The 72,089-nt window shown below is 41.4% G+C and overlaps 1 protein-coding gene across 1 annotated transcript; it reads right to left on the bottom strand.

Annotated features, from left to right (window-relative positions):
* Window positions 1-37,578: 37,578 nt before the first annotated feature.
* Window positions 37,579-70,004, bottom strand: RAD23B (RAD23 homolog B, nucleotide excision repair protein). Its single transcript, XM_070742400.1, has 10 exons — window positions 69,291-70,004; window positions 63,698-63,779; window positions 62,240-62,319; window positions 46,778-47,055; window positions 45,196-45,248; window positions 43,077-43,204; window positions 42,225-42,375; window positions 40,925-41,052; window positions 40,054-40,224; window positions 37,579-38,919 (listed from the first exon to the last, which is right to left on the bottom strand). Exons 1-10 carry the CDS (start codon window positions 69,354-69,356, stop codon window positions 38,806-38,808), a joined length of 1,251 nt encoding a protein of 416 aa, XP_070598501.1. The 5' UTR covers window positions 69,357-70,004; the 3' UTR covers window positions 37,579-38,805.
* Between the last annotated feature and the right edge of the window lie 2,085 nt (window positions 70,005-72,089).

The following is a 72,089-nucleotide window of genomic DNA, read 5'->3' as shown; positions in this document are numbered from 1 at the left end:
ATAAACAAAGGCACTTTATAGTTTGAAAAATAAACACAGAGAAAAACCTGTTCTTCCCAACAGGCAGACTATGAGACTTCCCAGCAGAATCCTGACGGCCAGACAATACAGCAAACTTCTTGCTGGCACACCCACCACTGTAGAGAATAAGACCCACACCTTTCCCCCCCAAGGTTTCAGTATTCAAAGTCACAAACCAGAATTCCAAGACGCCAAAGATCACAGCCAGGTCCCAGGACTCCCAAAGATAATACTCCACAAGCCAGGAAGGGTGGGTCTGCCTTTTCAGCCTTTCCAGAGAGCACCACACCAAAACCCAGCTGTTGCCTCCTTAGTGCTGAAAGTACCTGGCTAATTGTCCCCTTCGTTGTGTTGCTCTTCTCTGCCGGAGATCGATGATTGCTTGTGCATTTTCATCTAAGGAATCCAGGCTGCTTGCTGGGGAGAGCTCCCTCTCGGGGGACTCTGGCTGTCCTCCCTCTCCCTCAGCCTGAGATTCCTCCTCCCCGTCTGCCTGAACCTCCTGTTCCTCATCCTCCCCCTCTGAGCAGGAAGCCGGCAGAGGATCAGCCGTTCCCTGAGGGGCCTCAGACGGAATCACAACAAGATCTGGCATGAAATCTTGTTTCTCCTTAATTTCTGTGACATAGGTTATATTGTAGGTGGTACGTTTTTATGCTATCAATTCAAATGATAAAATATGGCTTTCTGACTCATTTAAAATACTATGCTGGTGTGTGCCGCACAGTATTAATAGCATGCAAGTATCTTATCAATTTGGTAAAGCATTGCTATTTTTAACATGTGCCTCACCAAACAGTAACCACAACTGGGAAATTATTGATACAGAGATAAGTTTAGTTTAGTTTAGTTTAGTTTAATCAGATTTGTATGCCGCCCCTCTCCGCAGACTCGGGGCAGCTCACAGCAACAGCAATACAAGACAAATCCAATATTAAATTAATTTTAAGAACACCACAAGTTAAAAACCAATCATACACACTAGCATACCATACACAAATTTTATAAGCCTAGGGGGAAGGAACATGTCAATTCCCCCATGCCTGACGACAGAGGTGGGTTTTAAGGAGCTTACGAAAGGCTAGGAGGGTGGGGGCAACTCTGATATCTGGGGGGAGTTGATTCCAAAGGGTCGGGGCCGCCACAGAGAAGGCTCTTCCCCTGGGTCCCGCCAAACGACATTGTTTAGTTGACGGGACCCGGAGAAGGCCAACTCTGTGGGACCTAACTGGTCGCTGGGATTCGTGCGGCAGAAGGCGGTCCCGGAGATATTCTGGTCCGGTGCCATGAAGGGCTTTATAGGTCATAACCAACACTTTGAATTGTGACCGGAAACTGATCGGCAACCAATGCAGACTGCGGAGTGTTGGTGTGACATGGGCAAATTTAGGAAAGCCAATGATAGCTCTCGCAGCTGCATTCTGCACGATCTGAAGTTTCCGAACACTTTTCAAAGGTAGCCCCATGTAGAGAGCGTTACAGTAGTCGAGCCTCGAGGTGATGAGGGCATGAGTGACTGTGAGCAGTGACTCCCGGTCCAAATAGGGCCGCAACTGGTGCACCAGACGAACCTGGGCAAACGCCCCCCTCGCCACAGCTGAAAGATGTTTCTCTAATGTGAGCTGTGGATCGAGGAGGACGCCCAAGTTGCGGACCCTCTCTGAGGGGGTTAGTGACTCCCCCCCAGGGTGATGGATGGACAGATGGAATTGTCCTTGGGAGGCAAAACCCACAGCCACTCCGTCTTATCCGGGTTGAGTTTGAGTCTGTTGACACCCATTTTAAAACAGGGTGCATATTGTAATGTCATTTTGGATTATTGTGCCATGAAGCAAGCTAAAAGTCACACTCCAAAATGTAATCTGAGCAAAAGTTATTAAATTTAAAACAAAATTATAGTGAAAACTAAATTGGCATGATTATTCCTGAATATCCTTAATAATAATCTTGTACCACATTATAAGAAAAATACTTATTTACTTACTTACTTACTTACTTACTTACTTACTTACTTACTTACTTACTTACTTACTTGCTTGCTTGCTTATTTATTTATTTATTTGATTTGTATGCCGCCCCTCTCCGTGGACTCGGGGCAGCTAACAACAGTAATAAAAACAGAATGTAAAAATCCAATACTAAAACAGCTACATACTTGCAATCAATCTAATGCCAGGTCTGTTGGAAAAGCCATGTCTCAATGGCTTTCTGAAAGACTGATAGAGTGGAGATAGTGCAGATCTCTGGGTGCAGTTGGTTCCAAAGCGTTGCAGCCATATCTCCCATATATGAAGCTGATCCCCAATCCGAACAAATGAGAAACTGGCCAAGTAAACCATTATTCCTTTGCTCAATATAAAGCTTAATCTAACTTTGTGTTTCTTCAACAAATGATGGTCAAAAAGGGGGCTTAATGTGATAGGTGTATGCGACTACATAATATTGATGAGAGAATAGAAAAAAATGAATAAAAACAGATTTCCCAATCCACCATCACTGGATACATATAAAAATGTTTTGGAAGGGTCTTCCTAGATCCTGAATCAGAGGGGGTTCCTCCTGGTTTGGACCAGTTCTATAGAACCAGTAGTAACTTGGCAGCCTGGGTCGCTGGAACCGGCATTGGCCCAGGCCTGCCACACCCCTGAACTGGCTGTCTCAGCGGTGCCATAGGCGGCACCATCTTGTTTTTTGCTTCTGCTTGTGCACAAATCTGGGTTTTTAGCATTGCGCATGAGTGGCATCTGCAGATTCATGTGGCTTGTCAGTGACCAACCAGCAGCAGAGAAAACCAGAATTCACCCCTGTCCTGAATGTGAATAATGACATAACAATAACAACAATAATGAAAATCTGTGCAATGAGAGATTAATATGGATAGCATATAAGAGATGTGGTGGCACAGTGGTTAGAATGCAGTATTGCAGGCTAACTCTGTTCACTGCAGAGTTCGACCATGACCGGCTCAACATTGACTCAGTCTTCCTTCCTTCCTTCCATGATTGGTAAATGTCTAAGTTCTATTGCTATATAAGGATACCAAAAAAATATTGCTGAGCTAATGGAATTTTGCAAGGGCAAATGTGAAAAGATTCCCAAAGTGAGAATGGAAAGACTTTTAGCCAAGGACAGGAACTGTGTAGACTCTGTTTTTTCTGCCAAAATAGCTGTTATAAAATATCCACTAAAATATTGTCCAGACTTTCCATGTTCGGTGTTTTCTTATTCTGAATCTGTAAATCACTGCACGTAAACAGAGGCATGGATTTCAATTTGCAGAAATGTCTCATATTAAACTTTGCACCCTGCAAAAGATTTCTACACTTCTATTTGCTTATGGATTCATTGACATATGCAGTATATGGTTTTGTATGCAGCTATAACTCTTCTGTGTCTCCAGTGAAGTCCTCAGAGTAGAGGACATCATATAATATGAAAGGTTTTAATTAGAATCCAAAGAAAGCAGTTTTTCTACACAATACAGAATTAAACTTGTAAACTATCAGAATTGTTTGCTTTCAGGGCTCTTTGTAGCCAGCTGACATTGGCTTCCAGACATGTGTTCATGATTTAAAGGGGGAGGGGATAATTTAAGTTAAACCCTTGAAGAGATTGCAATCATACTATTATCATTTAGGATTGCAGTGCAACTTAAAAACCTCCAGTGACTTTGCAATTATGCAACAGCATCAGACTTTTTGCACCTAGCAGAGGAAAACAAGAAAGAAAATGGTCATCTCAATTTTTGTCCTGCAGGCTAAGCATCACCAGCTAAGAAGGAATTGGGGTACTTGATAAAGCCAACAACTCTTATTAAAATAACTCAGTGCTGCCCTCTGGAGAACTGCAAACAAAGATGTTGGAAATAGATTTTCTGCAAATTTCTGCACATGTTTATTCCTAAAAAAGTTCTATGATGGTTCATAGGTTCGGGAAAAGGTAAAGTTATTAATATAACATAAAAAACCACAACACAGCTAATGTAACAATGGTCAAGGCAGTGTATTGAATTTAAAGAAGCCATAAGATCATGCATTAATTGCAGCAAAAATATATTCTGTTTGTCCGTGTAAAGCCATGTGCTTTCTTATGTACTTGCAACAGTGGTATTTAGATTTGAATTGCACCCTTTCTTCACGCATACTTTTGGTTATAAACCTAATGAGCTGTTACAGATCTGGGAGTTGCTTCTGGAAAAATGCAGACACTATATTCCTATTTATTATTATTATTTATTTGTATTTGTAATCCACCTTATTTTTTCACAAACAACTGAAGGTGCAGGCAAACATATCCAAACACACCTTCTTCCTCTTATTTTTTCCCCACAACAACAACCCTGTGAGGTGGTTTGGGTTGAGAGAGAATGACTGGTCTAAAGTTCAGTGGTGGGATTAAATTTGTTTACTACTGGTTCTGTGGGCGTGGGTTGATGAGCGTGGCATGGCATGGCTTGCTGGGAGTGGCATGGTGGGCATGGCAGGGGAAGGATAATGCAAGATCTCCATTCCAGGGGTAAGTTCCTCCCAGTTCAGACCAGATCGCCTGAATCAATAGCGACCCACTGGTGATGTGGAGATTATGTCATGGATCCAGTTCTGTCTGTACTGGTCCGTGTACACCGCCATCTTTTTTTTTTTCCAGAATTTTCAGTGAATTTTTAAGTGTTTGGATGGCTTCTCCTCATCCCCTATTTTGAAAAAAGCCATCCCGCCTGCCCTCGGGTTAATACCGACCTTTATTTCTTCACCTAGTGCACAGCTCAGCAGCTTCTCAGTTGTGTTTCGGGCTGAAACCACCTTCTGAGCATGCTCAGAAATTAATTCGCACGAGGGGGTGCACTATGCAAACTGGTGGTGAAGGCAAGTGGAACCCACCCCTGCTCCACTCCCTCCCCAATCCAGGGGAAGGTTACTGCAAAATCCCCATTTCCTCCGGAACAGCTGGGAGGCAGAGTTTGGATGGGGGCGGGACATGTCAGAGGTGGTATTTACCAGTTCTCTGAACTACTCAAAATTTCTGCTACTTGTTCTCCAGAACTGGTCAGAACTTGCTGAAACCCACCTCTGCTAAAATTAGACAGCTGACTTTCATGGCTAAGGTGGGACATGAACTCATAAATCCCATGCTTTCTAGCCTTTTCTAACCATTACTAGACTACTGCTCATCTGTCTGGAACCCATACCACATCTCAGATATCAACACCCTTGAAAATGTCCAAAGATATTTCACCAGAAGAGCCCTTCACTCCTCCACGCAAAACAGAATATCCTATGAAAATAGACTAACAATCCTGGGCCTAGAAAGCCTAGAACTACGGCGCCTAAAACACAATTTGAGTATTGCCCACAAGATCATATGCTGCAACGTCCTACCGGTCAATGACTACTTCAGCTTCAACCGCAACAACACAAGAGCATGCAACAGATTCAAACTTAATACGAACTGCTCCAAACTTGACTGTAAAAAATATGATTTCAACAATCGAGTTATCGAAGCGTGGAACTCATTACCGGACTCAATTGTGTCAACCCCTAACCCCCAACATTTCTCCCTTAGACTCTCCACGATTGACCTCTCCAGGTTCCTAAGAGGCCAGTAAGGGGCATACATAAGTGCACTGGTGTGCCTTTCGTCCCCTGTCCAATTGTCTTTCCTTTCTTTCACCTATCATATATATTCTCTTCCTTTCATATATCCTCTCCTCTAAGTTCACTTTTACCCTTATAACTATTACCACATGTCTATTTTTCTTCCTATGTATTTGTGTATTGGATAAATGAATTTTAAAAAAAATTAAATGAAACTGGCTCCAAGATGCTAACAATTGCTAAGAGTATTCCCTCTTTATTTCACTGGTCAAATTTTTCCCCAGTATTATTTTATTCAGCCCTGTTGTTGCTCTCTTTAATTTATTAAATTTATAGGCTACCCAACTCCTGTCAGATCATGGGTGGCACACAGCAGTAAAAAACAATATAAAACAATTTAATAACAAAAAACAATCACTTCTAGGGGAGAGCTAGATGCTATTGCTCAATGACCCTAGGCATGCCAGCAGAACCAGGTTTTAAGGGCTTTACGGAAGGCCAGGAGGGTGGGGGCAGTACAGATCTCCAGGGGAAGCTGGTTCCAGACAGCCGGAGCTGCCACAGAGAAGACCCTCCCATACGGTCCCACCAGTCAACATTGTTTGGCCAACGGGACCTGGAGAAGGCCAGCCCTGTGGGCTCTAATTGGCCGCTGTGAAGTGTGAGGCAGAAGACAGTACTGTAAATAACCTGCCTCTAAGCCATGTAAGGCTTTATAAGAATGAAATAGTGTACACTTGTTTTTGTAGTTGCTTTAGAGCCTGAAAAGAGATGCTGTAATATGAACTTGACCTATATGCTACTGAACTCTCATGTCTGCCATTTTTAGCAGTGCATCATAAACAGTGAAGGGCTACAAAAGTTTTTACTACCACAGTGTGGGTGTGGCTTATTTTGTGGGTGTGGCTTGCTAGCCATGTAACCAGATGGGAGGGGCTTAAAGGTCATGTGACTAGCTTAAAGGTGGCCAACTTGACGTCACTCATGTCAAGGGTTTGGGTTAGGGTGCCTGGCCTCTCCTCGCCTCAATGAGATACAATTTCCCTATCCATTTACTATTACTGAACATCCAAAATATACTATTTAATTCTATGTATATATGCCATATGTGTACATACATATTACACACAGGCATACAAAAATATACATTATCTACTATATAAACTCTATGTGTATGTACACACACACACGCACACACAGCTCTTCTAAAATTATACACATTCAACCTCATTTACTGTTATAGGAAAAATATACCCAGAGCCCAGAATGAAAAAAAAAGAAAAAAATGCAAACTTTTGCTACCGGTACTGTGTACCTCACCAAAATTTTGCTACTTGTACTGAGTACCAGACCCATAGGAGCCCAGCACTGATCATAAGGCAACAATTTTGGAACCCAGGTACAAATGGGCTAACTTACAGGAATACATCTGAAATCTGGAGAGCCATGAGTCCCACGGGATTTGAAATTTGACCGTACCGCCACCCAGTTCCAGTAGACTGGCCCTCCTTCAGCTACTAGAGATGAGGTAGACTAACGCAGTGTTTCCCAACCTTGGCAACTTGAAGATATTTGGACTTCAACTCCCAGAATTCCCCAGCCAGCGTTTGCTGGCTGGGGAATTCTGGGAGTTGAAGTTCAAATATCTTCAAGTTGCCAAGGTTGGGAAACACTGGACTAACGGATCCCACCGTTGGCTGTTGGAGAGTGATCACCTGCAGTCAAGCCGGCAGGAAGTCATTTCCATTCCCATTGCTTTTTTTTTTTTGCCTTGGTCATTCAGTCTCTCGGTTCAGATAAGGAAATACTTCTAAAACAATGACTCAACAGGGCACAGAGTGTTTAGCTGAAAGATAAAACCAGTAGGTTAAGCTAAAATCTCCCTGCTCACTACAGAAGTGTTGATGGAGTTCAGCGTAACTAATTTATTCATTAGATAGATGTGTACACTTGTTCCAAGCCCAGTTGTGGTTATAATGTTAATAGTTGTATGTCTAGTTTAATGAAAAGGAGGACCAGGGAAGACAGGATAGCGGTGTTCCAATATCTCAGGAGCTGCCACAAAGAAGAGGGAGTCAACCTATTATCCAAAGCACCTGAGGGTAGAACAAGAAGAAGTGGGTGAAAACTAAACAAGGAGAGAAGCAACTTACAATTAAAGGAGAAAGTTCCTGACAGTTGGGACAATTAATCAGTGGAATAACTTGCCTCCAGAAGTTGTGAATGCTCCAACACTGGAAGTTTTTAAGAAGAGATTGGACAACCATTTGTCTGAAATGGTATTGGGTCTCCTGTTTGTATAGGGGGTTGGACTAGAAGATCTCCTAGATTTTTTTTATTCTGTCTCCAAAGACAGTGACATAAGCCAGAGACCTCAACCTTTTGGGCCCCAGGGACGAGAGAGAGGTGTTTCCATGGACCAGAGTGGGCATGGTTTCATGCATTGTGTTTATCTCTTGTATGAGGCTTTGCTTGTTTGTGCATCCTGGATCACAGGATCCTGGGACAGTACATAATAAATAGTTGTCAGTTGCCAAGTGTTTGAATTTTGATCAAGCAACCATGGGGGATGCTTCAATGGTTGCAAGGGTGGTCATCAGTCACTTTTTTCAGTGTCATTGTAACTTGGATGGTCAGTAAAATAATTGTTGTAAGTTGAGGACTACCTGCAAATTCTTGAGCTCCTCTTGAACAATGCCAGAAACATAGAAACATAGAAGACTGACGGCAGAAAAAGACCTCATGGTCCATCTAGTGTGCCCTTATACTATTTCCTGTGTTTTATCTTAGGATGGATATATGTTTATCCCAGGCATGTTTAAATTCAGTTACTGTGGATTTACCAACCACGTCTGCTGGAAGTTTGTTCCAAGGATCTACTACTCTTTCAGTGAAATAATATTTTCTCACGTTGCTTTTGATCTTTCCCCCAACTAACTTCAGATTGTGTCCCCTTGTTCTTGTGTTCACTTTCCTATTAAAAGCACTTCCCTCCTGAACCTTATTTAACCCTTTAACATATTTAAATGTTTCGATCATGTCCCCCCTTTTCCTTCTGTCCTCCAGACTATACAGATTGAGTTCATTAAGTCTTTCCTGATACGTTTTATGCTTAAGACCTTCCACCATTCTTGTAGCCCGTCTTTGGACCCGTTCAATTTTATCAATATCTTTTTGTAGGTGAGGTCTCCAGAACTGAACACAGTGTTCCAAATGTGGTCTCACCAGCGCTCTATATAAGGGGATCACAATCTCCCTCTTCCTGCTTGTTATACCTCTAGCTATGCAGCCAAGCATCCTACTTGCTTTTCCTACTGCCCGACCACATTGCTCACCCATTTTGAGGCTGTCAGAAATCACTACCCCTAAATCCTTCTCTTCTGAAGTTTTTGCTAACACAGAACTACCAATGCAATACTCAGATTGAGGATTCCTTTTCCCCAAGTGCATTATTTTACATTTGGAAACATTAAACTGCAGTTTCCATTGCTTTGACCATTTATCTAGTAAAGCTAAATCATTTACCATATTACAGACCCCTCCAGGAATATCAACCCTATTGCACACTTTAGAGTCATCGGCAAATAGGCAAACCTTCCCTACCAAACCTTCCCCTATGTCACTCACAAACATATTAAAAAGAATAGGACCCAGAACAGACCCTTGTGGCACACCGCTTGTAACCTGTCTCTGCTCAGAATACTCGCCATTAACAATAACTCTCTGATGTCTATGCTTCAGCCAGCTTGAAATCCACTGAACTATCCAGGGATTAAGTCCAATCTTCACTAATTTATCTATCAGCTCTTTATGTGGAACCGTATCAAAGGCTTTGCTGAAGTCCAGATAGGCAATATCCACGGCACCACATTGATCCGACACCTTTGTACATAGTCAAAGAAATCAATGAGATTAGTCTGACATGATTTGCCTTCAGTAAAGCCATGCTGATTTGGGTCCAATAAGTTATTGTTTTTTAGGTACTGATTTATCCTCTTTTTGAGTAGAGTCTCCATCATTTTAACTATAACTGATGTCAAGCTAACTGGCCTGTAGTTACCAGCTTCTTCTCTACTGCCCTTCTTGTGGATAGGCACAACACTGGCCATTCTCCAATCCTCAGGAACATCTCATGTTAACAGGGATTGGTTAAACAAATCAGTCAGGGGGGTAGCAATGACAGATCTGAGTTCTTTAAGAACTCTGGGGTGGATGCCATCTGGACCCATTGCCTTATTTATCTTTAATTGTTCAAGTTCTTCTAAGACATCAGCTTCTAAGATCACTGGAGCTGAATCCATACAGCTGGAAGCAATGCTATATCCCTCTATAGTATTATTTTGTAAGGTGTCTTTTGAGAAAACTGAACAGAAGTAGCTATTGAAATGGTCAGCGATCTCCTTATTCCCATCAATGCATGTATTATTCCCGGTACTAAGCTTCGTGATGCTGTAGTTTTTCTTCTTCCTATCACTAATATATCTGAAGAAGGTTTTATCCCCCTTCTTGGTTGGGTTAAATACTGCAATACTGATAAATGAAAGGGATAATTGAATGCTATCTCACACATGAGCTGGGGATGACATAAAGGAACATCATGGAGACACAATAGTCGGTAGAGAATATTTGTGCATAGGGGAAAAGCCCATGAACAATAGAATGAAAAGTTGTTCAGTAGAATCGACATGGCGACATGTCTTATTGTTCCAGCAAAGATGATCCATCAGTGTTGACCAAAACACTCCAGTAAGATTGATTGAACAAAGGTTTCATTAAGAATGATCTCACTGATATGTATTCCAAAACAACGTTGGTTGGTTGGTTGGTTGGCTGGTTTGTTGGTTGTTTGGTTGTTTGGTTAATTAGTTAGTTAGTTAGTTAGTTAGTTAGTTAGTTAGTTAGTTAGTTAGTTAGTTAGTTAGTTGTTTGTTTGTTTATTTATTTATTTGCCCATCTCAATAAATAAGTGACTCTGGCTGGTGAACAATCCTAACATTTTTTTTAAAATCCATCAAAATACAAAAATCAAAATACAAGAGCTGATGAAAATTTTTATTTCCACATAATTCAAAACAAAACCTTCTTTATACTACATTATTGGATATGTCCCATTCATTTCTTTCTTGAATACAGTAGCAGATAGTATATATATTTCATTGAATGATCAGGGTCAAATCTTAAATTTTGAGAATTACCAAAGGTTAAGCAACTCTATCATATTTCTGAGATATTTTGTTCCCAAAATTACTAGGAAGTTCTAAGAGATCATGAGCAGATGAAATACATGATTATTTCTACTTGTTCTGGTCCAAGCTTAGAAACGCTTTTCTTAGTCAGATAAAACTCAACACAAATGTTTAAACGATGCAGATTACATGTATTATCTGGTATCTCCATATCATAGGCTTACTAAGACATGAAATTCCTCAGATACTATCCATAATCTGTCCCATTACAGTAGATGAAAAAATATTCATTTCTCCTATCTGCAGGGAGTTGCGTGCTCCTTTGTTAAGACTTTAAAAAATGGCTGTTGGGGAGCATGGCAGAATTACCCAGCAACCTAGGTATAGCTTGATGGCCAATAAGAACATACAGATGAGGTCACATGTCATGGACTATATTACCAGAGTGCAATCTGTTACTACATTCCCCTAATGCAATCACTTAAAGAAACAGCTCTTAAACTGAGCTAAATATCCATTTAGTCTATCAGCACACTACTCTTTCTACCTGTTAGGAAATAGAATGTTTGTCAGTATTTTTCTGTACTAAAGCTTTAGGTATATTTGAAACATAGAAGACTGACGGCAGAAAAAGACCTCATGATCCGTCTAGTCTGCCCTTATACTATTTTTTGTATTTTATCTTAGGATGGATATATGTTTATCCCAGGAATGTTTAAATTCAGTTACTGTGGATTTATCTACCACGTCTGCTGGAAGTTTGTTCCAAGGATCTACTACTCTTTCAGTAAAATAATATTTTCTCATGTTGCTTTTGATCTTTTCCCCAACTAACTTCAGATTGTGTCCCCTTGTTCTTGTGTTCACTTTCCTATTAAAAACACTTCCCTCCTGGACCTTATTTAACCCTTTAGCATATTTAAATGTTTTGATCATGTCCCCCCTTTTCCTTCTGTCCTCCAGACTATACAGATTGAGTTCATTAAGTCTTTCCTGATACATTTTATGCTTAAGACCTTCCACCATTCTTGTAGCTCGTCTTTGGACCCGTTCAATTTTGTCAATATCTTTTTGTAGGTGAGGTCTCCAGAACTGGACACAGTATTCCAAATGTGGTCTCACCAGCACTCTATATAGCAGGATCATAATCTCCCTCTTCTTGCTTGTTATACCTCTAGCTATGCAGTCAAGCATCCTGCTTGCTTTCCCTATCGCCTGACTGCACTGTTCACCCATTTTGAGACTGTCAGAAATCACTACCACTAAATCCTTCTCTTCTGAATTTTTATTATCTTAAATGTGCCAGGAAAATGAACATATCTTGATTGTTGTGTTAACAGGTCATAATTTGAAATGAAAATTGCTAAATTATCCCTGTAAGGATAAAACTGAGAGATTAAGGGGGGTGCATAAGTGCACCAGCGTGCCTTCCACCCCCTATCCTAATGTTTCTTTTTATTTTTTACTAGTACCATGCATATGAATATTATTATATCTAATGTTTCTTATTTTTTCTTATTACTAGTATCACGAATATGAATATTATTATATCTTTACATACTTCAAATAAGTACTTGACAAAACAAATAAATAAAATAAATATAACTAAGCAGTCAGTCCTGAGCAATACTAGTTAGATTCTTCCCCACACCTTCAATAAAGGATCTTTATAACTGTTGTCAAAAGTTTTGTGAGCCTCTGCATCTCATTTAGAAATAGGGGACTGCATATTTGACAAGTTCCTGCACGTCAGTGACATCTTGATTTACTATCAGAATGCCACTTCTGGGGACTGAATAGACCAAAATGTCACTGCAACAACAATGCACGCAGTGACAACCCAAGCTCTGAAAACAAGTGAAAACAAGTGGTTCTAGAACTCTCCAATCCTGTTTGTGCCACACCTGAGCCAAATTGTGCTTTCAATGTAATATGATTTGGAATTTGTCTTCAGTTATATTTTCTTCTCCTTGCGCCGTATCCATCATCTGAGGTTGCCAATCATGTTGGCGATCCTATTTTTATCAACAGCCGCACAAAAACTGCTGTTGAGTTTTGTCTAAACCAATCCCTTAGATTTTGAAGCCATGACCTTCGTCTCCTGCCTGGACCTTCAATATTTCCTTGGAGGATTAAGTGACCTATGACGGATTTTTCTGGGTGTTGCCTCACATTTATTTATTTGTTTGTTTGTTTGTTTTGTCCAATACACAATGAGGGATTTAGTTGGTGTATACACACACACACACACACACAGTAAAATACATGATGAAGGTTATAGAGGAGATACTCATAGTAAAATATATCTGTGAAAGAATAGAAAAGAAGATACAGTAATAGAACATATCAATGAAAGAATAGAAGAAGAGATATAGGAATAGAAGAAAGGTATAGGAGATATAGGTGAGCAATAGGACGGGATGGAAGGCACTCTAGTGCACTTGTACTCGCCCCTTACTGACCTCTTAGGAATCTGGATAGGTCAACCATAGATAATCTAAGGGTAAAGTGTTGGGGGTTTGGGGATGACACTATGGAGTCCGGTAATGAGTTCCACACTTCGACAACTCGGTTACTGAAGTCATATTTTTTACAGTCAAGTTTGGAGCGGTCAATATTAAGTTTAAATCTGTTGTGTGCTCTTGTGTTGTTGTGGTTGAAGCTGAAGTAGTCGCCGACAGGCAGGACGTTGCAGCATATGATCTTGTGGGCAATACTTAGATCTTGTTTAAGGCGTCTTAGTTCTAGGCTTTCTAGGCCCAGGATTGAAAGTCTAGTCTCGTAGGGTATTCTATTTCGAGTGGAGGAGTGAAGGGCTCTTCTGGTGAAGTATCTTTGGACATTTTCAAGGGTGTTGATGTCTGAGATGCGATATGGGTTCCAAACGGATGAGCTGTATTCGAGGATGGGTCTGGCAAAAGTTTTGTAAGCTCCGGTAAGTAGTGTGAGATTGCCAGAGCAGAAGCTACGTAGGATTAGGTTTACAACTCTTGAAGCCTTCTTTGCTATGTTGTTGCAGTGGGCTTTGGCACTTAAATCTTTTGTTGTTAGTATACAGAAGTGTTTAATCAACTGGGTGTTATCGGTGGTGTTGAAGAGTTTTACATCGTCGGCAAAGAGGACACAGTTGCTTGTGATGTAATCGCAAAGGTCATTGATGTAGAGAATGAAGAGCGTTGGTCTCAGTACACTACCTTGGGGAACACCGCTTTTAACTGGGACCAAAATATTCTATCTTTCCCTTTTTTATGGTTTTGACTTTCCCAGGAGGCTTATCACCTCCTCGTTTCTGATTTTGTCAATCCAACTTACATGTAACAGGCACCTATAAATCCACATTTCAAATGCTTCTAGTCTCTTCAAGTGGCTTTCTGTGAAAGACCAACTCTCCACTCCATAGAGCAGGATAGAAAATGTCATGACTGCAGAAGGCCTTTTTCAATTATGATTGCAGGGTGGAAAACCTTACTTTCTTGCAAGATTGAGGCTTGTGTTCATGTTTCAGAGACTACAATGCTCTATTTTTTCCCCAAGAACTTGCCCTCTATCTACAGTTACCCAAGTGCATACAATATTTTGCAAGGATGCCATACAAACATCTCTTTTAAAAAAGAAAAAAGCTGAATTAAAAATCCATTGAAATAAGTGTAGTTACCATATTTTTCCAGAATACAAGATGCACCAGAGTATAAGACGCACCTTAGTTTTGGGGGAAGAAAATGGGGGAGAAATGGGGGAGAAAGGTATTCATCTGGCTAGCATTCTTAGTCAGCCCATTGGTTTATCCCCTAGTCAGGGCTGAAAAAAACTTTTTTCGGAGAGAGTAGCAATGAAAATAAGCCCACAAAGACAGTGCTAGAAAAAAACATATTCAGAGCGAGTAGGAATGAAAAAATCCTGCAAGCTGGAAGATCATTAGCTTCCAAAAAAGCTACATTCAGAGTATAAGATGTACCCAAATTTTCAGCCTCTTTTAGGGGGCGAAGATGCATCTTATACTCCAAAATATACTTGTACTTAGTACTTAGGATAGATAACCTTTAGGATTACACTTCCAACATGCCCACTCAGAGGTTCCACCAAATCAAATGATACTTTAAGTAAAGGAATATTTTTAGAGTACAAAATCACTTACTTACTTACTTACTTACTTACTTACTTACTTACTTACTTACTTACTTACTTACTTACCTACATACCTACATACCTACCTACATACCTACCTACATACCTACCTACATACCTACTTACTTACTTATTTATTAGATTTGTATGCCGCCCCTCTCCGTAGACTCGGGACGGCTCACAAAACAATAAAAACAGTTCCTGACAAATCTAATAATTTACAATTTAAAATTTAAAATAGTTTAAAAAATCCATTTTTAAGCAGACATACCTACAAACATACCATATATAAATTATATAGGCCCGGGGGAAATATCTCAGTTCCCCCATGCCTGACGACAAAGGTGGGTTTTAAGGAGTTTGCAAAAGGCAAGGAGGATAGGGGCAGTTCTAATCTCTGGGGGGAGCTGGTTCCAGAGAGTCGGGGCCGCCACAGAGAAGGCTCTTCCCCTGGGGCCCGCCAACCGACATTGTTTAGTTGACGGGACCCGGAGAAGGCCCACTCTGTGGGACCTAATCGGTCGTTGGCATTCGTGCAGCAGAAGGCGGTCTCAGAGATATTCTGGTCAAATTCTGGTCAAATATTGGTGAACTAATCTCTCTCAGTATCTCTCACCAATAAATACCATATGCTCACTGGCCTTTAGGAAATGTCATCACACAATATCTGGCTGGCTACAGATTTTCCATCTTGATGTAGAGAATCAGAGATGCTAGTGAGAACCTGACTTCTTTTCCTGCTTCCTCATCATTTCTTCACTCCAAAAACAGTCGTAGGTTAATCCATATTCAAAGCCTTTTAAGCCCAGAATATTCATATTCCAAGCTAGCAAAGAATGACATTGTTTGGTTAATAGCATGTCTGAACTAAGCTCTAAACAAGCAGACCAACCAGATACCAGATTGATAAGGCTGACTGATTTACTGTACTTTTGAGCAAAAGGATAATCTAACTGGAGTGCTGTTGGCTGGGTCAATATATTTTGACCCAGCGAACAGCACTCCAGTGTGGTCAATATTTATTGACCTCTCCCGATTCCTAAGAGGTCAGTGAGGGGCGTGCATAAGTACACCAGTGTGCCTTCCGTCCCCTGTCCTAATGTTTCTCTCTTACAAGTATCATGTATATAAACATTGTTATATTTTTGTATACTATCAATACATACTTAGAAACATAGAAACATAGAAGATTGGCAGCAGAAAAAGACATCATAGTCCATCTAGTCTACCATTATACTATTTCCTGTATTTTATGTTTACCCCAGGCATGTTTAAATTCAGTTACTGTGGATTTACCAACCACGTCTGCTGGAAGTTTGTTTCAAGCATCTACTACCCTTTCAGTAAAATAATATTTTCTCACGTTGCTTCTGATCTTTCCCCCAACTAACCTCAGATTGTGCCCCCTTGTTCTTGTGTTCACTTTCCTATTAAAAACACTTCCCTCCTGAACCTTATTTAACCCTTTAACACATTTAAATGTTTCAATCCTGTCCCCCTTACTTGACAAAAACAAATAAAATAAAATTTTGCTTAGAGCCACATGTAACACAACAGGGAAGGAGGGGAAAGAGAAAGGGGAAAGGGAAGGAAAAGGAAGGATGATAAAATCTGATTTAATTTGAGTCTCTTCCAAGGTGACCCACAAACATATTAGAAATAAACATGGCATCCATAGAAGTAGCTATAGATTGCTGTTGTCATTTCGCATTGTCCAGCTGATTTACAGTCTTACTGACAGAATTGTGGGGTGTGTTGGAGTGAAAGGGGGATAAAAAGAATTGGAAAAGCAGTTCCCTATTCTGATGTGGCAACACACAAATATTTTCATGCATCATGTCATCTGGGTAAAAGAAAGCGATCTGAAACAGGATTTTCCTGTTGGCAAGGAGACACTATATTTGCTTAAAACAACAGTTGTATGTTTCTGCAATATTCAACAGGTACAAACAAGGAAACATACTGCTAGATGAAAAAGAGTGTGTGGGGGGATTGATATCTACAAGGATTACAGCTTGACATTTTTAGAGATGGTTGAAAACATTTCAGTGAGTGACATAAGGTACTCGGGTATTTTAAATGCTTTGCTCATTCCTATATGCTTCCTAAAAATACGAACAGCCTTTAATTCCCCCTGGATTTGGTTTAGTGGCATAATACATGAATATTATTCAGCTGTTAGAAGCACTAACATTCATCTCTCCATCAGCTATTAAAAAAAAAAACCTTAAAAATGTCCTTCCAGTTTTTCATAGTCATTGTTCAGACTTGAGTCTCCGTTTACACTAAAGACACTTCATTCCGTTTTTTGACAGATTTGTAGAATTGCCAGTTCTTGCATTTGCAGCAAGCTCAACAAAATGACTTATGGGATTTATTTATTTCTTTATAACTCAACACAAGGTCAAGAATGGAATACTAGTGTAAGGTTTGACACAGAACAGGCTTCTCCTGTGAAACTATAAAAACTGAAAGTCACCCAGCCCTCGGAGGAAAGGAAAGTTCCCACCACTATCAAATATTGAGAGGGAAAGAAGCAGCAGTGCTTAATTTTCTGGTCAAAAAATTTATGCAAAGATGTCATTTTTAAAGGCATTTGAAGGGTCTTATTTAAAACATAGAGGTCTGTTTACCATAAAGCGTACCATGGTCATAGAAGATGGAGGGAGCAGTGCAGGAATTACAAAATTGGTTTGTTTGTTTTTTCCTATTGTGACTTCTTAATAACTTGTTCATTATCTCAACTACCAATTTGTAACTAAAATCCATGGTTTTAAAAACATGAACTCCTTAATTTGAAGCCACGGTTTGCTGGATGCTAATTCACAGAAGTGAGCCTGTTTGGTGTAACGGTTAAAGCAACAGGTTAGAAACCGGGAGACCATGAGTTCGTTTTCCGCCTTGGGTTCAAAGCCAGCTGGGTGACCTTGGCCCAGTCAGTCTCTCTCAGCCAGTGGTAAACCACTTCCAAAGATCCTGGCCAAGAAAACTGTAGAGACTAGTCCAGCAGTTAAAAACTGACTCAAAGGCACACACGCACACCGTCTACAGAAACCACAGTTCAATATGTAATCTGAACCCAGATCAGGTGCCTCTGTGTGTGTGAGTGTGTGTTTGTGTATGCATGTTAAGCTATGTTTCACTTTTGTGGTCTCTGAAGCGAATGACAGGAGGTTGGAAAGCTTGCAAAATAGAGCAACGGCAGCACCTCTATCATTCCTCGTCCTCCCATTTTCCACGGCCATGAGATATTTTTTGTGTGAAATAAGGATACAAGGCAGGGAAAGAAGCTCAGCCTGTCCATGATTTTCCATTCATAAACATTCCACTGCAGGTTCATTGAAAAAATAAAATAAAATTGACACACGGGAAGCAGAAGGAATGGAAACAAATGCTTCCATGCAATTACAAAGGTGATTGGGATACTGGTCAGAAGGAAAGCTAGCCCAAAATAGTGATTATTTATTTATTTACTTATTGGACTTGTATGCCGCCCCTCTCCGTAGACTCGGGCCGGCTCACAACACATTAAAAAAAAACCCAGTATACAATAAGACATCTGAAATCCGATTAATATAAATAACTAATCTAAAACCACTCTAAAAAGGCTAAAACATTAAAGATCATTCATTCAGATTCAAATCACAAACATTGGCAGTTCCGTGCTAGCAAAAACCTCAGAAGAGAAGGATTTAGGGGTAGTGATTTCTGACAGTCTCAAAATGGGTGAACAGTGCAATCAGGCAGTAGGGAAAGCAAGTAGAGTGCTTGGCTGTATAGCTAGAGGTATAACAAGCATGAAGAGAGAGATTGTGATCCCGCTGTATAGAGCGCTGGTGAGACCACATTTGGAATACTGTGTTCAGTTCTAGAGACCTCATTTACAAAAAGATATTGATAAAATTGAACAGGTCCAAAGACGGGCTACAAAAATGGTGGAAGGTCTTAAGCATAAAACGTATCAGGAAAGACTTAATGAACTCAATCTGTATAGTCTGGAGCAGTGTTTCCCAACCTTGGCAACTTGAAGATATTTGGACTTCAACTCCAAATATCTGGGAGTTGAAGTCCAGATATCTTCAAGTTGCCAAGGTTGGGAAACACTGGTCTGGAGGACAGAAGGGAAACAGGGGACATGATCGAAACATTTAAATATGTTAAGGGTTAAATAAGGTTCAGGAGAGAAGTGTTTTTACTAGGAAAGTGAACACAAGAACAAAGGAGCACAATCTGAGGTTAGTTGGGGGAAAGATTATAAGTAACGTGAGAAAATATTATTTTACTGAAAGAGTAGTAGATGCTTTGAACAAACTTCCAGCAGACGCAGTTGGTAAATCCACAGTAACTGAATGTAAACATGCCTGGGATAAACATGTATCCATCCTAAGATAAAATACAAGAAATAGTATAAGGGCAGACTAGATGGACCATGAGGTCTTTTTTTGCCATCAATCTTCTATGTTTCTAGGTTTCTAACATACCACACACTCGTTGGCCAGAGGCCAGGGTCTAGTGACCCCAAGCCTGGTGGCATAAATAGGTTTTCAGACTTTTGCGGAAGGCAAGGAAGATTGGAGCAGTACGAATCTCCGGGGGGAGCTGATTCCAGAGGGCCGGGGGCCCCACAGAGAAGGCTCTTCCCCTAGGCCGCACTAAGCAACATTGTCTAGTTGACGGGACCTGGAGAAGGCCGACTGTGTGGGACCTAACCAGACACTGGGATTCATGCAGCAGGAGGCGGTCCCCTAAGTAATCTAGTCAGATGCCATGTAGGGTCCTGCTGTATACTTTTTCTGTTAACAAATAATTGGCTACCAGATTTCTGATTTGCTGATGAGATGAAACCTGACATTAGCATTGTCTAAGGCCGTGATGGCAAACCTATGGCATGCGTGCCACAGGTGGTACACAGCGCTCTCTCTGTGGATGTGCAAGCCATCAACCTAGTTCAGCTCCATGTATGTGTGCACGCCTCCTACTGGCCAGCTGGTTGTCAGCTTTCTGCTGCACATGCGCAGGGGGCGGGGCCACACATACATGTGGGGGGCATCTGCAGGGGGTTTGGATGTGCAGAAGATGGGTGTGCAAGTGCATGCAGGGGGTGGGGCACATGCATGGGGGCAGTATGTGCATTGCATTTTGGGAGTTCGGGTGCGCTTTGGCCACTCGCTGCGGAAAAGATTAGCCATCACTGGTCTAAGAGTTTCTTTTCTCCAAGGATATATTTGCATGAGACAATAACTGATTGCATAGAAAAAGACGTACAGGGGCACCTCTACTTAAGAACTTAATTCGTTTTGTGACCAGGTTCTTAAGTGGAAAAGTTTGTAAGTAGAAGCAATTTTTCCCATAGGAATCAATGTAAAAGCAAATATTATTATTATTATTATTATTATTATTATTATTATTATTATTATTATTATTATTATTTAGATTTGTATGCCGCCCCTCTCCGGAGACTCAAAGCGGCAAACCCATTAGGAAAGAAATAAAAGCTCAGAATTTGGGTGGGAGAAGGAGGAGGAAGAAGAGGAGGAGGACAGTCGCTGCCGAAGGAAGAAGGTGATGTGAGGGGAATCAAAAAAATCCAAAATTTTAAGGCTTAAAAAAAAAAGAGGGACTCTGAGACAGCAAGGAGCATGCACCTCCCATACACCCAGCTGCCTCCCATACACTGTGCCAGAGAGAGAAACCCAGGCTGGTGAGAGTGGGGAACCTCCCGCTCCTTTGACCAAAAAGCAGCTGCTGCCTGCTTCCTCTTCCTTCCCATGCTGAAGTGCTCCCCTTTCCTCTTACTCTCTCGCTTTGTAGCCGAAGCCTTTCCTTCACTGTGGTGACTCCTCAGTTTGGCTGAAGCCAAGAAGATCCAGCCGGGACGAAGCGCCCCTTTTGCCTTTCCGTGCCCAGATGCTCCTGGAGGCAATCTCACTCCGGGTGTATTGGAGGCAGCGTGAGGGAGTCACCAGAGCAAATATGCTTTGTTCACTCTGGATTGCTTAAGCACCACCGAAAGGCTTCTCTGGCAGCCCAGAAATGTCCAAGATGGCCAGGACTAAAGGGGAAATGGCAGGAAACTGGCCGGGCCTTCATGCTGATCTCAAATTTCCTGGGAAATATTTCTGGGCTCGGGTTCTTAAGTAGAAAATGGTTCTTAAGTGGAGGCAAAAAACTCGAACACCCAGCTCTTATCTAGAAAAGTTCTTAAGTAGAGGGATTCTTAGGTAGACGTGCCACTGTATCTACATTTGGAAGCTTCCCACTGAAACCTTTTATTGAAATGTATAAGGGGACATATACCTTCTTCATACTCTAGAATGAGACCTCCAAAACAAGCTAATATCCAACCTTACTCTTCTAATCTCTCACTCGCCTACCTAGAAGCTGGAGAGGTTGAGATATATTGAAATGCCATCTTCTTATCAAACAATTTCTTCTCTTAATCTTTCTCTGAGTGTTTCATCTGGAAATTGTCTTTTGAAAATTCACCTAACCCTGAAGCCTACAAATCACCTTAGGGCCTCTTGAGCTCAAGGAGTCTCGGGTTTTGGATTATTCCAGAAACTATTCTTATTTTAGCATCTTTGAAACCCTGAATCACAGCCAATATCTGAAGAAATTTTGTTGTGATAAATTTGGCCTGATTACCAATGACATACTATATAAACAATGGGTTTGGGGGGGGGGGGGTTTGCATTTCTATCAGAATTCTAGGAAGACTATTTATTTATTTATTTATTTATTTATTTATTCATTCATTCATTCATTCCATTTCATTTCATTTATTTATTCATTTTTTATTTATTTTGTCAAACAATTATAGAATGGTAGTTTGTATAAACATAACATTAGAAAAAGTAATGATAAAAGGAAATAGGACAGTAGGACAGGGACAACAGGCACAATGGTGCGCTTATGCACGCCCCTTACAGACCTATTAGAAAGGGAGAGAGGTCAATTGTAGATAATCTAAGATTAAAGATTTTGGGGTTAGGAGTAGAAACCAGAGTCAGGTAGTGCATTCCAGGAGTTGATCTATCTGTTGCTGAAGTTGTATTTTTTGCAGTCTAGCTTAGAGCGGTTAACATTTAGTTAAAATCTATTACGTGCTCATGTGTTGTAGTGGTTGAAGGTGAAATATTCACTAAGAGGAAGGACATTTTGGTATATGATTTTATGAACTATAGTTAAGTTGGAACGGAGGTATCGGAGTTGTAAGTTGTCTAATCAAAGTATTTCAAGTCTTTTCTCTTATTTCTGGGGAACACATTGGAAGGTAAAGATTTCAGGGGGGAAATGTCAAAAGAAAACCTGCAATTTTTAAAATTTAGCTCTGTACAAATGTCTCAAATATTTTGATAGGTGTACCTTCTTTCCTTTTGGTAACAAAAGAAAAACTAGGGAGTGGTGTTCAGAAGAAGAACTCCAATTTTAACTTTCAGAAAAAGCAAAATTAGAGTTTTTTAGGCAAATGATGGAAACGTATAGAAATATATACAGTATATATTTAAAAATTGTACTAATCTTTCGCCTCTCGTAAACATCTGGCTGATCATTTAGATGTATTTATTCACATACTTCATTAAATGTGGAACCCTACATCCACCATTAGATTTTTGGCTTGAGAGAGAAAAATGTAACTTGGAACATTCCATGGATACATTCCTTAACTGTGTGGAAAGAAATCAGCACAGAACAAGGTGTATGTCACCCGGTTTATTCATATATATTTCAAGGGGTTGGTTTTTTTTTTTGTAATATGTGTGTGTGTATATCTAAACATAGTTTATTTCTAGAGAGTAACATGTTTGGGTGTGGTGGTTTCGTGAGTTTTCTGAACCTGTTTAGCCATCTTTAATTAAACACATCTTAGAAGACAGATTGCACAGGACATAATTAAAATGTCTCTAACAATGAGGTGTTTTTTTAGTCTTCCTATTGAAATATGATTGGGTTCATCAGTTTCATCTCTGCCTTACCGTTTGCGTGCTTCGCATTAAGAGCCAAGACTAGTTTAATATGTGGTTCTTTTCAGATGCTTCCGGGCATGGTACTGTGCCACAGTTTTTGGATGTGAGGCTAAATCTACAAATGTTTGCTTTGCTACTGGGTAAGAAATGGTTGAGGTCACTCTCTGTTGTAAGCCTTTCAGCAGACATTGCAACAACAGGTTCTTGGCATTTGAGACTGCTTCAAGACTGCCTTCTACCACATAGTTCCTAGTGATAAGGACCCACAGGGTTGGTCTTTTCAAGGTCCTGGCTCGGCTGGCGGGCCCATGTGGGAGAGCCTTCTCTCTGGTTGCTCCGACTATTTGGAACCAGCTACCTCCTGAGATCCAGACTACCCCCACCCTACTGGCCTTCCGGAAAGCCAGAAAGACTTGGCTTTTCCGGCAGGCCTGGGCCGTTGATCAGATGGTATACCATCGGGCCATTAATGACAAGCATGGTTTTTAAATTGTTTTTAATTGTTGGTTTTAAATTGTTTTAAGGGGTTTTAATATTACATTGTATATGTTATTTTCTGGTTGTGAGCCGCCCAGAGTCCCTCGGGAGTTGGGTGACATACGAATCCAAATAGATCAATAGATAGATAGATAGATAGATAGATAGATAGATAGATAGATAGATAGATAGATAGGTGATAGATGAGAGAGAGAGAGATGGAGGGGGAGAGAGAGATAAAAAATAACAGATAAGAGGTGTTGAGCATAAAAGTAGCAATAATGTGACAAGACATCTATAAAAAATAAAAGCATGAACTAGATTAAGCACACATTAATTGAAAACCTTGGACCGAACCTGTCCTCTGAGGATACTATTTAATGGCCTAGCTGCCAGAGTTGAAGAGGGCATTACCGAATGATGACAGCTATTAGCAACATGAACAGAAACCTCTACTGATGAACTGAGCTTGTCGTCATAATTTTTCACTATAGCCTAGCCTTCTAATGTCTGTATCTGGGCTATCATTACATTCTTTTGTCAGCCCAAGCGTTTACCTCTCTTGACCTTTCTGAATGTAACAGCTGAAAGTAGTGGGAAGGATGCATGCCCACATACAGTTGCCAAATTTCTCTAAGAATTTTTTTAAAAAACTCCTCCAAACATAATTATATGGTTTAGAAGGGGGAAAAAATCTGGGTTCCTGCTGCTTTTCAAGTAGGTGTGAGGCCTTAACAGTTTAAAAGCTGTGCTACAGTGCCCCCAAAAGGAATAGTTTTATTGCTACATCTGTCATCTCAGCGCAAAGTACTTGATTCCAAAGAGTTCATTTTCAAAAAAGGCAAAAAAAGAGAGGGGAGCGAATGAGGGGCAGCATACAAATCTAAATAATAAATAAATAAATAAAGCTGAGAAAGTCTGCTTCTATTGTATTGTTTGAAAAACTCATATCTTTTCTATTTTGTATAAATAGAGCTCCGAAGGTGGTTGGGGAGGGGGAGAGAGATCCAGAATGAAGAAAACGGGGTTCAAGATGAAACATAATTATTTCCAGAAGATGACATTGGTAGCAATTTGATTTCTCCAGTGGATTCCATTCTAGCTAATGATAGATGTTATCTGTGCAATATATTGGGACAAGATAAGGTTGGGAAATGAGGCCATGTGGTGAGACATGGATCAAAAAGATCCAGAGTCACAGTTCTTGGAAATTAAGCCAAAAAAGAAAAGGAAGAGTTGATTGCAATACATTTCCTCCTCCTTTCTTTTCCTTTCCTTTCTTTTTCCCTTCTTTCCCCTCTTCCTCTTCTTTCCTTTCTCTTTCCTATCCCATTCCTTTCCCTTTCCATTTCCCTCCTTTCCTTTCCCTTTTTCTTCCAGCAGAATAACCTCTACAATTTGGGCTGGCGTTGTGCTGTCTGATATAGATTTTAAATGTCCCTTATGCCAGAAAATTAAATTTTAAAGAGACAAATAAGAAGTTCTCCTTGTCTCTCACTGTTTACACTGCATATCAAACAACTAGTCATAAGAACAGTTTTTTCCCAAACGCCATCACTTTGCTAAACAAATAATCCCCTCAGCAATGTTAAACTATTTACTAAGTCTGCTAAGTGCACCAGTGTGCCTTTCGTCCCCTGTCCAATTGTCTCTCCTTTATCTCATATATCTTTTCTTCCTTTCATATATCTTCTCCTCTGTTTTTATATCTTTTCTTCTATCCTTTTCTTTATATATATTACTACATGTCTATTCTCTTCAATATGTATTGTGTATTGGATAGATAAATAATAATAATAATAATAATTTATTAGATTTGTATGCCGCCCCTCTCCGAAGACTAAAATAAATAAATACTGTAAATAAATAAATAAATAAAAAACTACTATTACTACTAGTTTTTTCTCATCATTCCTATCACCCATTTCCTCCCACTCATGATTTTTAATGCGTTTAAGACAGCGTTTAAGGGGTGACTTGATTGAAGTGTATAAAATCATGCATGGGATAGAAAAGGTGGATAGAGAAAAAATCTTTTCTCTATCACACAATACTAGGACAAGGGGGCACTCCCTAAAGCTCATAGGTAAGAAAGTGAGGACAAATCAAGGGAAATATTTCTTCACCCAGAGGGTCGTTGGTTTATTATTATTATTATTATTATTTATTAGATTTGTATGCCGCCCCTCTCCGAAGACCCGGGGCGGCTAACAACAATATAAAAAGACAATGTAAATAAATCTAATATTAAAAACAATCTAAAAAACCCAATATAAAGAACCACTCATACGTACAAACATACCATGTATAAATTCTATAAGCCTAAGGGGAAGGGAAATTTCAATTCCCCCATGCCTGACGACAGAGGTGGGTTTTAAGGAGCTTGCAAAAGGCAAGGAGGGTGGGGGCAACTCTGATATCTGGGGGGAGCTGGTTCCAGAGGGTCAGGGCCACCACAGAGAAGGCTCTTCTCCTGGGTCCCGCCAAACGACATTGCTTAGTCGACGGGACCCGGAGAAGGCGAACTCTGTGGGACCTAACCGGTCGCTGGGATTCATGCAGCAGAAGGCAGTCCCGGAGATAATCTGGAATTCATTTATGGAATTCATTTCCAGAAGAGGTCGTGACAGCTGTCAGCCTTGATAGCTTCAAGGCAGGATTAGACAGATTCATGGATGCCAAGCATATAGATGGTTATTGAAACAGATGTCCATGTGCCACCTCTATGTTGGTTGAGGCAGGCAGGATTCCCTTGAGTATCACTTGTTGGGGGTCAAGGGAAAGGGAGGGTCTTGCCTTCTCTTTCTGCTCAAGATCCCCATGGACAATTGGTGGACCACTGTGTGACACAGAATGCTGGGATCGATGGGCTTGGCCTGATTCAGCATGGCTCTTCTTATGTTCTTATGACTGTATGATTGTAACTTGTTGCTTGTATCCTTACGTTTTCTATTAATGTTGGTTGTTTCCTGATTGTTTATTTGACCTCTATGGCAATCATTAAGTGTTGTACCTCATGATTCTTGACAAATGTACATTTTCTTTCATGTACACTGATAGCATATGCACCAAAGTCAAATTCCTTGTGTGTCCAATCACACTTGGCCAATAAAGAATTCTATACTTGTTCTATACATGTTCACAAACATTGAGACGAGAAAAGCTTTGCAAAGCAGTCACTTTGGATACTACTTTTTAGCTCTTGCCATCTATAATAATAATAATAATAATAATAATAATAATAATAATAATAATAATAATAATATAATAATAAAATAATAAAATAATAATAATAATAATAATAATAATAATAATAATAATAATAATAATAATAATTTATTGGATTTGTATGCCGCCCCTCTCCGTAGCAGCCAGCACTTCAGGTCAAATAACAGGAAGATGGAGTTTGTGAGTACCTACTGGGAATTTGGTTGAGTTTTGTTGGCCACAGATAGTTGGACTAGGTGAATCCAACATTATCTTTCATGGAGAAAAGTATTTTACCTTCTTTTTCCAAGTGGCAACTTCCACATTGTCAAAATAGAGATTACATGGCTGTATGGCTAACATCATTTTTGCTTATGCTAATTTATACATAGAGCTTCCAATTTAGAAAGCATTACCGTCGTGTAAATGCAAAGATAATCCCTTTATCCAAGACTAGGGAAGTATTAATACCACTCTATAATGCCCTGGTCAGACCACACCTGGAGTATTGCATTCAGTTCTGGTCACCACACTTCAAAAGAGACATAGAAACTCTGGAAAGGGTACAGACAAGAGCAACCAAAATAATAAGGGGACCAGAAACCGAGACATATGAAGAGAGATTGCTGGAACTGGGCATGGATAGTCTAGTGAAAAGAAGGGCCGGGGAGGGGGGACACACATAATAACAGTATCCAGGCACTTGAGGGATTGCCACAGAGAGGAGGGGGTCACACTATTTTCCAGAGCACCACAGGGCCAGACAAAGAACAATGGATGGAAGCTGACCTAGGAGACATTCAACCTGGAAATAATAATAATAATAATAATAATAATAATAATAATAATAATAATAATAATAATAATTACTATTATTATTATTATTATTATTTATTAGATTTGTATGCCGCTCCTCTCTGCAGACTCAGGGCGACTCACAACAATAATAAAACAATGTACAATGTGACAAATCTAATGTTTAAAAGAAAACACATTAAAAACCCAACATTTAAAAACCATGCAACACAAGCATACCATACATAAAACTATATAAGCCTGGGGGAGATGTCTCAATTTCCCCATGCCTGGCAATATAGGTGGGTCTTGAGCAATTTACGAAAGACAAGGAGGGTGGGGGCAGTTCTAATCTCTGGGGGGAGTTGATTCCAGAGGGCCGGGGCCGCCACAGAGAAGGCTCTTCCCCTGGGGCCCGCCAGACAACATTGTTTAGTCGACGGGACCCGGAGAAGGCCAACTCTGTGGGACCTTATCGGCCGCTGGGATTCGTGCAGCAGAAGACGGTCCTGGAAGTATTCTGGTCCAATGCCATGTAGGGCTTTATAGGTCATTAGTTCAACTTCCTGATGGTCAAAGCAATCAACCAGTGGAATGGCCTGCCAGTGGAGGTTGTGAACGCCCCAACTCTGGGCATTTTCAAGAGGAGTTTGGACTGTCAGCTGGCTGGGAAGGTGTAGGATTTCCTGCTTGAGCAGGGGGTTGGACTTGATGACCTGCAGGGTCCCTTTCAATGCTAATAAAAATAAATAAATAAATAACGATATATTTCTAAAACTGCAAAGAAGACTGTGCTAACTTGAGCACAGGTTTGTTACCCTGATGTTGACTGTTGGTTTTCTTGTCCTATAGTGAGATATTTTCAGGGTAAAATTTCTGATAAAGCACAAGGGTCAAATAGAGTTAAAATCGTGTTTCTATCAGTCCTAGATACCATGGCCAGTTATGAATGATCACAGTGGGAGATAGTGCCCAAAAGTACCTGAAAGCCATATATAATATTTTTTTTCTGAAAGAGTAAAAGTATTTTCTCTTGAATCAAATTTATTTCCTAGCAAGCACAGCATGCTTTCTTGTTGGCTTCTCCTGGAATGTTCCTTCAACTTAACAGAGGGATAGAATTAAGATTGTTGAAGTGCTAGTACCACTTTATAATACCTTGGTAAGACCATGCTTGGAATATTGCATCCAGTGTGGGTTGCCACAACACACAAAAAATGTTGAGACTCTAGAAAGAGAAGAGCAACAAAGATGATTAGGGATCTAGAGCAGGAGTGTTTAGAGCCAGGTGCATCACATGTTGGTCATGCCCACCCCAGTTTAGTGAAGGGGAGGAAGTCACAATACCCACACAATGACAACACGATGACAACATGATATCGCAAATTTGACACCCATGGTCTAGAGGCTAAAACATATGAAGAACAATTGCAGGAGCTGGCTATATTTAGTTTAATGAAAAGAAGGAATAGGGAAGACATGATAGCAGTGTTCCAATATCTCAGGGATATGATATCTAAGGGATTGCCACAAAGGCGAGTCAAATTATTCTCCAAAGCACCTGAGGGCAGGACAAGATGCAATGGTTGGAAACTAATCAAGGAGAGAAGCAATCTATAATGATGGATAAATTTTCTTGTCAGAACAATTAATCAGTGGGACATAAGAAGAGATTGGAAAACAATTTGTCTGAAATGGTAAAGGATAGTGATGGCAAACCTAAGGCATGGGTGCCACAGGTGGTTTGCGGAGGCATATCTGCTGGCATGCGAGCCATTGCCCTAGCTCAGCTCCAATATGTGTGCTGGCCAGCTGACTTTTGGCTGCACAGAAGCTCTGGGAGAGTGTTTTTGGCTTCCAGAGAGGCTCCTGGGGGACGGGGAAGGTGTTTTTACCCTCCCCCAGCTCCAGGGAAACCCGGGGAGGGCAAAACATGAGCCTACTGGGCCCACAAGAAATTGGAAAACAGGACGTTTCCGGCTTCCAGAGGGCCTCCAGGGAGTGGGGGAAAGCTGTTTTTGTCTTCCCCAAGCATTGAATTTGTTATGGTTGGCTTTAGGCCAGCTCCTATAGTTTCTGATTTTGACTCAGAGGAGCTGGAGCCGTCCATTCACAGAAGATCTGTCTGGCTGGAGGAGGAATCAGACAGTGAACCAGAGGGAGAAAGGGATGAGGAAGAGGATGGAGAGGCAGAGAGGGGAATGGAGCCGGTCAGATCTCCAGCCATAGTTTCATCTGAGTCAGATAGGGATGAAATAATGGATGATCCTATTTTCAATGTCCGAGTAAGGAGAATGCTGGAATGCCAAGAGCAGCTGGCAAACACAGAATGAATGTTAGGAATGTGTTAGGAATGAAAGACGCTGCTGCAGCCTTGAAAAAGGGGAGGTTTTGCAGACGACGGTATGGGAATTTGTCATTTAGTTTTTGGAGAAAGACTTTGATCAATCGTGGTTTCGTGTTTGCTTTGGATATCTTTGGACATTCTGACACTTAAGCTGTGAGTTATTTGGCTGATGTAAGCCAGAAAGGCTTTGGTGCTGACTTGCGTGATTAACTCTGACCTGTTGGACTCATAAACTAGCATCGCCCTTGCTGCCTTCTGTACATAAAGAAAACCTCTTTGCTTTCTTTTTATAAGACTGCGAATGTGTGTGTGTTTGATTAATTATTTTATTTGGGTGTGGGCACTCACACATGCACAATAGTACACATGCATGCTCTTTCGGCACCTGAGGGAAAAAAGGTTCGCCATCACTGGTATAGGATCTCCTCCTTGAGCAAAGGATTGGACTAGAAAATCTTCAAGGTCCCTTCCAACTCTATTATTTTATTCTGCTCTGTTTTTACCACTCTAGCTTACAGCCTTGTGTTTTCTAGTTAGACTTTCATCCAAGTTCTGTCTGAGTCTAACCTTGCTCAGATGTCACCATGATCAGCCAAGATCTGATGAATACTTTGCAACAGAAATTACAGCCATCCTTATGGAACAGATTTGATTCTTCTCCAGTTCAACATTTCCTTGCTTAAAACATGAAGAATGTGCTCTTGAAATATTGAAAGTTAACACCCTTTCTCTAGGCTGCAGCGAGCAAAGGACAGGTACATTGTCCTCATTAAAACTTCAGCGTTAGCACCTGTTGCTGGTTTATGTCTCCCCTGCTAAGGACATTTCTTAAGACTATTTAAGTCTTCAGATCCCATAAAGCAGTTCTTCAGTGTGCCTTCTTTTGCTCATATGCCTAAACACCTCGATTTACAGTGACAGCTGCAATGGGGACTTGATGAAAGCCAGTCAATTGTGCATTTAATGACGCATTGTTTGGCCATATGTTCTGCTGATGTTGAAACAAATGCTTGGTATTAAATGACACTTGAAATCATACAGTGACTGCTTTGGGGTCTGATCATAGCTGTGCTGTGTTTTCCAGAGAGATCAGCCCTGTATGATTGGCTCCTGTCCATGAACCCCAAATGTGCAGAGATCTTTCTGTTAAGCAAGACTCTAGCAGCGGTTCTATCCCAGTATTTGATAAGATCACCCAGACATTGCTGTAGCAACATAACACCTGTCTTGGCATACTGTCACAAGCAATGCCTGGGTGACGCTATCAGTATCCAATAGGAAAACACTCAGCAAGCATTTTCCAAGTTTCTACTTTGACTTGATAAACAAGACATTGATCCAAAATAAACAGAACCATCTTATCTCTTCTGTGACCAGCAATAGCAAGAAAGGAGGCTGAATGAAGCATTACTACAGCAGAACCTTTTTTCTTGGTGGACTTTCAGTGGACTTTGGAGATGGTTGCAGTTCAGGCTTCACCTCCAAAGAGCAAACATTGTTGTTTCCAAAGCAATCTTGGCTAGTGATATGCTTGATGGAATGTACTTGGATTTGCACAATGATGCACTTACTCAATGTAATTAGAACTATTACATTATTCTGCACATTGCCTAAATTACATTACTTAACTATGTTTGGATTCAACAGGCCCTACTATTCCTTAATTGGCCTATAAAATTTGAGATGTTAACTACTAGAACCAAGATGGTGTTCTCTCTAGCTTGAGCTGCTCGAGATGCAATAAATTATTATTATTATTATTATTATTATTATTATTATTTATTAGATTTGCATGCCGCCCCTCTCCGTAGACTCGGGGCGGCTCACAGCAATAATAAGAACAATATACTGTATATGGTAACAAATCTAATAATTAAAAAAACTAAAAAAAACTTATTTAAAAATAAAACATGGACTGAAATGGACTGAATCAGCTCACATGTCTCTGTACTTTTGTCTGATTATGTTTGTTCCACAGAGTAAATAACACAGGAATAATAGAGGGCTTTATAGTTCGGCCACAGTTTGAACTTCTCCCCTCTTTCAACATTTATACACCATTCCAATCTGGCATGCTCGAACTGTGTTGAAATACAGTAACCCATCTTCTCTGGTGCTGGACACATTGGATAGGAATCAGTGATGGCTTTCAAAATTTTTCAGTACCAATTCGGTGGGCGTCGCTGGGGGGGCCATGTGACTGAGTGGGCATGGCTAACTTGATGTCAGTCACGCCCATGCCCACTCAGTCATATGACCCCCAACTAGCCACATCCACAGGAAAAGGTAGGAATTTTTTTGGCATTTCTACCTATCTACTCTCGCCATCCCTTTGCAGTCATACCTGTTTCCCGTCCTTTAGCAGTTCTGGCTCTAGCCCCACTTCGTCCCTAACATTGCCTCTTTGTTCAAGCTGCTTATCTTCCCTTGCAGCTGGTCCAGGGTCTGGAAGGCAAGCTGACCAGTTTTCAGCAGCCCCCAGCCGGCCGCCACTGCTGGAAAGCAGCTGGCAAAGAATCAGTGAAGTGCTACCGAAATTTTTACTTTTGGTGTAAACACTGTGGGCGTGGCTTATGCAGGACACCCTGCATTTTTTTCCCAACATCTTTCAGTGCAAATTGGGTGCTCTGGGATGGAGCTCCATTTTTGATACCCCACTGCATTCCCCCCCCCATCCGGGCAGTAGCCCACCCCTGCAAAAAAGCCAACAAGCCACTGCCTCTTTAAGAGCCACTTTGCGACTGCGGTGACTGGTCACAGGTTGCCAAAAAGTACTGGAGGTTGTGGAAAAAGCTGCTACCATGCAGTCACTGCATGTTCTTCACTCATGTGCAACCCATTGGACTTGTAAGGCAATGGGATGCGCATGCAGGCAGGGCGAGCGAGCATTGACCAGTTTGGGGGCATGGCCAGCCGGCCATCGCTACCTCTTCAGCGACCTTGGCCAAATTTCTGTCAATGGTTCACACAAACCGGTGTGAACTGGCTGAATACCACCTCTGGTAGGAATAATTAAAGTCAATGCTTCTGAAGGATATACGTACTGAGTTAGGGTATAGAATTAGGAATCCAGAAGTCATGAATTACTCTGAAGATCCAATGTTTTCACCAAAATAATCAAGAGTAACGGTGGACCATCAGATGTGTTTGCAATTTATGATCCATGTCCCTCAGTGGACTGAAAACTGATGTTATTTACAACTTCTGAATTTACAGATATGGAGTGTGTATGGACAATTACTAAAAGTGGAAATGGTCATTCTTACCTAAAATTAGTACCATGAAGGAGATTGCCTATTAGTACTGTAGCCATTTTTGTGAATAATATGGGTATCACTCATAAATAGCAATACCGCTTAGACTTATATACCACTTCACAGTGGTTTACCTCCCTAAGCAGTTTGGAGTCAGCATATCGCCCCCAACAATCTGGGTCCTCATTTTCCTCACCTCGGAAGGACGGAAGGCTGAGTAATTACAGAACTAGATCTTGCAAACGGCAGTTTTATCAAAGCTGAGCACCTGTTCATCAGGAAAGGGATGTTGCTGGAATGTTATAAACAAGTGATGCCGAACCTTTTTTTTCCACGGGTGCCGAAAGAGGGTGTGTGTGAGCTATTGAACATGCACGAGTGCTCACAACCATAATACAATGCTTGGGGAGGGCAAAAACAGCTTCCCCCACCCCACGGAGGCCCTCTGGAGGCCGGAAACAGCGTTTCCCAACTTCTGGTGTGCCCAGATGATTTGTGTTTTGTCCTTCCCAGGCTCCAAATGCTACTCCAGAGCTGGGGGAAGGTAAAAACACCCTCCCCCATTCCCCTGGAGGCGCTCTGGAAGCCAAAAACACCTTCCCAGAGCCTCTGTTGAAGTAAAAAATCAGCTGGTCAGCACATACATGCATGTTGCTGAGCTAGGGCAATGGCTTGCGTGCCAGCAGATATGACTCCGAGTGCCACCTGTGGCACCCATGCCATAGGTTCGCCATCACTGTTATAAACCATCCCCAAAACATGTTTAGCTTACTTACAAAATCCATGTCACTCTTACATGTCAGGGAACCTGCCTAAGTCATTAATAAATCAGATACCTTGTCATATGCGTCTAGGGTCCATAGGAATAGCCTGCTATTCTCTTATCAAATCTTATGCAGATGGGTTTCAAAGCTTCACTCCTATATTAAGCTATGGTTTGTTTTAACAGTATTTTGTTGAGTAAACTACTATGGAACCAGTTCATACAATCAAGAACCATGACTTACAAATCACAATAGCTGGACCAGGAGTGTTAAACTCCTGGCTAGTGTGCCAAGGGCATCACTTCTGGCCATGCCCGGTTTATCGAAGGGGGGGGGGGGGTTGTGATACATCACGTGACGAATTGTCGTAAGTTTTGACACCCAAGCTAGATTGACCCCATGCAATTCAAGCCAGAAAAATTATATGGTGGTTTAGTGCAATCTTTCTTTATTGTTATAGTATGCAATGGTGAATAGGAAAAATAAAGGGGAGTAAAGGAAAAGTATTTTTCTTATGATCTTAAGACAAGACTAAATACAGTGGAACCCCGACATAAGAGCTGCTCTACTTAAGAGCAACTCGAGATAAGAGCTGGGAGGGGAGAGATATTTTTGTTCTACTTACAAGCCCAAATTCGAGATACAAGCGCCAAGGAGCTGTCTCCTGAAGCCAAACGCTAACTTCCGCGTTCGGCTTCAGGAGACAGCTGCGAAGCGGCGCGCGTGTTTTAAAAGGTTGCAGCCGGCCTGGGGGGCTCGGGGGGGTGCTTGCAGCTTTCTTTCTTGCTCTTTTTCTTTCTCTCTTTTACCTTCCCTTCCTCTATTTCTTCTTTTCTTTCTCTTTCCCACCTTCTTCCCTCCCTCCCTCCCCTCATTCCTCTCTTACTCTCCCCTTTCATAAGTTTCCTTGCTTCCTTCCTCTGTTCCTGTCCCTTCCCCCTTTCTTTCTTTCTTTCTTTCTTGCTCTTTTTCTTTCTCTCTTTTACCTTCCCTTCCTCTATTTCTTCTTTTCTTTCTCCTTCCCACCTTCTTCCCTCCCTCCCTCCCTTCACTCATTCCTCTCTTACTCTCCCCTTTCATAAGTTTCCTTGCTTCCTTCCTCTGTTCCTGTCCCTTCCCTCTTTCCTTCCTTCCTTCCTTCCCACCCTCCGTCCATTCATTCACCCATTCCTCTCTTGATCGCTTAAAGCCGGTCCCTGGTGCAAAAAGGGTTGGGGACCTCTGTCCTACAGGATTGGGTGGCAGAGAAGTTGAACATATGTAAATTTAAAAGTTTAAGAAAGTTTACAAGTTAAGTGAAAGAAACTTCATTATTCATTTATATGTACATGTACATTTCTTCATTAAAAACATGTCTTTCTGCATAATTTAGACTAACTTTGTGAGTTTTTTGAGGGCTGGAACCAATTAAAATTATTTACATTAATTCCTATGGGGAAAAGTCGTTCGAGATAAGAGCTGCTCGACTTAAGAGCCCAGGTCCGGAACGAATTAAACTCGTATCTCGAGGTACCACTGTAATTGAACAATTCGACTAGATTTCGGTTTCATGTTTGTTGGATGCTTTAGTGAATGTTTCAAGCGGTTTGGCCATACCCTGAATGAGATTTCTATCCAGCCTACAAAAGCAAATTAAAATTTATTGATATATTATAGTATTTCAACACTAGTTTTGCTTACTTCGAACCTTGATAATTTTTTTGCAGAATTGAAACAAACTAATATAATCATTTGGGTTTAGGGTTATCAGATGTTCAGCAAAAAGGACATTCTCCATCCAACAGGCATGGGTTTAAATTCAAATGTCTAGATTTTTGTTTTATTTTGAAATTGGATTAGTTTTATAATCACAACCATTCAAACTTTTCTGTATTTTGACTTTATAAATTGCTACTTTCCCTGGCGGTGAACAGACTCAACAACCTAGATTTCTTGATTACAACCTTCAGTGTCAATCCAGCCTCTTCAAATCTATAATCAATGTAGCCTGCAGATCACAACCCATCAGACATTTCTATGGCAAAGTTCGAAAAACATTGTTGGCAATTCTACATTATTGTTAAGGGGATGTTCTGTAAAATATTTGTTGCAGTAAACGGTCACCATCAGTGAGCTGTTGGATGGTATTTCTTGGTCCGTTGTGTGAATGTTTGAGTGGTTCAGGGTGGGGAAATTGTGAGTGGTGTGTGTTTTGGGGATTATTATGTGTGTTGGGCCTGGTCTTTTTAGGTGTTATGTAAATTTTGTTGTATGTATATAGTGTGTATAGCGTGTGTACATACAATGACAATAATAAAGTATCTAAATTACAATTGAAACGAGTTTTTCTGAGGCTGGAAAAAGTTCAAAAGCAACATGAGAAAATATTATTTTACTGAGAATATTAGATCCTTGGAACAAACTTCCAGCAGACATGGTTGGTAAATTCACAGTAACTGAATTTAAACATGCCTGGGATAAACATATATCCATCCTAAGATAAAATACAAAAAAATAGTATAAGGGCAGACTAGATGGATCATGAGGTCTTTTTCTGCCATCAGTCTTCTGTTTTCTATGTTTCTATGTTCTCCTTTCCAATTTTCAGTATCCTCCTTTGTCAGGGATATGGTAACAAATAGCACCAAAATTTCCCATAATGACATATTACAGTAAAATTACCTTGTTCTCCGACCTAGGCTCTCCATATTTTTTTAAAAAAATATTATCTGCCTGCTCTACCTAAAGTTTTTTTTTCTCTGCCCCAAATTTAATCTACTCTCCATCAGGTGAAAACTGGAAGGTATTTCAATCTCCAAATGGAAATCTGAACATGTGTGTGATATGGAGCTGAATGGTATTCCATGTTCTATTCAAATGTGTACAGAATAGCAATTGTAATATATAACAACCATTATGGCAAAATTTTCTAGATGAGATCATTACTTTTACAAGAACCATCCAGAACTAGTTTCTTTGTCAGGTATCACTGATTTGACTGAAATTGGGTGATTGGGCCTATAGTATGCAATTTGAGTTTCATATCTAAACTTCTTGGCAGTAGTTATTTTCTGCTTTATTATGTCTACTGCTTGCTTAATCTTTGCTTCTAGATGGTATTTCTTACACAGGTATTCTTTGGAAACGAATAATATGACCAATAATTAATTAAATTATTGGTCATATTATTCTCATATAGAGTGAAATCACAGCTGCCAGTTTTTTAACTAGTGTTAACCTTTGTATACAGTATATCAAATTCTTCCAAAGATCCCCTCAATGAACCAGAAGTACTATTCAGAACACGTCCCTTATAGGTGTATTATAGGTTGCGATGCTGGTGAAGTTTTAGCGTGGTATTTTGGATATTTAATTAATACTGCATATCCCCTTGCACATTTAATTAATTAAATCTATGTTATAGGCTCTTGAATAAAGCAGTTTATATATGTAAACTTTCACTGTGTTTTTGACACTAAAAATGAAAAATTTTAATAAAATTCCTAGTTGAAATAGCATGGATTTGAGCTCTAGCATTTTATTTCTATCATTCTGCCTAACCTCAGGCAAATTTAAGCAAGGCAACAAGACTGGAGAACATTCTATGCAGTTGGCTTCGCATTAAAGGTCAAAATATGTGCACTAGTAACTAGTTCATAATTATCCATCACTGTCCAAATTTATGGTTTGGTAATTGTACAAATAGTTGTTGTTGACAAAGCCATATTTAATCAATAAACTGTTCTTTTCTGATTAGAGTGTTATGTGATCTTCCAGCAATAATATAGCAGGACATGCATTATTTGGAGCTACCCTACAAAAATCAGTCCCATCCCTCCATTAATAAGAAATGATACTCACAACCTTACAATTAAATGTTACTTTTAATAGGAAGTAAAAGGGGATGTGCATAATCTTTAGAGATCCAATAACTTGATTGTTCATCTATTTTTTTTCCACTTTCTGAACATGTCTTTAAGAGTAAAATGTTTCACAATGCTTTTAAACAGAAGAGAAGGCAAGTTACTGGACAGTCCTTATTAAAGCATACAAATGACAATAGCCTTTAGAGGCCCAGAGATTGAAACTATAAGATTACAAGCTTTTAAAGACACCTAGTTTTGAAATACTTGCAGCTGTATTCATCAAATCAGTTTTGACTTTCAACAAAATATAGGTAGGATGCAATCCGATTTCTTCATAAATACTTTCACTAGATTGGAGAGTTTACATTTTCTTCATTGGCAATAAAAAGTGCTCAATTCACAAAAAGGGATACATCAAACCCAAAAACATGCAAAGACAGCTGTTTGCTTTTCTTTTTAAAAAAAGCTTTACTATAACCCAATCTTAAAGTAAGCAGTAATTAGGTTATCTGGCATTTGCTCCAACTGTTTCCTATGTGTATATAGTCACTCTATTTATTACTTATTATGAAAGGAGCAAAGGGATAGGGAATAGGAAAAGTTCTCTCAAATCAATGATCAATAATCTAAAACAATAAGTGGTTTAGATCTAACATTTCAGCAAGAAATAATGGGCATCCTGCAAATATTAGATACATCTGAAGCAGCAAAACCCCACCACCTACTATTTTTGGCATATGTTTTTAAGTTACTCGAAATATAATTTATCTTAAATTTATGAAGCCGTCATCCAGTGTTACCATGAAATACAGACTGTTGATTCTAGGTAGTCTCTGCTATCTCCAAGACCAATGTTATTTTAAAAGAAATAAAAGCAGGGCACCACGCTAATTTTGGGACCTAGTATACTAAAGGAGTGGAAATTGGGGGGGATAGGAACATGAACGTATAGCTTTTATAGAAGAAAGGAACTAAATAACTGCAAAAAAAGCGCTAATTTTTGGTGTATATATTTTACATTTTGATCTGCTGCATCTGCTGATTTAGAACAGATGTGCCTGTCTTTTCCTGTATCCTTTCTATATTTTCCGCTTCTCCCATTTCCCACTCCCCTTACCCCTTACACCAAATATCATGGATATGAGCCCAAGTATCCCAGACAATCCAGTGAATAGCTAGTGTAAATGCACTGGTGTGATGTGTGAGATTTTCAAAGTCTCTCCTTTTCAATCTTCATCAAAGTTCTGCTGTAGAAGGAAGTTGGCTGCCAAATTTTCATTCTTCTCACATGCAAAATATGCTTGTATCACAAGTCCTTCAGGAAATCCTAGGGCCTTTAACTATAGGAAAGAAAAGGCTATTAGAATGCACATTTATAGCGTAAGCTTCTTTGTCAAGCATTAAAGTATTAGTAGTATTAGAACAAGTATTAAAGATTAGTATTTTAAATGTTAAGTTGGCAATATCAGTCCTGATACATGACACAATTGTTGCAGATACCAATTTGTTACACTAAAATCTTACTATGCCTAAACTGCAATGAATGCTGAGCCTGAAACTCTGGTTGACTATGCAAAAATTATTCAAATATATTGATTAAATTTGAAAATTTGAAAAGCAAGAATAAATATGTTCACCTTTCAAACTAAACCTAAATGGTTAACATGAAACAAAATAATGAACTTGAATATATGGCACATATACTTGTAATTGCAGATTACAACTAAGTAATATGTTAAGGGGTACATATCCTAATTTTAATATTCATTTCTTGGCTTTATTATTCTTATAAGTAACTCAAAGCAGTGAATGTACAAAGTATCCTTCCTCCTCCTATTTCCCTCACAACCATCCTGTTAGCTGGGCTGGGCTGAGAATGTGAGACTGGTTCAAGGCGATTTGGCTGGATTTTATGTCTCTAAGATGGGACTAAAACTCAGTTTCCTGGTTTCTAGCCTGGTGCCTTAACCACTTTATCTAATGAACTTCAAATACAGAAATGAGGACAACATAAATGTACAGTCTGTGTTCATAAACTGGATTTATTTAGTATCTTATGTGACCTTATAGCCAAAGGACACATGCAATTTTATACTTTCAGCAACAATCATTTACAGCAAGACCTAAGTCATTGATATTATTAAAAAATGTGTGTGTGTGTGTGTGTGTTTATTTTACTGGACAGATAGTTTCAATTTGAAGTAGATGGTTCTCCTGTTTAACTGTTGCTGACCGAAGAGTTCTGTTCAAAGTTCCAGCCTACCAGCCACATTCTTCTTCTATCAGCCAGCATTCAGTCTGAAGGGTATTCTGGTTAATACCTCCACTGCACAGAGCTTTTTTTCCCCTGTAAGCCTATGGCTTATTCCCATGTGCTTTATGTAGATTTGGCTATGTAAGGATTACTTAATCTTTGAATTTAAGAAACAGAGAGAAAATTCGGTTTGAGAAAATACTAAATATGTTCAACTCACCCTTTCTATAGCTTCTTTTTCCTGAGGTGTTACTTGAATATAGTTCATGTGACGGCTTCCAGCTTCCGCTACTCCACCTCCACTTCCACTACCTCCACCACCTCCTTGTCCTGACTCTTGAACAGGTTCATTTAACATCTGAATAAAATGCTCTTGATGTTGGCTTATTTGCTATGGTGCATGGGAGGACAAAAGCAAATAATATACTGAAATAAAGACTGCCTCTCCTGATTACATCTGCCTGTCTCACCAGATCCAGCAGAGAGGACATGTTGCAGGTCCAATCAGCTAGGAAGCTTTGCCTGGCAGCTCCTAGGTAGCAGGCCTTTTCTGGTATGCCCCCTTCTTTGTCTAACCTTCCCCCAAAATGAGGCTGTCTTCATGTCTTTTAACTTTCTGGAGTCCCTCAAGTCCGGGGGGCTCAAGTGTCATCAGTCCAGGGACCCCAAATAACTGGTAAACAATTGAGATGACTCCAGTGTAATTAACACCTGCTCTTCAATAATTTTTAAAATTTGTTTTCCTTTTATAATTTAAAAGTTTTTAATCTTAATATTTGTACATATTATTTGTAGCACTGCTGTAAGCTGTCCAGAATTAATTGCTTATGAGATGGGCAGACACATAAATATAACTATGCATTTCTATTTACTTTAAAAATTATTTCCATATGAACTACCAGTATAAATGGTAATATACTGTAAGCCAATAGAGACTAAATATTAGTAACAGATATGCCTATGTGATAAATTATTATACTGAGACCTTTATAACTCACTTCATTTCTTCCATTTCATTCTTTCCTCATTTAATTTGGTTCTAAAAAGAATATGAAACTACAGAAGACAACTCGAGAGGATTTAAAAGTCACCTGCAATAACTGAGGATTTTCCCGTCCTATTTGTTGTAATAATGCAGGTAAAAGTGATGGATTCTGCTGAATAATTTGTCTCATCTGCTGGAACTGAGGTTGGTTTCTTAAAAATTCAAGAGGATGTCCTGAAAGAAGTGGCACATTTTGAACAAGATCATAAGCAAAAGGCGAGCCTTTTTCAAAAGCTTTTACAGGACTCATGCTAGAGCCTAGTATTAATTTTTACAAATTACTAATAACAGGAAAGGGCAGATTTGTTAATCTGTCTGCCTAGAAAATTGATGATAAAATGGTACAGAAACCAAACTGGAAAACCAGAAAACTTTTAAAATCTCAATGCAATAGTCTACAAATAAACAGAAAAGTAGTGTTGGGCGAACCCAACGAAGTTCAGGTTCGGCCGAACTTGGCGGCGGAGTTCGGGCAAGTTCGCCGAACCCGAACGCTTCTGGCCTTGCCCTCCTGTATTCCACCAAAGCAGCATGTGGCCGCCTGTCTCCTTTTATTTCTTATGGAAAAGGCTCGGACACCGCAGCCACGCCTTTTCAGTAAGAAATAAAAGGAGACAGGTGGCCGCGGGCTGCCCTGGCCAATGGGTGCAACAGGGGGGGAGAGTTGCGCCGCCTCCGATCCCAAAATTTCCTCGTCTCGGGAATGGCGCTGCAAGCAAAAGGTGGGGAATCCCGTTTGCTTGCCCCCCACGAGGGGATTCCGGGGGCGGGGCTTTGAAGTCAGAGACTCCTTCCTGGCTGGGGTCAAAACGGGGGAGTTGAGGAGGAAATAAAGCCAGGGGCCAGAGTCTCCGTGATGTCAAAGCCCCTGCCCTGGAATCCCCTCGTGGGCGGCAAGCAAATGGGATTTCCCGCCTCCTTTTGCTTGCAGCGCCATCCCCGAGGCAGGGAAATTTTGGGCTCGAAGGCACCGCAGCTCTCCACCCCTGTTGCGCCCATTGCCCAGGGCAGCCTTAGATCACCCCGGCGCTCTTTGGAAAGGGGAGGGGGTCGGCAGCAGGCAGAGGGGAATCCCCCCCACTCTCCCAGCCTCCGCACCGCCGCCCGGCTGTCATCTTCTGAGAAGAGGAGGAGGAGCCGGACGCCGGTAGCGTTGGAGGAAGGTGAACGCCGGGGAGCTGTCAGGGGAGTCAAACTCGCAGCTCGCGGTCTGGATGTGTCACATGCTGGTCCAGGCCCCGCTGGTTTAGCAGAGTGGGAAAAGACCCAATACGTCATGTGATGACACCATGACAATGCACGTTTGACACTCTAGTGAGTCAGATTTTTGTAGAAAATTCTCTTACCTCCTGTAGAGCTAGTGGTAGTAGTAGTGGTAGTGGTAGTTGCTGCTGCTGCTGCTGCAGCAGCAGCTACTGCTGAAGATGGAGAAGCCCCAGTGCTGGCTGCTTGGGGAGGATCAGCCATACCTTGACTCTCTCTATCTCCAGGGATACCCTAAAATGAACATAATCTTCATGATTTTGATATATACATGCAGTTTAAGGACTGAGCTTAAATCAAAGGAATAATTCTTTATTGCTGGTTTTTTAAAAAGAAAATCTGCCACCTGTTCTCTTACTTCTGCTGAACCAAGAACACTTAAACATATAAATGGACTTAACCCTTGCCATACAGTCTATCATTAGGAAATATGAAAGCAATTGTCTAAAACAGTGTTTCTCAAGTTCATCAACTTTAAAACGTGTGGACAGCAACTCCCTGTGTCTCTGAGGAATTCTGTGAGTTGAAGTCCACATATCTTAAAGTTGCTGAGCTTGAGGAACACTAGTCTAAAATACTAAAACCAGATTGAGTAAATCTATTCTAGGAGTCTTCCATTCAGATCTGAATGTGAGAAATTCAAACCCACATTGAACAGTTTTGCTAAGTGAACACAAATAGAAAGGTTTTTTATGTTGATGTATGTTATTAATGTGTTGGCAGTTCAAATCGCCATCCACTAAGAATAGCTGAATTGATAAAGAAATTAAATCAACTTATGTTCAAGTTTTCATTAAAAAAAGAAAACTCATTACTAAGTCATTACTTTACGCCTTATGTCTTTACATCTGTCACCTTCCCATTAAAAAAATCCTGTCGTGATCAGACTTAAATGGAGAAGGAAGAACAAATCATGAAATAGGAAACATCCTTACCATTAAAAGATATTCCACTGCTCTGTCAGGATTATTGAAGCTGGCTCTCAATGCAGCAATTACCTGCTCTCTTTCATACCCCATTGACATAATCTCAGTCACCATGTTTTCATACGACTGGCCTGTCACTTAGAAGTTAAAAGAAAAGATACAGATAAGATACATCCAAATTTTGAAGAAAGAAGAGAGAAAATAACCTATTGGCATATTCTGTCAAGAATATGAGCTGAGGTGGTACAGTGGGTAGAGTGCGGTACTGCAGGCCACTAAAGCTGACTGCTAGATCTGCAAGTCAGCGGTTCAAATCTCATCACTGGCTCAAGTTGACACAGCCTTCCATTCTTCCGAGGTGGGTAAAGTGAGGCCCCGGATTGTGGGGGCAATAGGCTGGCTCTGTTAAAAGTGCTATTGCTAACATGTTGTAATCCGCCCTGAGTCTAAGAAGGAGGGTGGCATAAAACAAAATAAAATAAAATAAAATCAATCAATCAATAAAATAACAATAGGGTTTGCATTAGTTATTCATTACAGTAATCTGGGTGATATGTAATTTTCTGCTATTCAAGTTCACTATACTAATAATAAAAACAATTCATTTCTCATTCCAATTTCTTCTTTATCAAAGTCACATATGTAATTAGCTTTAATAATCCATGTTTGACCTTAAAATAGTATAATGAAAAATAGAAACTGATTCCCTAGATAAAAACCAAATTATCTCTTTTCCCCCATTCTGCTATTTTTATAATAAATCTCCTTTCCTGATTAATCATTCAGTTGAGTTTGTATTATATAGTCAATATTCTATAGTTTTAAAAATAATTAAAAGCAATAATAGATGACAGATCTGTAATGTTAAAATTAGTTGAAGGAAACACAGGTGATTATGACCTTTAAAAATTCTCAACCATATATAAAAACAGGGTTGTTTTGTTCATTTTTTTTAAAAAAGAGGATAAAAGGCCACAATATACTTCAGCTGTCAGCTCCATCATTTCACAGTAATCATTAGGGCTCCCATTTATTTTACCAACTCTAGTCAGGTCTAATCAGGAATGATATATAGAAGGGTGGGGAATCTTAGCCTGAGGGCTGTATATTCTCTCACAGATAACTTTCCAGAGACCAAATGTTAGTAGTAAGCATTGCAGTGCTGTGACAGTCATGAAGATTATGTTTCCCTGCTGGCCATTATGCTTTTATTTCTTAACTTTTACAAGCAAACTTAGCAGCAAAATACATTTTTTAGATGTTTTTTTGATTCAGGGGTATCAAATAAGTTGAACTAACTGGAACCGGTTTAGCAGAAAAAGAAGTGGAATGGAATGGAGAGAAGCTGAGAAGACAGCCGACATTGACAGACAGTTCCTTCTATGTTTCATGTTAAAATTGCTGCAGATCTTATCCTGAAGAAACACTGAATGGTAGGCAGCATATTTAAAAAGGAAGTACTCTCAATTAAATGTTGTAACTAAACTAACATAGTCTAATTTAAAAACAACCAACCAGAAACCAGTATTTAAATAGCCTGATTTTCAAACATTGAAAAAATGCCCATCACCTTTACTGCATTACTCAACTGGTATCTGCTTGGAAATAGATTGTATATAAAAGGCATAGACATCTGTGCTTACAAAGAGTGGTCTTGTTGGATCAACACTGGCAGCTGGGGCGGAAGGCAATAACACCTGACTGGACTGCAATTTAGCACTGTTTCTCTGAATAGATAGCTTTCTCATAAATAACATCTACTAAAAATGTGCTTTATCACAAGTTACCAAACAGTAACAGCTTAGGGAACTAATTCAAGTTAGAACAATTTGCAAGTAGTTTAGAAATTCAGAAAGTTTAGCACATAGGTTAAAAATCTATGTGGCTTTTTTGTCTCAGATGGCCATCAGAAGTATTCAATCCAATTCTCTTGTACATTATTCCACAGCCATATTTCACACAGAAATCCAAGATGTATTGACAATTTGTAATATGAAAAACAAAAATATTATCAAGAAGCCACTGGCATCTTAAAAATTAAAGGAGCTGAGAGGGGGAAGAGGAAAATGATGGTAGTTAGTATTTTTTTTTAAATAAATGAGCCGTTCAATCATCAGGAAATATTTACCAAGAGCACTTGTAGCATCCTCAAAAAGATTTGATCGAGAAGTGTCTATTATACTGTGGTGGAACAAAACAAACATATTTAATATCTGTCCTATGAGTTAATACTAACAAGCATCCATCTGCTACCATTTCAGGAAAAAAAATTCATAAACACATTAATTTGTAAACCACTGAAATACAGATATTGCAGAACCAGATAACTATTTTGTTTTACTAGTGAATAAAGCTGCACCAATGCTAGACATCTGGACAAGGACTTTTGTGCCTGATGTAACCAGATATGATTCCCTGTTTACTAAATTGGATAGCTGAGAAAAAGTTTCTTTCTAAATACCAAATACCTTGCTATTGAAGGGGGAGGGGAGAAGGAGGGAGTATATGGGACACCTAAGGAGATCTCACATTTATAGAGTTCCATCAATTGCCTCACTAGCTATCAACAAAGTGACATGGGCTTAGCATGTTTACCAGCATACACAGAGCCAGGAAAAGGGCAGTCAGTTGGATCCAGGAGATAATTTATACTGCAATATTGGATGGCATTTCATGCTTTCTCCTTATGAAATCGTTTCTGGGTTCCACTGTTTTTAGTTAAGACTAAAACAAAATTATGTGCTAGAGTTTTTAGGTTTATTTTATTTATTTAACACATAGCAAAAATGTTAAAAAGGATGTCACAATTACATTCTGTTTTTAGATAATTTAATGCTATATTATTGAATGATTTCCCCCCGAGAGAACTAAGAATTATATGATTGTGAAGTGTATGATTAGAATAGAATAAAATAGAATAGAATGGAATAGAATTTTATTGACTTAATTGTGATTGGACACAAGGAATTGTCTTGGTGCATATGCTCTCAGTGTACATAAAAGAAAAGATAAGTTCAAAGTTACAATCATACATTTATTTGTGGGAGGAGATGGGTGATGGGAACAATGAGAAGATTAATAGTACTGCAGACTTAGTAGATAGTTTGACAGTGTTGAGGGAATTATTTGTCGTTAGGGGAACATGTTCTTGTGTCTAGTTGTTCTGGTGTGCAGTGTTCTATAGCATCGTTTTGAGGGTAGGAGTTCAGGAAGTTTGTGTCCAGGATGTGAAGTGTCTGTAAATATTTTCATAGCCTTCTTTTTGACTCGTGCAGTATACAGGTCCTCAATGGACGGCAGGTTGGCAGCAATTAAGACCATTTACAAGTCTAATACATAAACAATTATAATGCTGTTTCTACCCTAGCAACTAAAAGTTGAAGTCTCTTAATAATAAATCTCTACCTAATTTAAAAGCAAGCAAGAATCAACAAGTGTACAATGTGGCTTCAACAGCTAAAACTTTACACCACAAAAGCTTTAAAATAATACAGAATATAAAAATATGTTTTTACATTTTTCTGTAGCATACAGAATGGAAAAAAAAACATCTGTATGCTACATTGCTTTCAATATGAACTCAGATATTGACCGTGTTAAGAAGCCTAAAAATAAAGTTCGCTTTTGGTTGCAGACAGTTTTTAATATCCACTGCATTTAGTCTGAATTGAATGAGAAGCAAAATTCTGATTTCCAATGTTTTACAATACCTTTCTGTAGATGTTGGGCTGCTGGCTGCTGGCATTTCTATTGGTTTATCTGCGGGTTTTTCTTCTACAGTAGCACTTACAGGTGCAGATTCACATGCTGCAACTGGTGTTGAAGGGGTGGGTGCAGGTACTGAAACTTGTGCAGGAGCAGGAGTAGGAGTAGGGACTAGTTTCGGCACAGCAGCAGGTGTTGTAGAAGTAACAGTAGTGGTAGTATCATTTGACTGCTGTGTTGTAGTCGGAGATGGAGATGGAGATGGAGCGGCTGCTGCTTTGGGCTACAAAGGTGAAGAAGGAAAATTCCTAAATTATATCTTTAAATTCATCTAAAAGTTCCCTCTTTCCTAGTTTAAATTGTCTCATGTAAATGATGCACAACTTCTCACATGCACTTTCTCCAATAGAAATAGTCTGTACTCATAATTCAATGTGTCAACGATCCCTCTGAAAATGCTCCTCAAAGCTGTAAATCAGACATAGCAGATTGAAGGCCCAGCATAGTTCTTCCAAGGCCTTCCTAAATTCTTGTATAGTATGTACATGCCCTGAAATCTCAAAGCAGCCACAATAAGCTTTTAATCGGTTGCTTTACCATTTGAAAAAATAAATCCATATGCAGCTTATTATGATTTCCATAAACTCAATAAGAGAATTGGGCAAGCACATCTAAAGATGAATAATGCACGTCACAATACAAATATTAGTGATATTACTTAGCATGGGAAGAAAACATTTAGAAATATTTCTAATATTGCATTACCATGTTCTAGATCAGGGGTAGGCAAAGTTGGCTCTTCTATGACTTGTGGACTTCAACTCCCAGAATTCTTGAGCCAATCATGCTAGCTCTGGAATCCTGGGAGTTGAAGTCCACATGTCATAGAAGAGCCAACTTTCTCTACCCCTGATCTAGTGTGTGATCTAAACAAACCACATACATACATAGATATTTACCGTGTTTTCCCCAAAATAAGACTGAGTCTTATTTTCTTTTGACGCCAGAAAAAATGGCTAGGTCTTGTTTTGGGGGGTGTCTTACTTTCCCTCCCCCCAATGTAGCAGTAGGAGGCAAGGGGAGGAGCGACTTGGTCCCTTGTACCTTCTTGCTTAACATTGTTAGCAGCACCTTGGCCTGTGAAATAGCTGATCTGTGAGTGCATTCCTGCTGCTGTCTCCAAGAAACTTGGCAATTGTGGCTGCAAAAGCAGCAGGAGTGCCCACCTGCTTCCGCAAAACATCTGGTCTGCTGTGTGCTCCTGCAGGCGGCTCCAAGAAGCATGGCTTTTTTGCAGCTTTAATCTGCATGTGACCTCCCTTGAATCCTTCCCTTGGATCCTGCCATTCATCACATGTGTATGAGGGAGGATGGGCAGTGTGAGCACTAATTTGGGTTATCTTACTTTTTCCCGCCTTCTCCCTGCCCCCCAAAACCTTGTATTGTGGCTGCCTTGGGGGGGGGGGGAAAGACTGTGTGTGTCTGTGAGAGAGAGGAGAGAGGGAGGGAGAGAGACCGCACTGATCCAACCTCAAGGTGTTATCCATGGCTGGTGTCTCCTCCCTCCCTCCCTCTCACACACACCTCTACCCACCCACCCAAAGCTATCACATCCCTTCACTAATCTCCTTTCCAGCTCAGTTCTCTGCTACATCTGCAGGACAAGAAAAGTCTATGCAACTATTGTTAAAAAACATACAAGAAATTCAGACCTTCCAACTTCTCACCCAAAATAAAAATAAAATAAAGTCTCATGGAAGTTAAAAGGTCTTTTTTTATTGTAGTCCAACAGACTACTTTTCTTCCTCTGCATGTGGCAGTGAGAATGGAGATGGAAAGCAGATTAGTGGAGGGATGTGGCTGCCTTGGGAGAGGTGGGGTGGGATGTTAGAAATCTCTATCTCTCTCTCCCCCACACACCTACACACCCACAAAGTCCTTTTCTTGGGAGCTATGCAGAGATGCACATTCGCCCCGAGTCTGCGGAGAGGGACGGCATACAAACCTAATAAATTATTATTATTATCATCATCATCATCATCATCCCAGGATTGCAAAGCTGAAGGCTTCGGATAGAGCATCACCAGGAAAAGAGATTCCAGCATATTCCGGGATTGAAACATTGAAAGCTCGGAACGGGGTATTTTTGCGAACAGTTTGAAAATGAGGACGGGGAATTTTCCTTCCTCTCACCCTAGACTGAGGACAGGATAAGAGACAACCCCCTTCCCATTTTTTAATTGAGCCTGCAAAGCAGGAGGCCCCAGGCGCCTCACGCTCCCTTCAAGAACAGCCTTACTTGTCAGCAGCAATGGCCTAAGTCATTTATTCCACACGTGCTAGCATGAGCGCCCACACCCATAATTCAATGCCAGGGGAGGGCGAAAACAGCTTCCCCTGCCTCCCTTGAGGCCCTTTGGAGGCCAGAAAGGGTATGTTTCTCAACTTCTGGTGGTCCCGATAGACCATGTTTCGCCCTCCTCAGGCTGCAAAGGCTTCCCTGGAGCCGGTGGAGGGTAAAAACGCCCTCTCCCATCCCCTCGGAGGCTCTCTGGAAACCAAAAATGTCCTTCCAGAGCCTCTGTATGATCCAAAAATCAGCTGGCTGGCACACATGCACACTGCAGCAGAGCTAGGGCAGTGGCTCGCGTGCCAGCAAATATGGCTCCATGTGCCATAGGTTCGCCATCACTAGCCTAAGTTCTTGCCATGCCCCAGCCTCCACCTGCTCTCCAAGGTTAGATTAGACCTCTCACACATGGACGCAAGCACACACAGACGCACAAACACACAGAGAGAAGTTTGATCAGATCTCCCTCTGCTTCTGCCTTCCCTGCATATTTTAGATGGGAGATAAAACTAAATCCTGCAGCATCTCACAGCAGCCATGCAAACCCCAGCACAGGCAACAGAGCTATGCCTTCTTCCTTCCAAAACATGCCAGCATGCAATCTGAATAACATTGGCATCAAGCGGGAAGGGTGCCTGAACTCACAGCACTTTCGTTTGATTCAGGTGTTGTTGCTCACTTGGTACAGTAGGAGCTCTTTTCAGTGTTCAGGGACCCTCTTTTCCTTGGGGTTTCCTGCACACACAAACACTCCATGGTTTCTGCATCCCCAAGGAAAAAAGGATCGCCAGGAAAATCTGCTCCCCCATTTTCCTGCTGTTCTCCTTTCCTTGGGGATGATTTATGCAGAAACCATGGAATGCGTGTACAGGGCTGACGGGGTTGATGAGCATGGGGGGAGGGACTGGTTTAGATGAGTAGGGCGGGGCAGGAAAGCAGAATTGGATTGGGTGAGCTACTGTTGGCAGCCCTGCAGTGGGATAGACTGATGGAAGAAGGAAGTGAGATCGCCATTTTCAGCTTTGCACTCCAGCAAAGTGGCCATGAAGTGACTAGGGAACACGTTATTGATTCATGTCTTTAATGAAAGCATGGTACACACTAGCTCTGTTTAAAATCCTCATGAACCATCTTTCTAATGGGGGTAAGTTGAACCAGATGAAGACCATTAGGTGTGAGTTAAAGGTTTTTTTTACCTATTACAGAACACATACTCTGGCTGCCACCACTGAAATCTACACATCGTAACAGGGATTTATGGAACAGAAACACAGTCCAACAACAACAACAAGTTATCAGCAGATTTCAGTGAAAACGCTTGTTGATATTTGGGAGGCTGGGAAGGACCCCAAAAAATGGCCTTTAACAATCCATGATCATTAGGCAGAGTGTATACAAGTGGAGATGCCACCGTCTTGCCATCCAGTTTTTACTCCTCATAGAAGTAACAGTATTTTTCAGAGCATAAGATGCACCTTAGTTTTGGGGGAGGAAAATAGGCGTTGATTGCTTACCTGAACGCCTCTTCTCGTACGGTGAGCGGGTACAGCAGTCACATGGGTTGCTCATGTCCAATCCGGTGGAACTGAGCCTAGTATTAAAAAAGCTTGCCGGATCCGCCCCTTCCCCAGAATTCGCGAATCCATAGACTAGGCTCAGTTGTGAAGCTCTGTAGTGTTCAACTCTCATTGTTAGAGGAAGAAAGATATAGAAAGGTAAAGAAGACACATACAAGGGCGGGAAGTGACTGCTGTACCCGCTCACCGTACGAGAAGAGGCGTTCAGGTAAGCAATCAACGCCTATTCTCCGTACTGAAGGAGCGGGTCCAGCAGTCACATGGGACATACCCAATAGATGGTCCCTAGGGAGGGATTAGCTTGCTATCGTGTGAGATAACGGATTGGAGTACCCTTCTGCCGAAGGCAGCGTCCGCTGAAGCGTAAGAATCAATTTTGTAGTGCCTGATGAAGGAATTTGGCGAGGCCCAAGTGGCTGCTTTGCAGACCTCCTCCAACGGGGCTTGAGTCGCCCAAGCGGCCGAGGTGGCTGCGCTCCTGGTGGAATGCGCAGTGATGTTCCTTGGAACTGAGAGGGAGGCCGACTCATAGGCCTTAGATATAGTCCCTCTGATCCAACGGCCTATTACTGTTGAAGACACTTTGGCCCCCATGACTCTGGGATGATAGGCTACAAAAAGTGCTTCTGACCTCCGAAAGGGTCCTGTGCGTTGGATATATATTCTCAGCGCTCTGGTGAGATCGAGGGTGTGCCATCTAATTGCCAAGGGATGGTCTCGTTGGAGGCAGAAGGAAGGTAGGACAATATCCTGAGATCTGTGGAACATGGAACTGACCTTGGGTAAGAAGGTAGGGTCCAGTCGCAAGACTACCTTGTCCTGATGAAATTGACAAAGGTCCTGCCTGATTGAGAGGGCAGCCAGCTCCGAAATGCGCCGGGCAGAGGTAATAGCCACCAGGAAGGCTACCTTAAAGGATAGGTACCTGAGGGATGCCGATTTTAGGGGTTCGTATGGTGCCTGCGTGAGGGAATGGAGAACCCGTGGCAAATCCCAGGATGGATACCTGTGGACCTTGGAAGGTCTGAGGTTGGCTATGCCCTTGAGGAATTCCTGAACTTCAGGGAAGGATCGGAGAGGCTGTCTGCGGGGACCCCCTAGGACAGATGAAATGGCTGCCAGATGACGCCGGAGGGTGCTGGTGGAGAGTCCTTTATGGAAGCCTTGCATAAGGAAGGAAATAATTCTGTGTATGGGGATGCACAGAGGGGAGAGACCTTCCTGTAGACACCACTGGTGAAACTTGGACCACGTGTGGTCGTAGATTCGATTGGTCGAGCCCCTCCTGGCCTTTAGGATGACCTCCACTGAATCGGGGTCATGACCACGCAGTTCTAAATCTCTCCTGATAACAGCCAGGCGGTGAGGTGGAACCACTCCGGGTCTGGATGGAAAGAGGCCCCCTGCCGCAGCATATCCCCCGAAACGGGGAGTCGCCAAGGGTCCTGGACGGACAGCTGTTGGAGATCCGCGAACCAGGGCCGGCGGGGCCAATGAGGGGCGATTAAGATTACTCGGGCCCTCTCGGTGAGGACCTTGTGAATCACGTCCGGGAGGATTGGAATTGGAGGAAATGCGTAGAGTAGGCCTGGAGGCCATGGACTCCGGAGGGCATTGATTGCTTCCGCTCCCGGGGATGGAAATCTGGCATAGAAGCGAGGGAGTTGGGCGTTCGCATTGGTCGCGAAGAGATCCAGGACTGGTAGGCCGAATCTGAGGGTGATTTGATGGAACAGGTCTTGATGGAGGTTCCACTCTCCTGGGTCTATCGTTGCTCGGGATAGCCAATCCGCCTGGACGTTGAGGCTCCCCGAGATGTGATCGGCTAGGAGCGACTGGAGATGTTTTTCCGCCCAAAGGCCCAACTTGAGGGCCTCCCTCATGAGAGCCTTGGATCTCGTGCCCCCCTGTCTGCAGATATGGCTTTTTGTGGCAATGTTGTCGGTGAGAATGAGAACGTGCCGGTTGGGAATGCGAGGAGAGAAATGCTTCAGAGCCAGGGAAACGGCTCTTAATTCTAGCCAATTGATTGGCCTGGAAGCTTCCTCCGGGGACCACGTGCCCTGGGCTATCATCCCCTGGGCGTGGGCGCCCCATCCCGATAGACTGGCATCTGTGGTGATGACAAATTGATCCGGGCACCTGAACGGGGATCCTCTGTCCATGGCCGGAGACTTCCACCACTTGAAGGATCTGCGAACACTCAGTGGGATGACAATGCGTCGATTTGAGTTGCTGTGCCCCGATCTCTGAAAAGGCAACAGTAGCCACTGGAGTTCCCTAGCATGAAGGCGAGCCCAGGGAATGATGCCTATGCATGACACCATCTTCCCCAAAAGGGAAGATAGAGTAACTATGGATACTGAAGGATTAGATAAAATGTTAGAAATTAACTCCACTATACTGAGTTTTCTCTCGGGAGAGAGAAAAACCTGGGAGGATTTTGAATCAATAATGGATCCCAGGTGAGAAATGGAAGTGGATGGTTGGAGGTGACTTTTATCAAAGTTGATGGAAAATCCATGGTCCTGAAGGACTGACATGGTGACAGAAAGGTCTGTTTTCACTCTCTCTAGGGAGTTCCCATGAATTAAAATATCATCAAGATAACATAAAATGTGGATGGGAGACGCCCGGATATAGGCCGCCAGGGACCCCAAGAGCTTTGTAAAGACCCGAGGGGCCGAGGAAAGGCCAAATGGCATCGCCCTATACTGGAAATGCCTGCCTTGAAAGGAAAAACGTAAATATTTTCTGTGGCATTTGGCTATAGGAATGTGAAGGTAAGCTTCAGTGAGGTCTAGGGAGACCATGAAATCTCCCGAGTGAATGGCGGCCAAAATAGAAGACAAGGAGTGCATCTTAAACTTCCTATATTTGATGAATAGGTTTAGTTTCTTTAAATCCAAAATGGCTCTCCAACCTCCGGAGGACTTTGGAACCATAAATAGGATGGAGTAAAAACCTAGGCCCTTCTGACTAGAAGGGACCGGTTGAATGGCCCTGATGGACAAAAGATGAGAAATGGCCTCCTCCATACGGTTACAATCTGAGGATGACCTGGGAGAAGGGCAGGAAATAAAACGTTTTGGGGGAGGAGAAATAAATTCTAAAAGAAGGCCTGTTTGAACAGTGTCAATGACCCAAGGGTCCTTGGAGGTGAGACGCCAATTTGAGGCGAAATGAGCTAGGCGACCCCCTATGGGAATGGAGGTAAGATTACCATCTAGGTTTTTTTGAAGCCCTGTTAGAGGAAGCTCCCCTTTGGAAACGAAACCCTCTACCCCTGGAGTTCCTACCTTGGGAACGAAAGCGGGGGGAATACTGACCTGGAGATCTCTGATAGGAAGCCGCTTGATCTTGCTGGCGCCCTGGGCGACGAAAGGACTGCGTTTTGGTAACCTTTTTGGTGGTTGGACCCAAAACCTTCTTCTTGTCCGTGGTCTCCGTGAGGAGAGGATCGAGAAGATCACCGAAGAGAAGGTCGCGCTTTAAGGGGCCCTGGGATAACTGCCACTTTTGGCGAACTCCCGCTTGCCAAGGGCGAATCCATAGGAGTCTTCTTGCCGTTGTAGAGGCTGCAATTGACTTAGCAGAAAATCTAGTAGATTGCAAGGTGGCATCAGCCACGTACTGGGCAGCTGCAAAGACCTTGTTGAAGTCTTGTTGACCTCTCAAGTCATCGGGAGGAATGTGCTGTTGAAGTTGGCGAAGCCACAGCAGCATGGCTCTGGAGAAGAAGGAGGCCGCTGCCGAACTTTTAATGGCCCAGGAATCAGCGGTGAATCCTCTTTTGAGCATTTGCTCGATGCGCTTGTCCTCTGGTCGGAGGACTTCCTCCGCCTCGCCTGGCACAGCCGCTGCCGAGTGAAGAATCTTGACAGGTTCATCTGGTTTGGGAAAGGATAGAAGCTCTTCATAGGAAGAGGAAAGTTTATACAACTTTCTGTCCTTGGTGGAGGGATTAAGGCCAGAGGCTGGAAAATCCCACTGTTTGAGTAAGGCATCTTTAAACAATTTAGGCATAGGAATTACCTCGTTATCCTCCTGTTCCTCTGTGAAGTAAGGTAAATTCTCCTCCGGGGGATCAGTGGAAGTGGAGGCTTGTTTCTCCTGGGCCGCTAATCCCGTAGAAATTCTAGCTTTGAGGAGGAGAGATTTGAATAGTTGAGAAGGAAAAATAGTAATTGGAGGAGGGACTTTTATTTGGGATTCCTCATCCTCTGATAAGCCCTGAAAAGGGTCTTCATCCTCCTCTACATCCTCATATTCATCCTGGGAGGATTCTGAATCATCCTGAATAGGAGCTCTGACCGCTGGGGAAGAACCCAAGGGGCGGGAGGAACGAGAAGGAGGGAGAGGTAAAGGAAGCTCATTGATGGAGGAGAGTTTGGCATCAATGGCTTTGGACAACACAGCAAAAATAGATTGGAACTCAGGAGGTAAACTGGAAATATCAGCAGAAATGGCAGAAGAATCCCTAAAGGCCTGGGAGGATCCTGGCTGGGGGGAATCTTCAATAATATCTGGTTCCTCTGGACCTATGCCCCATAGGTTAGGTTGGGGTCTGTCTAGGTTTGGCTCATCCAGAGATAACACAGGGACCCCAGAAGGAGGCAGACTAGAGGCCTCTGGTGGGTCTTGACTACTGATTACTTGGGCCTGCACTTTCAAACGTTTTGCTGATTTGTCATGGATTTTTTGTAGGGCTAGGTCCCTTCTCTTCTCGGCCCTGGTGACCTTGGTCGAGGGGCGGGCCCCTGGAGAAGAGGAGGAAGAGGCCTGGGGGATACTAGTAATCTCATCGCCTGTAGGCCTGGCCTCTCTGGGACCTTTAGTTGTGCCTCTCTTGGGAAAAGTAGCCATAGTCTGACAATTAACAGAAGACAAGGCTGAGCCAATAACTGAATTATAAGGAGAAGATTTCAAGGACTTCCCAAGAGGAATGGATCCTGCTTCGAGGCCTCGAAGCTGCTGAAACGTGAGGACAATCTGGGCAAACCCAGAGTTCGTGCCCCCAAATCCAGCGGGGCCAGCCTCCCTAAACTTTGTAATTAAGTAAACCAAGGCACTCTGGTTGGAGGCTTAGCCGGTGGAGAATTTAGCCTGGGACCCCCAAGGCCCGCTCCCGGATCCACGCGGTGGACTGAGGCCTACGCGGCTGGCAGAAGGCCAACACGAGAGGCCTAGATTTTTAAAAAAGGGCGCGAAGGCCTTCGCGCCGAAAAGATCGCTCCGTAGAATTTCTTTAAGGGAAAAGCGATCGACTAAGTCCAGGAGACTAGAAGGCGTCTCACTCCGCAGGAGGTATTTTATAAGCCCTTAAATATTTTAGTATACAATAAATAAGCAATAATTCAATGGATAAATACTTGCACCAGGACCTCCAGGCCAAAGGATTAGAAGAATCCACAAGCGGCCGCAGGAATCGTAACCGGCAAAACCGCCGGGGGAAAACGAAACCGCAACTTCTCCCAAGGAAAAAAGCCGAGCCGCTTTTTTACTTTTTTTCTTTTAAACGGCTGGCGCAATTAGTGCAAGTAATTAAATAAAGACAATAAATCTTACTACTTTTTGAAGGAAAGATCGAAGGGAAGGTGTTAGAATGTTGAACGAGCTATCACAATACAACCGCAGGATATGCGAACTGAGCGAATTCTGGGGAAGGGGCGGATCCGGCAAGCTTTTTTAATACTAGGCTCAGTTCCACCGGATTGGACATGAGCAACCCATGTGACTGCTGGACCCGCTCCTTCAGTACGGAGAATGGGGGGGGAGGGGAAATCTTCCTACCAGGTATTTATCTGGCTAGCATCCTTAGTCTAGTCAACTGCAGCACATTATTTTATCTCCTGGTTAGGGCTGAAAAAAACCTTTTTTGGAGAGAGTAGCAATGAAAAAAGTCTGCAAAGATGTAAGGCTGCAAAAACCCTTCTTTGGAAGGAATACCAATGAAAAAAGCCTGCAAGCCCAGAAGACCTGGGGAAGATCGTTAGTGCCTTGTTAGGGCTGAAAAAAAAAGCTTCAAAAAAGCTACATTAGTAGTATAAGATGCACTCACATTTTCAGGTTCCTTTAGAGGGTAAAAAGCAGCATCTTCTTACGAACTTTTTCCTTCTTACGAACCCGCCGCCGCCGCGAAGCCCCGCCGCCCAGCTGTCGCTTTTTGAAACAGCCAGGGGGTTTCTCAGCGTCCTTCTGAACCCGAACGCCAAACCCGAACTTCCGGGTTCAGCGTTCGGGAGGCCGCCGAGAAGCCCCCCGGCTGTTTTAAAAGGTGACAGACGGGCGGCGGGGCTTCTCAGCGGCCTCCCGAACCCGAACTTTTGCTGAACTTCCGGGTTCGGCGTTCGGGATGCCAAGAAGCCCCGCTGCCCGGCTGTCACCTTTTAAAACAGCCGGGGGGCTTCTCGGCGGCCTCCCGAACGCCGAACCCGGAAGTTCGGGTTTGGCGTTCGGGTTCAGGAGGACGCTGAGAAGCCCCCCGACTGTTTCAAAAGGTGACAGCCGGGCGTCGTCGTGTTTGTGCAGGGGTTTTTTTCGTTGCACGGATTAATTAATTTTACATTGTTTCCTATGGGAAACAATGTTTCGTCTTACAAACTTTTCGTCTTAAGAACCTCCCCCGGGAACCAATTAGGTTCGTAAGACGAGGTATTACTGTACTTATTATATGCAGTATTCCAGAATGGAACAAAGATCTCCAAGAAATGACAGGATACTTCTTCGGGAAGCACAACACCAAGGTGTCCAAAAAAAACCCTGATGATCTAACTGTAGCTTATCAAGTGAAAGTGAATCAAATGAAGTGGAACTTCTGGCACTAGTGGGAAATGTTATACAGTGTTCCCTCGATTTTCGCGGGGGATGCGTTCCGAGACCGCCCTCGAAAGTCGAATTTCCACGAAGTAGAGATGTGGAAGTAAATACACTATTTTTGGCTATGAACAGTATCACAAGCCTTCCCTTAACACTTTAGACCCCTAAATTGCAATTTCCCATTCCCTTAGCAACCATTTAGATTATTACTCACCCTGTTTATTTATTAAAGTTTATTAAAAAAATATATTTATTAAAGGCAAACAAAAGTTTGGCAATGACATATGACGTCATCGGACAGGAAAACCCGTGGTATAGGGAAAAAACCCATGAAGTATTTTTTAATTAATATTTTTGAAAAACCGTGGTATAGACTTTTCGCGAAGTTTGAACCCGCGAAAATCGAGGGAACACTGTATATTAAAAAGCAGAACACTGCAATAAAATAATTTCATTTCATGAACATTCACATTTATAATAAAGCACAGAAGCAGAAATGTCACGGTTTGGAGCTGCTCTGTGACTTCAGAATTTGAACAATTTTCAATAATCAAGGAATAATGAATTCTAAATTATACCAACATATTCTACAGGAGAATGTTAGATGTATGTCCATCAGTCTAAAGGAAATAAATATGGATCATGCAGCACAATGATCCTAAATGCATCAGTAAATTATAACACAGCTGAAGCCAAAGAAATTTCATGTTTTGGTATAACCAATCCCTAACATCAACACCAAACTAAAATGTTCTCAGATGATATCAAGTGAGCTGCTAATGTAAGACACCTCAAAAGTATCAATAAGTTCAGAGAATTCTGCAAATGGACCCAAATCCCTCCAAGCCAGTACAGTGATCCCCCGTTTATTGCGTCCCCAACCATTGCGAACAGGGTACTTCGCTATTTTTCAACCCGGAAGTCAAAATACCATCTACGCATGCGTACCCACGGGCACGCATGCGTAGATGGCAACCCGGAGATCAGCTGCTGGGCGGCTTCCCTGAGTCTTCCCCCTCTTGCTGGCGTCAGCGAGGAGTTTCCCCACCGCCCACGCAAACTCCTCGCTGCCGCCCGCCCTTCGCCCGCCCACGCCGTTCATTCTCGCCGCTTTCGAGCTGAATCCGGGAGCGAATTCGCTCCCGGATTCAGCTCGAAAGCGGCGAGAATGAACGGCGTGGAAAAGCGGTTCCTTGCCGTTCGTTTTCGCCGCTTTCGAGCTGAATCCGGGAGCGAATTCGCTCCAAGATTCAGCTCGAAAGCGGCGAGAATGAACGGCGTGGAAAAGCGGTTCCTTGCCGTTCGTTCTCGCCGCTTTCGAGCTGAATCCGGGAGCGAATTCGCTCCCGGATTCAGCTCGAATGCGGCGAGAATGAACGGCGTGGAAAAGCGGTTCCTTGCCGTTCGTTCTTGCCGCTTTCGAGCTGAATCCGGGAGCGAATTCGCTCCCGGATTCAGCTCGAAAGTGGCGAGAATGAACGGCGTGGAAAAGCGGTTCCTTGCCATTCGTTCTCGCCGCTTTCGAGCTGAATCCGGGAGCGAATTCGCTCCCGGATTCAGCTCGAAAGCGGCGAGAATGAACGGCGTGGAAAAGCGGTTCCTTGCCGTTCGTTCTCGCCGCTTTCGAGCTGAATCCGGGAGCGAATTCGCTCCCGGATTCAGCTCGAAAGTGGCGAGAATGAACGGCGTGGAAAAGCGGTTCCTTGCCGTTCGTTCTCGCCGCTTTCGAGCTGAATCCGGGAGCGAATTCGCTCCCGGATTCAGCTCGAAAGTGGCGAGAATGAACGGCGTGGAAAAGCGGTTCCTTGCCGTTCGTTCTCGCCGCTTTCGAGCTGAATCCGGGAGCGAATTCGCTCCCGGATTCAGCTCGAAAGTGGCGAGAATGAACGGCGTGGAAAAGCGGTTCCTTGCCGTTCGTTCTCGCCGCTTTCGAGCTGAATCCAGGAGCGAATTCGCTCCCGGATTCAGCTCGAAAGCGGCGAGAGCCAGCGCCCCCCGGACCCCCAACCCGGGTTTGGGGGGCTGCTAGGAAGCCCTCCATGCCGGCGGCAAACAGCCGCGCCGCCCCCAATCTTCGGCTCCTCGCTAGCGCTGTGGGAGTAAAAACACCATCTGCACATGCGCAGATGGTGTTTTTACTTCCGCAGCGCTACTTCGCGAAAACCCGCTCGTTGCGGGGGGTCCTGGAACGGAACCCTCGCAACGAGCGGGGGATCACTGTATTGCCTATTGATGAAAAGGTTCAAGAAATATTAAAAAGGTAACATTGGTCACCAAATCTAAAACTTCATATATATTTTTCCAACAAAGGTAGTGAATGTTTAGTTGCAAGTAATTTGAGGTCAAAAACAAATCTCAGTGACTTACAAAAGCAATAAACCAAATATAATCATAAAAAATAAATATCTAGTTCAATATCATATCTTCCCTCATTTACTTTAATTTCTAATTCACCCTGTTTATTCCTCATACTCTGCATTGGTGTAGACACTTGAGTCCATTTTGATTGAGCTATGTTTACTGTCTATATAACCTGTGTTGTGCCTCTCTGTCTTTATTTTCTTGCCACCTGTTTGATTAGTGCACATGCTCTGGGCACTATTAAATGCTTGGTTTTGCTTGACAGCAGGGCTGATAATCTTACCCGCACCCTTATCTATGTTGCATGCACTGATAATCCTATTAATTTTAGATTGTTGGGGACAGAAATGCTCTGTATCAATTAATTGTTCAGTTTAAATGTTCATCCAGGAAATCTGTGAATTTAATACAAAGTAACTCAGTCCCTTTCTCTGATAGATGCAAACCATCTCTTTTGTATAGTTTTTCATTGGATCAGCTGCATACATGATTACTAATAAAACCAAAACCTTCCCTTTTATACCACTCCTTTAGACACACATTAAAGTCCACTACACGCTGGCTTTTTGTTCCTTATAAACTAGTAAAAACTCTGAAAAGATAAGCCTACAACCTATACTACTAAGTTTATAGCCCAAGTTCTGGAAGTCATTCTGCAGAAAAAGTACATTTTGGGGGACAGATCATTTGTGTCAAAATATATAATAACATCAACATCACAGTCCTTACTGGTATTCTTGACTACCTTAGGAATATGCCTATTGTCTCTGCTGGCACAACCTCCATATCTCCTTACAATTGAATCGCCAACCAGAAGGTGGCTTCTCTTTATGGATAACTTACTGCTCTGGTGTGACTGATGTGTAATACCTGATTCACACTTTCCCCTTTCCGAAGTAAGTTCTTCATCTCCTACCATAATCTCCTGTTTATTTATTATCACAACTACTTTGACCTGTCGCTTTAGAGTCCCTATTAAGGTCAGCAAGGGCACTATATCTGTTATGCTGGGACACAGAAAAAGCTTCACGTTTATGGTTCACAGCTCTCACCCTGCCATATTGCCCTTCTCCTGTAAGATCTTTGTAGTAGAGGGGGCTGATAGCACAGCAACTCAATAGAGTTGAATGGCTGAATTGGGCAGCTAATTTCTGCTTGGAGAGTACAAATTAGAGATTCTAGATATTAAAATTGTTCCCCTAAATGTTTGCTAACACATCTCAATGATCATCCAATGGACCTTTTAAAATCCATCTTGGTCAATTTAAAAAATGCTGCTGGGTGGCACAATAAAAATTGAGACATTTCTCCATTTTGACATCCTTGCCTTCATAATATAATATAATATAACCCCAAGCTCAGATATGTATGTGTCCAATTAAATTTACTTTGTGTGTTCAGCCCACACATTTCCTTCTTCTTCTGATGCTTCAGCTCCTGCAATTCCTCAGTAAACCAAGGAGCATAGAACTGACATATAGGGAGAGGCCACTGAGGGCAATCTTGTCAAGAGCTCTCACTGCATTCTTATTGCAGAAGAGGACCAAGTTCCCAACAGCTCTCCCTTCAGATTTCTGGGAAAATCCAAATACAAGTTGTGAAAACCAACTGGACTCCATCAGAATCCAGAGTGGATTATTTAAATAGATCCAATCACTTTGTGGAGTATCAGTGCACCCCAGTCATTAGGATATGATCTGTCTGTATCAAGAGTAGATATTAGCTCAATGTATTCAATAAAGACATGAGACAAAAATAGTTTTTTGTGTTGGTTGTTTAGATAACTAAAATTTCTATGAAGATATGATATAGGTAGTCCTTGACTTACGACAATAGAACCCAAAATTTCTGTTAAGTGAGACATTTGTTAAATGAATTTTGCCCCATTTTACATCCTTTATTGCCACTGTTGTTAAGTGAATCACTGCAGTTGATAAATTAGTTAACTTTGCAAGTTAATCTGGTTTCCCCATTGACTTTGCTTGTCAGAAGTTAATCACATGATCTTGGGGCACAGCAACAATCATAAATATGAGCCAAATTCCAAGCATATGAATTCTGATCACATGATTTGGGAATGCTGTAAAGGTTGCAACTGTGAAAAACACTCATAAATCATTTTTTAGTGCTGTTGTAACTTTGAACGGTCACTAAATGAACTGTTTTAAGTTGAGGACTACCTATACCATAGGTCATAATATATAAAAAGAACAAAAAGTTCACAAACTTTCACTACTGCAAGACATTTAGTAGTATAAAACAGACTGTATCATGATTCTTTATTAATCAAGTATATCTCCAGAAAAACAATGTTAACAGCAAAACAGTATCTTCAAATAAAAATATAAACAATAACTTACTTTTGTTACCATAACCACCACAAAATTCTTTTCATCAATTTTGTATTCATTAAGAGCAGTATCATCATTAAGTATTTTACCTGGAAAATTAAAAAGATAGTTTATATAATGTCAGCTTTAACATTAAATATCTTCCCGTTAATGTAATGAGTTACTCATTCTATGTAGAAATCTACAGGTGGAATCAAATAGCATCAATTATTTAAATCTGATTAACCATTTCATTATTGTTAGATTAATGTCCTTTTTATTTTGCAAAATTCAAGCCAGCATTCGTTAATGGTCCCTCCTATATTTTTCATAACCTTCCCCTTTACAAGTACAGTCAGAGCAACTTCAATCTTCAATTCCTATTATTATATATTAATTAAAAATATTTTCCCAGATTATATTATTTGTACAGTACTAGAGAAATTACTGTTATTGGACAATTACTCCAACTTCATGCTGTGCCTCTTTGTACATGTGACTTATCAGCTAGGATAATTTTGGATACAAATTTAGTGTTTTTGAAGACAAATATACAGATGTAGCCTGCCTAACCTATTATAGGCACAGAGCATCTCCCTGTATGTGGCCAGCAATTTGTTAATTTTTATTTCACATTTTAAGAAAGATGCATTTTTCCACAAGTTTTATGAAAAATAAACAAATTGGTCCAAACAAAATTCAAAGGGAAACATCCCAACTTCAAGGGGTAAAACAACTGCAACTGCTGGAATAGGTTAAAAAAACTCTTACCATCAATTACAATTTAACACAGCTTATTCCCACATTATTTTCCTAATGAAATATTCAAAACGCACGTGCTTGATTCTGATTCTCAAAGGGGCAGTTCAGGCTCAATAGAGGAGGGATGAGAGCACCATTGGGGGGAGGGTTTTGGGGGGGGACATACAGGGCTTTATTTATAGGAATTATAGGACTGAATATAGTATATATATTTTACTAAGAATTGGTAATTATTTGTGAAAGATATTTTTTCATTGTGCTCTTTGGGAGAATACATGCCAGCTGCTCAGCTGTTTTATGTTTAGTGGAAAAAGTATTTTTGTTACAAATAGCAATAGTACTTAGATTTATATATCACTTTACAGCCCTCTCTAAGTGGTTTACAGAGTCAGCATATTGCCCCCAGCAATCTGGGTCCTCAATTTACCAACCTCAGAAGGATGGAAGCCTAAGTCAACCTTGAGCCTGGTGAGATCTGAACTGCCAAATTGCAGGCAGAAGTAGTCTGCAGTACTGTACTCTAACACACTGCACTACTGTGGCTCACAAAAATTGAAAAATGGAAGATAATTATTATGGCTAAAATAAAATGTAAGTTACCTAATGTTAATCAATCCATTCTATGTAATCAAAAGAAAATAGGATTAAATTTCACATCAAATTTCACATCATTAATTACATATTGCTTCTCCAACCATCCCCATAAAAATGTCATAATTACATTACCTGCATATATTAATTTTTGGCCAGCTACTGGAAAAGCATCTTTGCCCTTTTCTAACTCAATCTTCTCTTTCAATGCTTTCACCTACAATAAATATTTTTAGTTAAAAGTTTGGTAGGTTTCACATAAATCATTAGGATAAGAAATGTGTTTATGTTCAAAATGCCAGCAAACACTTGATATACTGTATTTTGTGTTAGCTTAACAATAAACCAATTGTAACCTATGTGACTATACTATACAAGATAAAATTAAGCATCAGAAACAAAGTTTTCCAACTTCAAATCCATATACAGTAAGCAAAAAAAAGTTGCCTTTGAGAATACTGTAACACACACATCACTTAATTCTTAAAGATTGGTAATCTTGGTGAAGCCCCCCACATTACTGCACCTCAGAAAGGCAGAGGCACCTCTGGGTGTCTTTCACATGCACCTGCTGCTCCTCCCTCGACATACCCCTTGCCCCTTACCTCACACTCCCTTCAGGGGTCATCCCAGTGTTGGAGGAATTTTGCAGAGGACCCTAGTCACCATATAACCTCAATTGAGAAAAGAATTATATGATCCCAGAAAGAAGAGTGTGATGGCTCGCGTGGTTAGGAAGCTGGACTGAAAGTGAGCAAGCCTACATTTGGGACCCAAGTGCCACTACATGGTGGGGTGAGGTCTTCTCATTCGTTCCAGCTCCTTGAAAAGGACATTAAAGGAACCACACAGCTGTCCCCTTGAGCAACAGTGGATCACTAAGTAATCCTTTCAACCTGAAAATTCCTGACATAAAGGAATTTTCAGAAAGCTGCATGTATTTGTCTCCAAATATCCCAGTTACAATTCCTTCATTTTTCCAAGTCCAAACAAAGATACTGATTCAGTTTGCCATTATTTTCTATCACAGTACTACAAAAAAAAAAGTTGAGTTTTGTTCTGTTAGGACACCAAACTCTTCAATTCTATATTGCTGGAATAAAATCCAAATAGAAATATTTTATAAGTAGCTTCAACACTTAACTCTTATTAATATTCTATGGAACCCAAGGAGTTCTCAAACTTTGTAATACCAAGACCCTCTAAAACAATAAATTAATCTATATGAATTTCCATCAATAAACAAATGATTTAACTGGAGATAGGGAAGGTAAGAAATAAGAATAGTCCTTGACACATAACCATAATTGAACCTGGAACTATGGTTGTAAATCGAGGTGATCATTAAAAAGATTATGACGTGACTGCATCCTATTTTATATCTTTTGTTGAAGCTGTCATTAAATGAATATAGCAGTCATTATTCAAAAATAGTGGTCATTACAGAATGCAGCAGTCATTGTTTATTTTATTTATTAAACTTCTATGCCACCTATCACGCGGGAGATAACTCTAGCTCACTTATATTCAATTAAAATGCACTAAAACATTAAAACAAATAAGGATCTTAAGTTTAAAATTCAATTACGTGAACCAACCATACCCAACCACCATTTTTGTGCTGCAAACCTAGAAGCAAACACCAATTTCTGACAAAAACACATAGATTGTAGTCAGATGACTACAGGCTGCTGGAAATGGCCATAAATTATGAAACCATAGGAGGGCTGCCATTGAAATTTCAAAATTGCATTGTTAAGTAGCTTTGGAGAGGTTCACTGTAACTTTGAACAGGTGCCAAGTGGTTGGTCATAGGTAAAAACTACCTGTATTATAACTTTAATAATTATATTTAAATCTATCTATTACAGACCTCAAAATTTACAATCAGCCTGCAGCAGGTTGACACACAAAATCAAAACAGAACAAGTTTTAACAGTGCTCTCATGCTGCCAGATGAGAACTGACCAGGTTTTTTATTTCCTTTCTTCTTGACTTAGACTACTATATCAAACATGGGTGATGTACTACTACTTACTGCTGCTGCTACTACTACTACTACTACTTGAAGGCATCCTGGAAATACCAGGTGTGCAAGTTACCTTTAAAAAAAATTAAAAAACCTACAAATCAACATTTATGTACCCTTTCAAAGAAATAGGCATAAAATCCCCAGGAATTCAAATTAACAAAAAAAATTACCTTTTTAATTAGCAATGTTATTACAAATGATGTACTTGAAATTAAGACAGGAACTTGATAAATTGTTTATTTTTTTAATTTTACATTTTATGCATATTTGAAAATGGATCAATAGAACTATTGAGTACAGTATTTTAAAGGCAGTAATTTACCTTGAACCACACAATGGGTTCTGTAGAATAAAGTTTTGCCTCAAATTTCAGAATGAACTATTAATAAAAATGTATCCCCAGACACAAATTTCAATTTATAAGGAAAACAAAGGACTCTCAACAAGGAAAACATTCATAGATGACAATACTGTATTTGTTCCAATACAATTTAAACCATCTCCCCAAGTAATTAAGTCACATAGTTATTAGTGGAAAATTATTTTTAATCTGTTAAACAATACTGGGAAAATTGTACAGGGCCATGCTTCATAACAGAAGCTTTTAATTAATAGATCACAATATTCTATTAAACCTGGCATGAAGCATTAAAAATACAACTTTAGTACTTGACCCACTATTCAGGATATATTTGCTAACATTAACACTGAATATGAAATCAGGATTTAGAAGATTCAGTTTCATGAGATTTAATGAGTGGCTCCGGCAAATTACTAATTCTCGGAGTAACATTTCATACATTCATTGTGGCAGAAAAATATATATGTAACTTTAAAGAAAATTGATCCACTAATCTATATTTCTGATTATAGAGGTAAACCAGAAAGGTTTTTAAGTTTTGCTGCTACCAAAGCTAAAATTGCATATATGGTCTATATTTCAAAACATTTTAAATAAACAAAAAACAACAGATATTCTCTCTGAATACTGCGCATAGATATGAGGTGAATAACACATTAACATTTTGACAGCTTTGCTGAAATTCAATCTCCTGGATCTAATTGAAATCCTACTAACTGCAACATAATTTTGCAATTTGTGCAACATTTTGCAAAATGAACTTTCTTGCTGACATTTGCTAGAATTTCAAATATCATTCTTGGAAGAGAATCCCAAGAAGAGAGGAGATATGTGGATATGGGTGTTTGTGTGTAAACATCTTTCTTAAGTTTTTAATGAAGGTGTTTATACACAACTCCAGCATTTTAAACAAACTTGTCCTTGCTCAGACCTCAATACAAATATGTGAACAAGTCTATAATTAAACATAAACTAAATGCAGTAGTAAATTAAAGCATCTTTATCTGCCAAACTCCAGCTATTGATGATAAACATGCAATGTAAAATAAATAACATATTAAACCATGCTTTTGTGGTTAAATATAACACAAAAAACTTTGAATAACTTGTTAGCACCAGAAGTAGTTGAAATCCAAAGTGCAGGAGAGCTACATAATAATAATATGCATCAAAGCTATATTTTTTAAAATTTCTAGGCTGTCTGATTTTTGACTCACAATAAAACGAAATCAAATCATAAAATATAAAAATAATGACAGAAGCAAAAAAATAACAATAAAAGAACAGGCACAATGAAGCAATTGGTCTCATTCTCTCTCCTTGAAGACATGAGTGAAGAGCCAGGTCTTCACAGCACTTTTAAACAACAGCAGAGTAGGGACCATCTGGTTCTCAGGGGGAACTTTGCTCCAAAGGGCAGGCACCGCAACAGATAAAGAACGCTTCCAGGGTCCTGAGAGATGAGATTGTTTAATCAAAGAAAACTGGAGTGCATCAACCTTGCAATATCAAATCAGAAAGCAGATGTTATGGGAAACAGGCAGTCCCTTAAGTAACCAGGCCCTATATGATGCTAAGAAATTACCCTCTGCTACTCAGATATGCCAATAAGCTTTACCTCCAAATGCCCCATTTAGTGTATCTAATACAGATAGTCTTTAACTTATAACCACAATGGTACCCCCAAAATTTCTGTTAAGTATGAGATTTATTAAGTGATTTTTTTGCCCAATTTTATGACTTTTCTTGACACAGATGTTAATCGCTGACTGCAGTTAATCAATTAGCAACCCGTTGTTAAATGAATTTGGCTTCCCCATTAACTTTGCTTGTCAGAAGGTCGCAAAAGGTGGATGACATGACATTGGGACATAGCAACTGTCATAAAACAGGAACCAGCTGCCAAGCCTCTGAATTTTGATCACACAGATGGGTCAGAAGGATGCTGTGAAGGTCATAAGTGTTAAAAACGGTGGTGACTCACTTTTTTCAGTGTCACTATAACTTTAAATGGTCACTAAATGAACTATTGTTAAGCATATTCTCCGGCTCCCCTTGAACAATGCCAGAATAAGAGGGCTAAAGCTGGCAATACTCATAAAACTGAAAGATATTTGCTATTATCTCGCTCAGGAGTTCGGTATGAGATGAAGGAACATAACTTGATTACAGAAAATATGACTTCAGCAACAGAGTGATCAATGCATGGAATCTGATTTGTGGTTTCTTCCCCAAACCCCAAAAACTTTAACCTTAGAATACAGTCGACCATTCCTAAGAGGTCTGTGCCTACCGGCCCTGTCCTACTCTCCAAATTTACCTATACCTACTTGTTTTTGTTTATGTTCATACCATACTTATCTTGTACAAGTTTTGACAAATAAATAAACAAATAAACAAACATCATGGGGATAGCTCACTAAACCAGCCATTGCAAGTGGAGGACTAACTGTATTAAAGACGCTTTATTTCTTCCAGATCTCAGCAAGAATGTGCTTAGGCAGCATAAATCAGCAGTTTTTACCTCCAACGCACACTAGTTTTACCTACGTTATTCCGATGTGCGGTGTCCTTTGCCTGTCCGACTAAAGACAACCTCTTTCACCTTTTAGGAGCGAAATCAGGCCTACCTCCTTGGCCCACCTAGTCCCGCAACGCGGCCTATTTGCCAACATACCTCGCCGGGGGGGGGGGGGAGAGGAGAAAAAGAGAGAACGCGCGCGCGGTCCCACGCGCATTTTGCACCCCCGCCCTCCCCGAAATAACGCAGAGTCACGGCATTGAGAGAGTCCCATTCCACGACGCCACTCGGCCAACTCCCCACTTTACAAATCGGCTCATTCTGCACCACGCGGTGCAGTGGGGGGCGACAAGAGAGGGGGAGGGGGAAATGGTGGCGAACGTTGAGTTTAAACGTCACTTCCCACCGAGGGGAGGGAGAGCAGGCGAGGAGACCCCTCTCTTTTCGCCAAAGGACGCCTCCAAAGCTGCGCCAATGCCTGGCGCCAAAGAGGAAGCCGCAAGCCTCGGGTCGCCCGGAGAGGCCTGTGCGGCGGACGTGCCCGCTTGTTCCTTTTCTCTCCTCAGAGCCCCACGATTCTTTTCTGTGTGAGGCCCTCCACGATTCCAAGGGTCTCTCTCACACCGTCTCATTGGCTGACAGGCCCCAACTTTTCGAGGCAGAACTTCCTACCTCGCTGCGGAAAATGGGCCTGGGGATCCCCGTCTTTCCCAATGCGGGCCTTCCAATCGGCCCCTTCACCCGCACACATACACCCGCACGACGATCTCCAACCCGACCTCTCGCCCCTCTTTTCCCCTCAGGCCGTACGTACCGTCTCGTCGCAGTCGATGTCTATTTTGAATGTTTGCTGCTGCAGGGTCTTCAGAGTGATTTGCATGGCGGCGGCGGCGGCAGCTGGCCTCTAGGTCCCGGCGGAACCTAACCCCCCCGCCCTGCAGCTGCCTCAAGACTGGGTGGCGGCAGCGACAGTTTCTTTCCCCCCCACCCCCCCGGGATCCTCTCACTGCTCTCCGGCCTAGCTAGGCTTAGGCTACGGTGAGAGAAAGGGGGAGGGGCCGGGGGAGGAGCCAATCCGGAGCGAATGCCGTATTCTCGCGCGCCGAAGGGGCGTTCCCCCACTTCTCGCGCTCCGCTCACGGCCCCAAAGGCAACGGCTGCTCCCGCCGAGCGACGTGACGGCGGTGACGCAATCGCCTCGTGACCTCCCGCCCAAGCCCCAGGTGAAAGGCTTGGTGGAAAAAAAGTGTAGAGTGCGCAGGAGCGAGCGAGAAAATACGGCCTCTACACCCGCCCGCTCTTTCCCGTCCGCCCAGTGCGGGGGGGGGGACTGCGCACGCGCTGAAGAGGGTGGGTGAGGGGAAAAAATAACGACTGAGGGAAGTTGGTCCCCGCGCTGAAGCGGCTCGGCGAAAGAGAAGCGGGAAGTCGGCCGGCGGTGAGGCGAGGAAAGCGGTCGGAAGGAGCGCCTGAAACCCGGAGAACATTTTCTCTTGCTTTTGCGGACTGAGTACCGTACTCGCATTGTGACCACCGAGTTATGTTTCCTGAAAGGAGGAGGGAAAAACCCCTCCCTTTTATAGTTCACGCGCTTTGCTGTCCTCTCAATGGCGAGGGGAAAACTGCTCTGTGAGGGAGACGTTCGGACTGCAGCCCTTGTACCCGTTTGAGCGGTCCCTCCGTCCTGTGGCTTCGTACTCTTAAGCGCCTACGATTACTCTGCAGAATTTTTCCCCCTCGCTCTGGAGTTTTTAAGCCGTTCACGCGGGGGTGTAATTATGGGAGACCGCTCAATTTATAGACCCGTCCCCTTTGGGCAGTTTCCAAATTACATCCCGTCTTCTTGCAGTCGCCCTGAGCTCGTCTGTGTTAAGCAAACCTTTGCGATTGCAGTGGCTTGATGTATTTGACAGGACTCTGGTGCCCAACCCAGTGTTAGGATAAATCAGTTTACTCATTAACAGGATTTTTTTTTAAAAGCCCTGAAGTTTTTTTGGTTTTGCAATGTATTAGTGCAATGGCTTAAAGTGTGTTAAAAGTATTTACTTTTAAAGTCTAAAGGTATACTTTGCCTTTTGGTAACGATTGTTTCTGAGCGTATTTGTAGATTACTTACAAATGGGTGTACTTAAAATATATAAAATATACAATATATTCTTCCTCAGCTAGTGGACTAGTGATGGACTCCCCTATGGGTATGGTCAGGAACGCAGTACTGATAGCAAAATTTGGAGCTCCACCCAAGAGCACCCAATTTGCACTGAATGATGTTGAAACAAAATGCATATGCCACGCCCACAGTGTGGTAATAGAAATTTTGGTAGCCCATCACTGTAGTGGACTATATTTGTACATTTGGCTGTGAGCCACCCTGAGTCCTTGGGGAGTTGGGCGAGAGATAAATCCAAATAATAAATAAATAAATATGCCACTCTTGCTAGCTATTTATTTCAAAGCTAAACAAGCTTGCCACTCACTAGGAAGACATTAGATTTGTATACCATTGCAAGGAGGGGGGAGATCTTACAAGGCAAATAGCAAGTCACTTATAAATTGTTATCAAGACAACTACAGGGCCATGGCCATGAAGTCACCGGAAATCAAGTTGGACTCAAGGAAGACTTTTATATCATTTAATGTGTTCTTTATGATGGGAATGAAAAATTGGACTTCTCAAAGAACTTATGTGATTATTACAAGCAGGATATATTTTAGTAATATAAATTCCAAGATGGGATACAAGTAGAATTTGGTTATGGGAATGGGGGGTGGACACAAACTGCTGTGATAGAATTTATAGAACTGCTGTGGTTTTTCTAATAGGATTGAGAGCCAGAGTCGAATAAGAGATATAACAATAGATAGATCTACATAGCTGAAAATTGTAAAGATTGGGAAAGCAAAGGATGAATTTTAAGAAGGTGCCAGGAAAATCTGTGTATCCTTTGTAGGAAAGTGATGGGAACCTAATATGTTATACTGTACTGTTTTTTGGAGGACTGATTTTCTATAGGTTGGTTGCACTTGTGCAATATATACTGCTCAAAAAATTAAAGGGAACACTCAACACATCCTAGATCTGAATGAATGAAATATTGTCATTGAATATTTTGTTCTGTACAAAGTTGAATGTGCACAACAGCATGTGAAATTGATTGTTGATTGTCAATCAGTGTTGCTTCCTAAGTGGACAGTTTGATTTCACAGAAGTTTGATTTACTTGGAATTATATTGTGTTGTTCAAGTGTTCCCTTTACTTTTTTGAGCAGTGTGTAATAAAGTTGTTACTGCTATTTTATGTATTGCTTATTTTTGCCACCTGATCATATTTCAGTAATTTCATGTCAGTATGCTTTTTATCTTTCCCCTCTTTATCATAGGTGGATTTTCCAAAAGATATGGTGTTGAGTTCCTTTTAATTTATTTTACACACACTTCCTTTGGATCATCTGATTTCTTTGCATCAGTTCAGTTGTTGCACATATACTGACAAGTCCCAAATATACCTCTCTGTCCCTGTTTTGTCAGCATCCTGCTCAAAATAACCTTGGTGAGCTTTTTGATTGATTGAATTCCTATCCTCTGTAATGGTTTATTTTTTACTTCTCCCATA

Source organism: Erythrolamprus reginae, chromosome 2 (genome assembly GCF_031021105.1).
Source record: "Erythrolamprus reginae isolate rEryReg1 chromosome 2, rEryReg1.hap1, whole genome shotgun sequence".
Lineage (NCBI taxonomy): Eukaryota > Metazoa > Chordata > Lepidosauria > Squamata > Dipsadidae > Erythrolamprus > Erythrolamprus reginae.
The sequence above is the reverse complement of the archived record's forward strand: the minus strand, read 5'-3'. Positions and strand labels throughout refer to the sequence as shown.

Excerpts from the sequence above, each read along its gene's own strand:
- RAD23B (XM_070742400.1), bottom strand. The coding sequence starts at position 69,356 with ATGCAAATCACTCTGAAGACCCTGCAGCAGCAAACATTCAAAATAGAC. Across the intron at positions 63,780-69,290 it reads ACATCGACTGCGACGAGACG|GTGAAAGCATTGAAAGAGAA; the intron begins GTACGTACGGCC and ends TATTTATTGTAG. Across the intron at positions 43,205-45,195 it reads GGATGCTACAAGTGCTCTTG|TGACAGGCCAGTCGTATGAA; the intron begins GTAAATATTTCC and ends TTAACTTCTAAG.